General features: G+C 42.5%; 1 protein-coding gene and 1 long non-coding RNA gene across 2 annotated transcripts; one reads left to right on the plus strand and one right to left on the minus strand.

Moving 5' to 3' along the window:
* The first annotated feature begins 12,478 nt into the window (after positions 1 to 12,478).
* On the plus strand, positions 12,479 to 28,432 carry LOC118591192. Its single transcript, XR_004945906.1, has 4 exons — positions 12,479 to 12,797; positions 23,503 to 23,637; positions 24,341 to 24,497; positions 27,933 to 28,432. It is a non-coding gene; the product is annotated as an uncharacterized LOC118591192 (long non-coding RNA).
* Dct (dopachrome tautomerase) lies at positions 19,930 to 56,843 on the minus strand. The gene is made up of 8 exons (XM_036199316.1): positions 56,037 to 56,843; positions 47,778 to 48,077; positions 45,428 to 45,528; positions 44,616 to 44,782; positions 41,561 to 41,740; positions 39,600 to 39,735; positions 24,011 to 24,212; positions 19,930 to 20,476 (listed from the first exon to the last, which is right to left on the minus strand). The coding sequence occupies exons 1-8, from the start codon at positions 56,329 to 56,331 to the stop codon at positions 20,304 to 20,306; spliced, it is 1,554 nt and encodes a 517-aa protein (XP_036055209.1). The 5' UTR covers positions 56,332 to 56,843; the 3' UTR covers positions 19,930 to 20,303.
* Between the last annotated feature and the right edge of the window lie 15,246 nt (positions 56,844 to 72,089).

Below are 72,089 nucleotides of genomic sequence, written 5' to 3' on the forward strand. Positions count from 1 at the left end.
GACAGCAAGGATTTGCCCACACAGAGTGGAAAGGAGTAGGGGTAGAGTCAAACAAAAACCTGCTGGTCCCTGGATCTTGACTTTTCAGCCACTCAAGAGTGAGAGGGGAGAAAAAAAATCTGTCTGTCTGTCTGTCTATATGTATGTATTGTTTACAGCTAATCTAATACATGAGCAGTATTCTATAACATCTTTATGCAGGCAAAAAAAATTAAATCCCACAGCAGTTAGGAATAAAGATTTTAAAAATATAACACAGTCAGTGGCTGAGCTAGAGTTTTAGTTCTTGTGCTCTGCCTGCCTCCAGAGGCCACAGGATGAACCACCACACACTCTTGTACCTCTCTTCAGAAAAATCCTTCACGCTGTGTTTACATATTGCTGATTTCTCTTCATATCTTAAAAAAAAAGAAAAAACCCTTTGTATTTAGTTGAAGGCAGGGATTAGTGTCTGGAAATAAATAAGCAAACAGGCCAAAGCCTTTGTCTCCTCTGTACTTCAGTAAGAATATTGAGAATTCTTACATGGTAGAAACAGCCTCACTCATACTGGCTTGAATCTTAGAAAGAAGAGAAAGAAAATTGAGGATGAGAGAGGCTAACTACTACCCCTCCTCCCTGGTTGCTTCAATTCTCTCCGAGGCAGAAAAAATTGGCTCTCTGACCATCTTTACACCCTACCACTCAGAGTGAGACCTAGGCTTTGTGTGATCTTTCCAGAAGAAGCCTCAGGGAAGACCCTTTTCCACCTCAGCTTTCTGTTTCAGATTTCACAGCTGGAATACTGTGGCCCAGGGCACAGAACAGAATATCTGGTTTGAGATAAGCAGGTTCTTTTGAGATAAGTAGATTCTTATGCAATCTCAGAGCTCTGGGTCTCAGGGCAGAAGTGGGAGGGACTTCCCAAAGCCTTTGTAGAGGTTGCCTGGTGACTGAGGAACAGGTGCACAGTTAGTGTATAGCAAGGTATAGTGCTCCTGTTTGGAGGCTGAGACATATATAACAGCAGAGCACTTTTGCAGCATACCTTAGGGTACTGGGTACCACTCCAGAAATGCAAGAAAACAGAGTTCATGTTAGGAATGATGAGAACATTATATGGGTAGCCGAGCACTTACATAGCATGCTCTGGGGCACTGGGTACTAGCCCCAGCACTGGAAGAATGCAGAGTTCCTGTTAGTCATGATGAGAACGTTTTAGAACCAGAAGGTGGTGATAGTTATGCAACAGTGTAGGTGTAGTTAACGCCATTAAATCATATGCTTATAATGGTTCAAATGTCAAATTTTACATTATCATTATTTTACCACAAAAGTCTTTTTTAAAAAAAAATAAAAGGAAAATCTTAACATATTTCACTTCCGCAGCAGCTGAAGTAATCAGGATCTCCATTCTTCTGGAACAACGTGCCTCCTTTATGACAGATCTGGAGAGCTTCCTAAAACACTGAAACAGTGCAGGTCAACGATCATGACAGATACCTGCCCACTGTCAGCAGCCAGCAAGGATTACACTTACTACTGGACACTACTGTGACACATGATTCAGGACACGTCACCTCTTCCTGGGAGCCCAGAACCTTTATCTTGGACTGATGGGTGATGTTTTTCTATATGCTGTGAATGTGTTGCTCTGATTGGTTCATAAATAAAATGTTGATTGGCCAGTAGCCAGGCAGGAAGTATAGGTGGGATAAGCAAAGAAGGGGAATTCTGGGAGAGGAAGGCTGAGTCAAGAGATGCCAGCCCAGCCATACAGGGAGCAGCATGTAATGGCACACAGGTAAAGCCACGGAACACGTGGCAACATATAGATAAACAGAAATGGGCTGAGTTTAAATGTAAGAACTGGTCAATGGTAGGCCTGAGGTAATAGCTGAGCACTTTTAATTAATATTAAGCCTCTGTGTGATTATTTTATAAGCAGGCTACAGGACTGCAGGGCCTAGGCAGGATGGGAGAAACTTCTACCTACATTGGACTTCTAGAGAATTTATATGGAAAAATAATTAAGATCAAATCACTTATTGGTAGTTCAGATGGATTGGACAGGATTACCCTCCTTAACTGGTATATTCTAGTGGCAGTCAGTTTGAGTGTTGAGAGAAAGGAGATAAGTCAGTGGTGAGGAGGGGCATTTGCTGAGAGACAGAAACAGTGCGGCTAAGGCTCCTAGAGGAGACTGTTCTCCTATGACTATACACAGCTGGGACATACTCAACAGCCTCAACAACACCGGGAACACCAGATGTTTACTTTCCAACGGTGACAACAGGAGCGGGCAGATTGTTCTGTGATGAGGACACTCAATCACATTATCACCCCGGCCGAGGAAAAACCGAAGTCCAAGGCAGCCATCTAGCTGTAAGGTGAGTTTGGTGCTCAGGTGTTCTGAGAGACTGCGTTGGAAACAATGGCTTTACATCCAGTGCAGCAGAATGATTTTTATCACGCCTGATTTTGTGCAGCTGAGCTGGGAAATGCCAGCTGTGACAGCTTCTCAGAAAAGGAACAAATTTGCATGTTCCTGGGTTGTAAGAGCCCTTTGGTTGTAGAAGAGGCCCGATAATGCTGTCAGGAGCCCAGCAGACAGAGAGGCACCCAACTGCACCAGATCTGCTCTCAGTGTAGCTGACAGCAAACATCGCAGTCAGCACGGGATCAAAGGGTCGGGAATATCTCAAGTGAAAATACTAAGAGCACAAAGAAGCCTGTATCTTGCTAAGAAGGCCCCATCAAAGAGAGAAGTGTGCAGAAAGAAAGAAAATGATATGGAGCCATAAAAAGTTCCAGGCCTCAGACTGTAGGACAACTGAAAGAAAAATGAAACAGGCAGCTCACACACAAGATTTTGTACTAGCAGAAAGGCCAAGAGTTGGTGAGGAAGATGAGGGGCGGGAACCATCACAGTCGCTAAGGGCACAGGTGACAATGCCATCACATTGCTGTTTTCAATGCTGGCCTTTGCTTCTGTAAATAGCTCTGAAAACACACTATGACTGTGCTGATAAGAATGGAGACATTCTAAACAGACACTTGTGCCTCTCCCTTGTACCTCTGGAACAAGAGTTCCCAAGAAATTAGAATTTCCCCAGGAGCATCATACAGAAAGAAGGGAAAGGCTGGAGCCCAAGGTTGTCCCTAGGATGAGTCACATTGCATGGTTCTGACAACCCACCAGATCACTTGTAGCAGATACCCTGAAGATGGACTTGGGGCAAGGGAGGAGTGGACCTCTTTATTCCTCTTCTGGGTCTGGCCACATGGAATAAATTCTCTTTTTCAGTCTTTCACGATTACTTTTTTTTACTCATTGGCTTATTGAGGGCAGATGTCTGAGCCTGGCCTGCTCAGGCAGTCTCTGCCCTTATTTATGACTCTAGTAACATCACCAACACAAACACATGGATTATTTTAAAGGGGAAGTTTTCATTGGTGTGAAGATAATCCAAAGAAAAGCAGGATGTAGGGGCACACACCTGTAATTCCAGAACTTAGAAGGCTGAGGCAAGAGGATCATATTATATCTTCAAGGCTAGCCTGAACTACATAGCCAGTGTTTCAAATAAAAAGGAGTAAATAGAAGGAGAGAGAGAGACAGAGACAGAGAGAGAAAGAGACAGAGAGAGAGAGAGAATAGAAATGGAGGAAGTAGAGGGGGGAAAGGAGGAGGAAAAGGAGGTGGCAGGTAATGATAATTAACTAATTTCATAAATAATGGAAATTTAATTAGAAATGCCAATAGTAAATTGTTGCCTTAGAAGTGAAGTCTTCATAAAATGTTCCAGATAATTCCATGTCTATGAATTAAGGAAGCAAATAATAGGTCTCCTTGATAGAAAACTGCATCTTCTAGTAGAATTAAAAGTATTTAAAACGTAAGTCCCAAATGTTTTGACTTATACAGAATTAAACCAATAAGTGGGCTCTCCTAGAAGGAAGTTGTGACAATAAAAACTGATTGACCCCTTAGAGATTAAAACATGTTGAGAGGTTGGACTATTTCAAGTCCAGAGCCAAGTTATCTAGAGCCATCTTTACCCTCCTTAACAGCCTCTTACTGCCCTCCTCTGTGAGTGACCTAACATCTGTGTAACCTTAGGTAAAAGTCAGGTGTGCAAGCAGAACCCTTGTTTCTACAAACCAAAATACTAAGAACACCACCAACCAACAGACTCAGAATGCCTCCAGTCAGTTTCTGAGGCCTATGGCTGAGATACCCAGGTCCCTATGATGGGTCCAACCTGATGTCTGCATGATGTGTTTGCCTTTGTTGCTGATTTTCTGTGTTCTGTCACTGTAAAAACTTGACAGAACTGTTACCACATTGGAACATGGAGCTTGGAAAAATGTGAATCTGTGTTTCCTGGCTCTGATTCTAGAATAAACTACCTCTTATCCCCTTTGAGATGAAAGCTGTGGGTTTTTTCAGACAATGTAATTTCAAAAGGGCAAACTTTAGACAAACTCGATGAAGCTGTGTTCTCTGTATCACATGAGTCCTCTTCTCCACCCTGTGACCTGAAGCCACCCCGGGCACCTAATAAACAGTTGGTCTCCCCACCATCACGTCATATAGGCCAGGTGTGAAAAGCGAACCTTCTACTGAAGGACATTTCCTAATGTTGTACTTGAATTCTTAATTCAAATACTTATTCCTAGTGTTGATTCATTTATTAACTATCTACTGTAAAGCAGTTCCATTTTTTTCCCTTGACAATAGTTTCTGTTTGTTCTCTTTGAGATGCAGGAGATTGATCTCAGAGTGCCAGAGCACAAGCCAGGCAAACCCTTTAACACGGGATCATACATTCCCAGCCCTCTTGTTTTCATTGTGAGACAATGTGTGGTGGTTTGAAAGAAAATGGCCCTCAAAGGGAGGGGCACTGTTAAGAGGTGTGGCCTTGTTAAAGTAGGTGTAGCCTTATTGGAGGAAGTGTGTCACGGTGGGGGCAGGCTTTGAGATCTCTTTTGCTCAAGTTTCACTCAGTGTGACACTCAGTCTACTTCCTGTTGCCTGCATGTCAACATGTAGCAGCTCCTTCTCCAGCACCATGTCTGCCTCCACACCGCCATGCTCCCCTCCATGAAGATAATAGACTAAACATGTAAGACCTCACCTCAATTAAATGTTTTCCTTTATGAGAGTTTCCATGACATCCCTTCATAGCAATAGAAACCCTAAGACAGATGTTGGTACTGGGGACTGAGGTATTGCTGTGATAGGCCAGCCATGTTTTTGTTTGGCAGAATTTAGACTTTAACACTTGGGGTTAAGGAAGCAGTGGAGTGCTTGAAGTGCTGCTTGATGGGCCATAGTAATAGGAACATGGAGACAGTGGTGCTGAGGGTGATTTGAGCTTGGGGATCAAGAGGTTACAGAGGAGAAGAATGTTAGTGTGAGGCCTAGAGACTGGTCCTGTGATATTTTGTGAAGAATGTGGCCGCTTTTTACCCTGGTCCAAAAAGTCTACTTGAGGCTAACGTGAAGAGTTTTGGATTAATATTGTTGGTAGAGGAAATCTCAAAATATCCTTGAATATACTGTTATGTGGTTACTACTGGTAACTCTAATGAAGATTTATAATTAAAAGGGGCAAGCTGGACAAATAAAAATACAAAATGTACAGATTAAGAAAAGAGGCACCAGGAAGGGTAACAGAGCTCCATCCTGTGTTCCAGGAGATAAACAGATTAAGAAATAGAGTAAAGGAGTTGTGAACTCAGGGTAAGTTCCCACCCAGCTAAGTTTCCAACTTGTGAAAAGGAATTAAAGAACAGCTTAGAGCCAGGTGTGGTGGGGCACAACTTTAATCCCAGCACTCAGAAGACAGAGGCTGGCAAATCTCTGAGTTTGAGGCCAGCCTGGTCTAACCATTGAAGAAAACAGAACATTGGTGAAGATGTAATTGAACAAGGGGATCATGTTCCAGCCCCAGCAAGCAGCAGCTTTGGCCATGTGGTTCTGAAGTTAAAGACAGGAGAAAGTCGCTATAGAATTTGCCCCCAAAAAAGAAGGAAAGATGCTGAGGCCAGGCATGTTTCAGGGTGTCCCTGAATGGAGGCCTAGAGAGTCATTGTGTGAAACTTTGAAGTTGAAACCTGGATTGCCTTGGAGAACTGAAGATGTTAGAGATGCCAGAGCCACAGGATGCCTGCTGAGGAGAGCTGCTAACAGCAAGTGGAACCAGCCCAAGAGAAAGAAGTATGTTGCAGTCAACAAAGCTGAAAGGAACTGGCGATCTGAAGAGTGTTTTGACATCAGACATGGAGATGCAAAGTTTGGAGTTTGCTCCCCTGGCTTTTGGTCTTGCTCTGGTCCAGTATTTTTCACTGTGCTCCCTTCCCTACATTTTTGAATGGTAATGTGTATCCTGTGCAGTTAAATGTTGGGAGTATGTAATCTGCTTTTTAATTTTGATTTTTATAGGGGATTACAATTAAAAGTTTACATGAATCTCAGAAGAGACTTTGAATGTTGGACTTTTAAACATTGTTGAGACTGTGATAGACTATGGGGACTTTTGAAGTTGGACTACATGTATTTTTGCATTATGATATGGCTGCAAGCTTTGAGTGGAATGTGGTGGTTTGGGAAAAAATGTCTCCCATAGGGAGTGGTTGCCATTCTCCCGGACATGATGATGGTGGACTAAACATCTGAAACTATAAGCCATCACCACAATGAAATGTTTTCCTTTGACAGAGTTGCCTCGGTCACAGTGTCTCTTCACAGCAACAGAAACCCTAAGACCCAGGATCTCTCTAAATTTCCCAAGCTAAGCTTGACCCAGTGATCCTTCCCACCTCACCAAGTTACTGGTATTTCAAGCCTGGATCCCAAGTAACAGATGGCAGTGTTTAATAGAAAATTAATTTTCTAGGGTTGGAGAGGGGGCTCAGTGGCTAAGTACATTTGCTGATCTTTCAGAGAACCAGGTCTCAGTCTCTAGCACCCAAATGGAGGCTCGTAACTCTGGTTCCAGGAGACCTATGACCCTCTTCTGGCATCTGTGGGTACTGCATACACATGGTGCACATGCATACATGCAGGCAAAATACCCATGCATATAAAATAAAAATAAATAAACCTTTAAAGTTAAAAAAAGAAAAGCTATTTTCTCAATCTCCAGATTGAATACATACATAAATAATAGTAATTACATTAGGTCTGGTACATATTTTCAAGGAATGAAAGATTTTTCCAGCAGCCTGAAATATCCCCCCAAACTTTGATGGTTTAGTAGCAAATACTTAACACCATAAGAGTTGAAAATGAAATTCTTACCATAAAACATTACATCAAATTCTTTAAAAATTAGTGAAAACTTTATTTTTAGAAAAATGAAATTCTGGTCTGTGGAAATGACTCATTGGTTAAGACCACTTCCAGAGGACCTGAGTTGGATTACCAGCACCCTCATGGTGACTCTCAACCACCTGTAACTCTAGTCCCAAGGTATCTGAAGCCACCTTCTGGACTTCACAGGCACCAGGAATGCATGTGGTTCACAGGCAGACATGCAGACAAAACACCCATAGACATCAAAATAAATAAATCTTTAAACAAAATGAAGTTCTGAGAGCTGCCCAGGAATCCTTTTCCTTTGTAAAATTGTGTACTTCATCCATTCCAGCATCTGAAGTCATAGAATTTTCCAGTATTTCACACATACCCACTCCTGGAGTTAAGCAAGTAACAGAAAAGGACCAGAATTGTAGGAACATTGAAGCAATGTTGTGCAATTTTCAAATCTAACACAAGAGGGCAGGTTTTGCTTTATTGTAAACATAATTCTGTCAGCTAATGATGGATGGTCACTGCAGTAATTGCTAATTCAGGAGCAGCCAACAGCAAGCAAAGTTAACGAGTCAAGGGGTGGGTGAGTTTGGCAGCGAGGTTGATGTTATTCTAATAAAGAAAGCCAAGCTCAAGCCTTCCTACATCCCAAAGGTCAGACTTGCATGGTTGTGGCAAAAAAACAAAAAACAAACCAAAAAAAAAAAAAAAAAAAAACCCACAAATGACTACTGGCTTCTTCCCAGCAGCTAAAGTCCTCATACTAACACTTAATATACCCATCTGGGTTGGAAAATGTTTACCTTTTTGTTTGTTTTGTTTTGTTTTAGGAAACCTCGCGACATCCACTCTGGCTCACAATTTTCATGAGTGTTATTTTCAAGATTTCATTTAATGACCTGCCGAAGCATAGTTAAGTTCACAGGAGTTTTTTTCTGTTCCTAGTGCCATTACAGCCAAAGTCAAAGTATTGTCTGCCCCCTTGTGGGTTACTCCCCAGTAAATTCAAGCAATAAAGGATGGAAATTTTATAGGATGGGGGGAAGTCCGTGGTGGATATATGCATACTATTTCCTCGTTGTCATAATTACCTAAAGAATACCATGCAACAATTATTTACCAACATTTACATTCAAGATGACAAGACAGGCCTGATGATATGTGATCATTCTATGCCAATTCTAGACCTTTTTATATAAGGGATTTGAGCATCCATGGATCTGTGGTACTCTTGAGGCCTCAGGGTCATGGAAGTATTCTGCCACAGTTAGCCAGAGACTCTAGTTATCTTTATGGGGTGACACTGCTCAGATTCACACCATGAACAAGGCACTGGTGTGCCTGAGTGACTAACATCCTCTTAGCGAGGCTTCAGACAGTAAACATTGGAAGGCTCTGCAGTGATTTGTGTGAAGTCTTAGAGGAGAGATAAGTAGAAATCTTAATTTTCTACTTTATCTCTGTCAGCAGAGGAATCAAGAAGTGCTGAAATTAGGAAAACTCATCTAGAAACCAAATAAGGCCAAAGTGTCTTCTCGTGTCAGAGTGCATGGAGTCAAATTCCACCTCATGCAGGCAGGCATTTTTCACAATCTGAAAGGTGAGTTGTGACACTTCATGGCAGGGATATCATGTTCAATCTAATATGGATTAAAACATACCCCAGAAGCCCTGAATGAAAAGTTCCACTGTGAGGTTGATGCATTCATTCATTCACTCAGAAAATATTTACAGGCGTCTCAGGATGAGCAAAGTTCTATAGAAATTGGAAGACTTTAAACTTGGGTTTTTCCCATTGTGTTGAGGACGGTAATCATCCCCCATGAGGCAGTGGCTCTTCATGCACAGGTCTCAATTAACAACCTGCATTTTCTGAGTAAGGCGAGATGCTTAGCTATCAAGGCAATAGAGTGGCACTAAAGGGTGTACCACCTGACCTCCAAATGAGGACTACGTACCCACCACCTCACCAAGTCTCACTTCATTCTGGAACTCTTCTTGGAGGCTTGGGAGATTCTTGGCATCCATGACCTTGAAGATTTGCCTGCAGAATTAGCAAGTTAACTCTAGCAGTACCTCTCCTTTCCTAGGGCAGTGGTGAAGGAGCCATACCACCACTCCAGGATCGAACTCTGAAGACATGGCAAGAAATACTTCACATGGGGAAGGATGGACCCTTCCTTCCCACCTGTACACCAGAGACCCAGAGTCTTACAAACTCACCCAAGAAGTCAACTGTCCATTTAAGGGCAGATTTTTAGAAGTAACCATTATGTATGTTATATGTGTACATATTTCAATGTACTTGCATTGGGCACCCAAAAAACAGACATGAATGTACACAACTTAGAAATCAGAAAATACCCTCCAAAGTAAAACAATGAACTGGAGAATGTTTATTTTTATTTTCCTCCTTCAAAAGCTTTCAACTTGTTTGTCAATATAAGATGACACCTATAAGATTAAGAGTATCCATTTAAAGTATTATACTTAACTATTAAATCCTAAGCAAGACAAATCAAGGTCAGAGAATTTTGGATCTGGAAGAGAACTGAGTTCACAAAAGGTGTTTGCTACTGGATCTAATTTCACTTTGGAATGCCAGCTTCATGAAAGCATTCTATGGAAACTGTGATTTGGATACACACTCCTTTCCTCATACTAAGTATGTAAGCATATAAAGTGATTTGTTCCTTTTCCTTAAGGTTGAATGTGTCCCTGTCATTGAGAAGAATAGCCCTGAAATGCTCAGTGACATTTCTGAGTTTATTTGCATAATATTCAATATAAGTAAATACCAACTCTTCACTGTGTAAATTTATTCTACCTTTAGAGTTGTTAAAAAGCATTCCTAATTGATTTATTATAAGGTTAGGAAATTGTATTCCTGTTATATGAAGTATAAAATTAGAAAATTATTTATTTTAGGAAAACATAAACCATAATATTTGTAAAAAGACTCACATGCTCTAGATAAAGGAAGCTAAGTAGAAATGATTTCTATTTATCTCTATTTGTGATACAACTTGCTTTAATAAAATCTTATGATAATATGGTATATAAAAATTCTGATATGCCTGAAAAGTAAGATAGTGATGGTTATTTGCCTTATGGAATTATTTATAAATGTTCACCTTTAAAAGCCTGATTTCCCATGGTACTTTTATTATATAATTGATTTATACATAACTTTTCCAGAGTGTATTAACCATGCACAATTTTATCTTCACTTTAGTATTTTTCTTTCATTTCAAAAGTAGGATCTGAAAGTGTATAGCCAACAACCCTGACCGCATGAATGAGCATTGTTTGGGTTCCATGAACAGTGTGAATGGCAGGATTCAGATGTACACTTGTGGCTGTGACCTTCACTCCACAAAGGATGCTGGAATCTTCTGGCCTGACTCTGCTGAGTCTTCCCTGGGATCTGGACCAAATTCCATCCCAGCTGGGCACTGTCCCTCTGTATTGTCTCTCCAAGGGCATAGTACCTGTTTACCTCACAGCCCTCACCCAAGGCAGCCCCAAAGGCCACTCAACACCTATTCTCTACTTCCACACACCCATGGCAGCAGAGAGAGGGCAAGACAAGCCCACAGAGGGGCTGCTTGGGCTGCTGCCTCATGACTGATGCACATGTCAAATATTAAATAGATGGATTTTACCTTAAATTTTGTTTGGTTTTTCCTTTGAGACATAACTGTACTCAGCCTGTCCTGGAATTCAGAGTAGTTCTGCCACATATGGGAATTATAGGCATGAGCTCCATGACACCTGGTTTGAACTCTTTTTAAATTTTATTTATTTATTTATTTATTTATTTATTTATTTATTTATTCTTATTCATTTGTGTGTAGGCTAGAGGATAAATTTCGTGAATCAGTTCTCCCCTCCCACCTTGTTTTTGAGGCAGAGTCTCTCTTGCTTCTGTCTTGCATGCACCAACCTAACTGGCCTGGCAGCTTCTGGCAGCTTCTTCTCATCACTCCGTAAAAGGATAAGGCATAATTGACTAGTGTTCTTGAGTGATTTCCTGCACATCACTGCACTAATAAACCTACATCCAATTCTTACAGGCAATATGTGAGTACCTAGTAAAGGAGTGGACTCAGCATCAGGGAAATGAAACCTCAGGGTCATGGGCTCTTAATGAATTGTCTTGTAACCCACCTCCTCCAGTCAGCCTTCCCTGCAAAAATGTGATTCCACATGCATCATCAGGTCTGCATTGTATGCTAATGAATGAGGAAACTAGAATTATTCCCTCATCTATTGTGTATCCTATGGAGTCAGTGTTTATGCAGCTATTGAATCTTGGAGAAGGCCCACCATCAAGAATGACAATTTTAAACTAAGTTTTGTAAAGTTCAACTCACTAAAAAAGGACTTAATTGAAGCTTCACTTATTCATTCTTTATCCTATTTGGAAAACAAAGAATTTTCTTAATCATCAGAGCTGGAGAAAAAATTGTGGGTAAAACAAAGCCCAAGACAGATGAAGATGAAGATGAGGGGACCTAGGCCAGTTTTTAACTAAAGGGATCTTGGGGAGCAAGTGAGTGATAACAGCCAGCTGTGGCTTGGACATTGTCTGGTGTAGTTCTACCCATCTCCAGGCTGAACACGATCTCTCTCTCTCTCTCTCTCTCTCTCTCTCTCTCTCTCTCTCTCTCTCTCTCTCTCTCTGTCTGTCTCTCTCTCTCTCTCTCTCTCTCTCTCTCTCTCTCTCTCTCTCTCTCTCTGTGTGTGTGTGTGTGTGTGTGTGTGTGTGTGTGTGTGTGTGCCTACCACCATCAAGTTGGACTGTGAGAGCCAAAGTTACATTTTAAGTTTTATTTACTATGCCACAGAGATCCATGAAACAAAAATGTCTCTGAATTGCAAGCCCCTGGCCCAAGGACAGATAGTTCCTGAAACACTGGAGGCTATTGCTTATAGAAGGTAACAAGCCACATGCTGTCACTCCCCTGAACAACCTTGTTTGACCCATCTGCACCAAATGTGCTTGATCGCATGTGGGTGGGAAGTTCACAGGCAGCAAATACATCAGGATGTATGCTTGCCCCTGATTGGATATAAACTGGAGGTACATCAGGATGTATGCTTGCCCCTGATTGGACCTGATGGGAAATTCTTAAGCCACTGCAGAACTTGATTTGGGGCCATTTTTCTGGGGAACCAGACATGGAACTGACCAGAGCCCATCCACCTGGCCAGTATTTAATTAAAGCTTGCTTCAAGTTTGACTTTAAACTGTGGTAGTGGTCTTATTCTAAACCCATGGGATTAATTTTTCTCGAGGCTCCATCGAGATTCAGACCACTACCTAAATCCTAAAGCTGGACATTCACTCTGGGACTCTGGGGCTGAGGGTCTGCTTCAAGGAGGCATGTGCCTTGAGATATTCCAAGGCTCTAAGGCTTTTTTCAGCTCATGGACTATCTCAGCATGAACTGACATGCTGAGAAATGCAGCAAGCATCTATGGAGGCCTCCTGGTGAGTCAGTCTGGTTCTGTTTTGTGGGATCCATATCTGGGACATGGAGGAGGATCTATAGGACCCCAATATTCTTTTATTCACAGAATATAGTGAGATGTTGCCTGCCCACCTGTTTCTGGTTAGAAAGTTTTGTTTGTTTCCTATGTGAAGTTCTGTTTGCTTGTTTTGTTGAAAAGTTTTGTCTGTGTTTTCTGGAGTGTCCATAAGTTTTGTTGCAAATGTGGAGCTGAGACAGAAATTGTTGTTTTAAAAATGATAAGCAGCGCTGGTTGGTCATGCAGAAAGGTCGTGAGGCAGGAGTCACGACAAAACCCAGTATCAGAGCTTTATTAGGAGGAAGGGAAGGGACAAAAAAAAAAAAAAAAAACAGGCCTGGGGAAGAAGCATGTTGGGGGGGGGGGGGGGCGCAGGCAGAAGAGAACAGAGAAGAGAGAGAAAGAGCCTGTGTCAGCTTTTTAAGGATTTCTGTGCACATGCGCAGGTAGGCTTATGGAGCTATGCCATGCATGTACTGATTGCATAACCATGCTGTGTGCAATGCGCAATGATGCAGTGCACTGATGATGCAAGAATAAGACCCTTTACTTAGCTGCTGAACTGCGCGTGCGCGGGCATGCAGCTGGAGTGGCGGCAGACTCCCAAAAGAAATGGTTTAGGTATTTTTGCTGTCTCTGTGTATCAGCCACAGTGACCACATGGCTGCCTTTATAGCTGGGCCTCAGAACTTATCTCTGAGCCCTCTGATCACTGGATTTGGGTTAGCAGGAGTTCAGACCTCTTTTTAATGTAGATAACATTAAAGTTTGTTTTATGCTATTCTATTTTATTGGGAAGCCGGCTCTACAGTTGGATTATGGCTCTCCCTTCTCTAGACCCTGGCATATTTAGAAGTTCCCTCTACATCCTATGCCAATAGAGCCCTAACACTGTGGTGGGGAAATGAGAAATAAGAAGAGCCAAAAAAATTTTTTTTATAAAAATTAGACTTGGTTTACATGAACATTCTGTACCTCAAGATTTATAAGTTTATTTTATTGGGTATGGTTAAAAATCTGTGAAACAAATAACTCAAAACTAGTAACACTGGGAGTTGATAGTTAAAAAAAATCTAGGTATAGGTAATTTTTTTTTTCCGAGATAGGTTTTCTCTGTGTAGTGTTGGTGCCTGTTCTGGATCTCACTTTGTAGACCAGGCTGGCCTCGAACTCACAGTGGTCCACCTGTCTCTGCCTCCCAAGTGCTGGCATGACTCTGTTTTGGGATATAAGCAACATTTGGCTTGCCATCATCTTTAGGCAGCCATGTTGCCATGTTTGCTAGGGTTGGAGAGGGTAGATATCATGTGACTTTGCCCCTATCTTTAGGCAGCCACATGGCTGGTTACCACCTTTGCCAGGGCTGTAGAGAGTGGATATCATGTGACTTCATGTCAGGGACCAAGATGTCAGGGACCAAACATGAACCATGGAAAAGTACTAGCTAGGCCAGAGAACAAGCCATATGCCGACTGCCCTTTCCCAGAGCAGTAACACCAGTTTACTAACCAGAGGCCCCCAAAGATAAGAGAACATTCCACAGTTAGGTAGCCTAGCAACAGAACAAATGGGCCCTGACCAGTGACCTTAGCCAACATCCTGCAGTTGCACGTTCTGCACGTCTCCCACATCCTGCACCCCTTCCACATTCTGCACATCTCTTCCCCCTTCCCTCCTTCCTGCCCCTTCCCCCTCCTGTGCTATATAAGCCTTGCTGAGGAAAATAAAATTTGCAGCTTGATCAGAATCCTGTCTTGCTGTCCTCCTTTGTGTATCCCATCCCTTTCATTCTCTCCCACAGGTGGGTCACCCCCGTTGAAACCCCGCTGGTGGGGGCAACTACATCACCATCTTTAGGTAGCCACATGGCTGGCAGCCATTTTTGCTAGGGTTGGAGAAGATGCATGCCATGTGACTTCACTACCATCGTCATTAAAGGTGACCACAAGGAGTTGACCTACCAAGAAGGAAACAACAGGTCTCCAAGATATTTTGGATTAGGATGGATTTTGTGTCCTAATTCCTGTCCTGTCCTGAAAACAAGGTTTATGAAAGATAGGGTTTAATAAGAATGCTTGTTTAAGAACGTATTGAAGCTGCATCTTCATGCTTTCATATGTGAAAATGTACCTTGTGCTGACAACCAAACTTTGTAATTTAAGAGTCACCCAGAAAGTATGGGTTTTAAGGGATCATGGGGAACAGCTGAGGCTTGTCACTGTGTGCCAGAGCTAGAGTTCCTAAAGAAAGCCCAGTTTCAATGTTGGACTTTGGTAGTTTTGGAAATGCCACTGCTGTGTGATAGTCACCTGAAGCACCAGCCACAGTGAAATTGAGTGGACTGGGGTCTAGAAGACAGGCTATGAATATGCTTCCAAGGGTGGGGCCAAAGCAGCAATCCAAACCCCTTGGGGAATCCAGAAGGACTGTGAATGAATACTAGCTGTTGAGCTTTGAATTGGTTGCACTGTTGGAGCTTGGTTTTGTGATATGCAGATTGTGGCTGTACTGATTGGAAAGCGGCACTGGTGGATGGCACTGGTTACCAGCAGAAAAGTCACAGTCCAAGGCCAGTTAGAAAGAGCTTTATTAGAAGGGGAAGGGAGGGGGAAGAAAGGAGGAGAGCCAGGCCTGGGAAAGGGAGCAGAGCAGAGAGGAAACACAGAAAAGAGAGGGTAGGGGGCCGAGTCCTGATTTTTAAGGTGGGGATTACGTGACCACCTGGCAGGTATGTAGTCACCAGTGTCCACTGATGACCTATACACTGTGCATGTAGAGGATCCTAACATGTACCTTCTATCTTTCCTTTTGAAGTTAAAAAAAAAGAAGTATTTTTGATGCACATAGTTGAGAGTTTTTTAAGAAGAAATTTTGAAGTTTTACAGACAAATCTAAATTTAAAAGCTGGATTTTTTTGAAGGAACAACTTTTAAAATACTGAAATTGATAAGGCTATAGGATATTATAAGTTTATAAAATGTTTTATATTATTAATATTTGAACTTAAGCTTAAATAAAAGGCTAAAAATCAGTCCACAGCTATGAGTACCAAATATTAAACACCAGAAACTGTGATGTGCCTATCTTACAATGAAGCAAGACAATGACCTAAGCAGTATGACAAAAAAAAAAAAAAAAAACCTTGAAGTACCTTCTCAACCTATAAGTCTTGACCCTTTGGGGGTTGAAAGACCTTTTTACGGGATAGCCTAGGACCACCTGCATCTTGATTATTTGCATTGAGATTCATAACAGTTGTAAATTTGCAACAGAAATGCTTTTGTAGTCGAGGTGCCATCACAACTCGGGGACTGTATTAAAGGTTCCTAGCACTGGGGAAGTTGAGAACCACTGGTTCAGAGAATGTCACTCCTTACCTGAGGTCTATTCATACTTCAGAAAGTATGTCTAGCCTCCTTGTCTTTGCTAACTTTATTAAGCTTAAGCTATTTTGATAAACTAAGTCATATAAGAAACTGTTATATTCTGTAGTGGTGTACTATAAAAGGATCTGGAAACTTCCCAGTCTCTCTGTGGACTGTGTTTATGAGTTAAAAGTTTTATTTTGATAATAAAGGGAGCTTCAGTTCAGAAATTGTTGTTTTTAAGGCTCAAACTTCATAGACGTAAAGCTATAAAGTCCTTTTCCCAAGGTCAGGCACTCAGGCAGAAGCCCCCACTCACTCAGGGCTTGAAGAAAGTTTCTGCTTGCTAAAAAGGGAGTCATTCTCCTTACCTTTTGCAAAAGGAACCTGTGGCCCTTCCATTAACATACGACTGCGATGCCTATTAATTTGTCAAGAGCAATGCTAGCCTCTAGGCTTCCTCAGTCCCTGTTTACAAGCCTTACCCAACAAGTCCTAGTCTTATGAAAACTAATAACTTACTGTAAACTGTTAAGAGTGATAAAGAAATACATGCTAATGATCAGTCACCTTATAAATGGTCGGATTCTTTGTGTTCAGAACTATATTTGCAGTTATGCTAAGTATTAATGTGACTAATTACAGGAAAAAGCTTTACTTAGTCTCATGTGTTTTCAAGGTTAAGCCTAGATATGTTTAGTTCAGATATACTTAATATATAATGGTCCTCAAACTTGTCAGAGGTCTGACGAATGTATTTAAAATAATTAATGGGAAAAGCTTACTATGACAGAGACCTTCAGCTCCTAACAGTGACCCCCAATATCTCCAAAGAAGATGATGAAGCACCATAGTGACTCCACCTGGGTTGTTGTAACACTAACCACTTAGTGAGACTGCCTAATGCCACATCTGCTATTCTAACTATGGACAAGGGCACTGGAGAGTTTATTGCCCCACTTTGACTAGATAATGTAAAGTTAGCCTCACCCCCATGTTCCTTCTTCCCCAGAAAAGCCTCTGACCTTCTGGACCTGACAGCCAGGTCCAAGACTGATGCTGTCCTGGTACCTCTTCTCCCAGTGCCATGGAGATCATAGGAGCCTGGGATGACCATGTATGTAATGTAATAGTCTCTGTCCCTTTTACTGATACGCTGGCCATTTGTTATATTTTCTGCTATAATGTATCCTTCTTAGATCTCTGACGGTATTGATGGCTAGGCTAACTATAGTGTCCTCAGCTTAGCAGCAGCAGCAGACAATCAAGTTAATCCCCAAGGCTGCAGCTACCTTGTTAGTTTATTTCATGTGTAAAAATCAAGTCTTGCCTTTTCTAGAGCTGCTAGGTCTCCTGTTGAGAAAAGGTAGACACATCTGCCTTGATAACAGGCTTCATATTAAAAGATGAACAGGTTTCAGATGTAACTTTCTACTAAAGGAACAGGATTTGCAATCATTGTTCTCACTAATAACTGCTTGTGTCTCTGGTAAATGATTAGATGGAAAGAAAAAGTATTAAAGTCTATGCAAGTTTTCAGGGTCTAAGAAAACATAAGGTGTATGAAGGTCTGAGGATGTAAAAGCTTAAGTAAGTTCTGAGGTCTCAGAAAGTGATTTGAGATGTAAATGCAAGCTGTAATGATACAAGTGATTTAAAGTATATGAAAATGGGAAATGCTTCAGATTTCTTTCCCCTTCTATGCTTTTGTTACACTAAGATTTCAAAAGTTCATAGTTTTAACATTGATCAATGGAGTTCTGATAAGCTCACAGAGCAGTGACTACTTACTGTTTAGTCACAAGCTCAACATTTTAAATTTCTTTTGGTTGTCTTCTAAGTACAGACTTAAAGGTTTTTGTCATCATGCCAAAGATATCTCTGTCCAACCTATATCTAGCTCTCTGGACAGAGGAAAAATTGTTCATGCTTTTTAACCCAAATCTATAGCTTTTGCTAGGACTCAAAAGTGTGAGTCTATTCCAGCTGTTTTACAGATACCTGTTACCTGCTTTTTCTACAATGTGCATTTCTGATCAGCATGGGAGTTTTGACCTGCTCCATTTCCAACCTGGGCCGGTTCACCCCTCCTTAGGCAACCTGGTGGTCCCCCATTCCCGGGAGGTCACCAAATTGATGCCGAACTTAGTGCGGACACCTGATCGGCATAGCACACTACAGCCCAGAACTCCTGGACTCAAGCGATCCTCCTGTCTCAGCCTCCTGAGTAGCTGGGACTACAGGCGTGCACCACCACACCCGGCCAATGTGCATTTCTGTACAGATTGGTAATGCTAATATAGCTAAAATTTTTATGTCCTTTTGTAAAATAAAAATTTATATAAGCTTCATAAAATCCGAGGAGTCGTAAGACTTGGATCCACCTTTCACAGGTCAAAAGGACTCCAGATAAATTTCTCCACCTACCTGTTCCTGAGGATTGGATCCCTCCCTCTCTCTCTCTCTCCCTCTGGTCTTGGGACTCCTCCCCTTCCCCAATTACTAGGACTATGCGTCTGAAAGTTCCAAAGAGAAGATTTTCCTTTCAGTTCCTAAATTTTACTTCTGTCCCTAGTCTATATCCGTTTTGGAATATTTCCACTTGGCTGACAGACACATCCAAACATCAGCTGCTGACTACAACCTGTTCCAAATGACTGTGAGCCCTGGACTTGCTGAAAGTTGATGCAGACCATTCCAGCCAATGTGAATGCCCTCTGTCTCTAGTGAGACTAACAGGACCTGGTCTGAATGTGCTCCACACCTCCCCAGGCTGGATGCATTGTGAGTGTGCTCCACTCACTCCTTCCTCTCCCAGAGGCTGGACATAGTCTGAATGTGCTCCACACCTCCCCAGGCTGGATGCATTGTGAGTGTGCTCCACTCACTCCTTCCTCTCCCAGAGGCTGGACATAGTCTGAATGTGCTCCACACCTCCCCAGGCTGGATGTATTGTGAGCGTGTTCCACTCACCCCTTCCTTTCCCAGAGGCTGGACATAGTCTGAATGTGCTCCACACCTCCCCAGGCTGGATGCATTGTGAGTGTGCTCCACTCACTCCTTCCTCTCCCAGAGGCTGGACATAGTCTGAATGTGCTCCACACCTCCCCAGGCTGGATGTATTCTGAGTGTGCTCCACTCACTCCCTTCCTCTCCCAGAGGCTGGACATAGTCTGAATGTGCTCCCCCCACTCTCCACTCCAACTTTATGGATTAAAACCTAACCCCCATTATGAAGAATTAAGAAAGCAAACTTAAAGTATTGTTTTAGAAGTAGGAAAGTAATTAGGATTCAATAAGGCCATCAGAATGAGGCCTCTGACTGAATGCTAGTGGGTTATATAAAAAGGGGGACAGAGACCAGACAGATAGGACACATACACTTTCCTTATTTCTTGCCATGTGATCCATGAGATGCTCTACAGCACCATGTTCCTATTATCTATAAAACAGTGATCAAAAAAAAAATCTTTTCTTTATGAAGTTAGCTTGCTTCATGTGTTTCAATATAATAGTGAGATGCCAACAGACACACTCCTCACAAACACTATTATTTGCAAAGATATTTTGACTGGTCTCATCTTGATTTCAAAATACACTTATCTGCAAGTATAAAGGAATCCATTCAGACTTTGTGCTGTTGCTGCTGCTGGTAGTGGTGGTGGTGGTGGTGGTGGTGGTGGTGGTGGTGGTGGTGGTAGTGGCGGTGCTTTCAGAACAGGAAAAGGCTTAATGAATATAAAGACTTTTAATCAAGGTCACAGATAACTTGCCCCATCACACTTTGGTGATGGTGAAAAGCCCAAGCATCTTTTCCTGTGTGCAATAAGCAAAGCAGGAACTACATTCAAGCATTTCTGTCAGGGGGGTGGGGGTCATCATCACTACTGAAGAGCACATGTAGGGGTCATCATCACTATTGAAGAGCACATGTGGGGGTCATCATCACTATTGAATAGCACACATGGGGGTCATCATCACTACCAAAGAGCACATGCTGGAGACTTTCACCTAAAGCCAGATCAGTGAGGCTATATTTAATTACTGCCTAGGTCAGGACTATGGCTTGGCCAGCCTCTTCCCTAGGACAAGACAAGAGCACCTTAGGCCTCCTCCGTGTATCTCCTGCTGCTTAGGTGTGTCTCCATTAAGGGTGCATATCCTTTGTGGAGCCTTCTATATAGAAGGAAAGCCAGCAGCCCCAAGAGACCGATGAAAGCTCCCAGTGTTCCTGTGACCACTGAGAGGGTTGTGGTCCAAACTGGAGCATTTTTCACTGAAATGAAAACAGACAAGGAGATTCTTTTATTACAGTTCCGTCAGCCAAACATTCCTAGTGAAGAAAAGAATGTTTGCCTTTCATATGGATGTTTCTTTGCAAAGCAAAACTACCCTTGCTAGAATTTTATCTTCTCTTTTCTTGCTGTTTATCATATCCAAAACTGTTTAAATAAGGCTTATAACATTTTGTAGATCTGTTTGAGTAAATGTTTGTATGCAGAACAACACCTCTAAGGAAATACAGAACTGCTGTTGTAACTTAGAAACTCATTTGAAGACATAAGAGCTAAGATGGTCTTTGGGGAACTGTTAAATGAACAACCCTCAGTAGGAAATTCTGCTGTTGTCTTCCCTTGTAATGGACGATAAACCCATGTAGGAGATCACATGGGCTTTCCTGACAGGGACACTCACCAGCAGAACTAGAGCTCTCTGTAGCCACTTAAATCATTGTCAATAAAACCTAAGCCTCTCACCTGGTAGATCTAATCTACTCACACACTGTAGCACACTTCCATGAAGTTAATGCATTTTTAAGATATATTCATGGCTATATCTTTACAACTTATCAGCCACTGTAGAAGTTCATCCTTCCAAGCCATCTTCTCTTTCCATGCCTGACCCTCATCTGAAGGACAAATCACATTTCTCATCCTTCTCCAGTCCCACCAAGGCCCATGGCCCATCTTGACTGAATCCCTCCAAAAGGAACTTCATTGTCCTTTCCTGGCAGGATCCAGCAGAACTTGTTACTAGTTACCCTTCTTTTCCATTTAATAATATGATATTTTTATTAATTATTCTAAAATTTCATGCACTGTTTTGATGTTTACCTTCTATCTTCTCTCCTAACTCTTTTCAGATCCATCCTCTATGTTTCCACCTCCAACTTCGTGTCCTTTTTTTTTTTTCTATAACCTAATGAGTTCTATTTGTGCTATTCATTCTTTTGGGCACAGGGTCATCTACTGGAGTATGTAGACCTATCAATGTTCACACTCTTAAAAAAAACTGACTCTCCTCTTTCTCCCCCAGAAGCTATCAACTGTGGACAGTGCCTCAGTCACGGGTGGGGGATCATGAGGTAAACTGCCTCATGGTAAACTGTCGACTGCCTTTATCTTGTGTGGGTGATTGTGTATGAGCTGGTTACAGCTTCTTCAAACAGGAGGTTTTTGTCAAGTATGGTGGCACACACCTTTAATCCCAGCACTTAGGAGACAGAGGTGGGCAGATCTCTGTGAGTTTGAAGGCAGCCTGGTCTACAAAGTGTATTGTAGCAACTTCCAGGACAGCCAGAACCACATGAGGAGATCTTGTCTCAAAAACAAACCAACAAACCACAAATTTTATACTGTTATTTCTTTAATGAAACACCAAAAAATGACTGCCTCTTACTGGCCAAATCCTGTTTGCTTTTTAAAATTATTTTTAAATTGTGGTAGCATACATATAGAATAGATTTTTTTACCATCACAGATTTTTAAAATGTAGTTTGGTGGTATTAAAGTACCTTCACATTTGTATGTGACTGTCATCACCATTGTCTATAAAACACCTTTTGTTTTAGAAAACTGAGATGTTGTAATTAACATATGGTGATTCTTTTTCTTCTATAATGCCCAATGACTCTCTGCCTAGGCCCCTCCAATACAGCAAGGTGTGGAGGCAGAAGGACTTTCATTCCACTCTCTGAAGTTAAGATTATTTCAACTCATAAAAGAAACAGACCCACAACAGGCATGTTAACAGGAGAAAAGGCATCCAAACTCATGAATGTATGAGTGCAAGGGAGTTCCACAAAGTGTCAAATTCTAAGGACCATCTGGTTGGAATTGGAGAGTGATTGTAGGGAAAGACTATGTGGTTTTTCAGGGGAAATTAATGGTATTCTGGGGACAAGCTCCCTGGCCTTGTCCATCAAACCTAGTCTCCTCTGTTGATCCCCTGGAGCATCGGGCTTTTAGGTGAATGGAGACTTCAGAGAAAGCTCCTCCCTGCACTCTGGAAAGAAAGGGCAAAAAGATGGCAGGGAGGGCATAGGAGGCATCAGACACATCTTGGATCATCTTAAGTTGATGGCACTCAGCCTGCCAACATGCCACATTCTGAGAAAGCATCTGAGCCAAACCAAGTTTTCCTGTTCTAGCCTTCAATTAAGCCACCTGTGCCCTGTCCTGCCCATCCTTCTCCCTCTGCAGTCTAAAACACCTGCTCAGCTACTTGGCATCGACCAGTCCTCTCAAGTCCAGTTTTACACTCATCTCGAGCACAAAATCTTTCCCAAGTTTCTTACTGCTTTCTATCTTTGGTTAGAAGAGGATCAGTATCTCTCTCCCCACAACATGCCCATGGGTACAGGATCATTTTTGAGACAGAAGCATTTGACATTCAGCAGCTGTCACCTCCTAGGGTTCCTTAGCTGACTAAATGAAAAAATTCAAAAGAAACAAGAACTGGCAGAGATTCCCCAGGGGAAATTGTCAGCTGTGAAAGCATGCGCAAACTTAGAAAAATGCTTGCCCTCCTGTTACTTCCCCAGGACTTCCTCCCTCAGTTTGCCACTTCTCAGAGGCCAAGATCTGTGTCCTTTGTCCTGTCACATCTCCATGATTCCTCACTCTTGGTTTAAAGTGGCAGCTAAGCTCCCAGGCCATTGGCTTCTTTGAGTCTTCCCTCTGTTCTAGAAAGATATCCTTCCCTATTTTCAATCAGTTGAGATTGAAATACCTATACCTATAATTTAAAAGCAGGACTGAGAAAGCACGGATGTGAAAAAGATGCCGTAACCTCCATGCATCCCAGTCTGTTAGGAGGAGGCTCAGTCCTGCATAGACCTGTCCCCACAGCATCGGTACAGTCAAAGCTGATTCAAAGTACCTGGGACAGTTGCAAAGTAATCCCACTGTACGAATCAAAGAAACAACAGTTGACCTTCAAAACCTTGGAAATGAATCTTGGAAGGCTTTGCACTTAATAATAATCTTTTTAAATGCGGTATTCGGTTGCTTCCCACAACAGGCAAGTTTTTCCTATTTCTGTCTTTGAATCTTGTGGCAATCTCAAGTTTGTCTCAATAATCACGACTCCGCCTTCAGACGAGAGCACTCCTCCTCCCGCCTTCAGACGAGAGCACTCCTCCCGCCCTGCCCACAGGTGTGTGAAAGTCACTTCGACTTTGTCAGTTACACATTTCAACAGCCATGGGGCAGCTTTATGGATCTGATCAGTTCAGATTAAACTGTCAAATCAGGCAGAAGAGAGTAAGACAGCATCTCTGTAGAAAAGGGTCTCTTAACAACTTGCAGTTTTCCCAAATGATCTGTAGCTAGTCCCTTTCTGATGTTTAATTGGTAGCTTAATGACTTATCTTATTAAATGCAAGGTATTCTCAAAAATAGCCAATAAACTTAACTCAGCCTGAATGCTTCAATTAACAGTCTTGCTTGACATTAGAAAGAAAGAGAGAAAGAAAGAAAGCTCCCTTAGAAGTTTAGTGAGTCACCCACTTAGAAGCTGTATTCCTTACCTGCCAGATCAATGGCATAATTGTAGCCAAGTTGGTCTGCGGTTAAGAAGAGTTCCTCATTGGTCACTGGTGGGAAGAAGGGAACCATGTTATACATCCGATTGTGACCGATGGGTGCCAGCTCCTGAGGCCAGGCGTCTGTGGGAGGGTTGTTTCTTTTCAGCCACTCATCAAAGATGGCGTCTGTGAAGGAGTGTAGGACCTGCAAGACAGTTGAGCGTGGTGCTGATCAGCACCAACCCGAGCCCTCTCTGCAATGGAATGCAGATCTTAACACAGGAGTGTCTGTACCCAACCTAGCCCTGCTGACACACATACTGACGTTTTCAGATGGACTTCCCAATGGCATGCAGACACATCTCCTCAAAGGAGACTGTAAATCCTTTGATCAAGTGAAGAAATGAGAGTTCCTGTGCAGATTTCACACTGGTCTGGAAACATCTGAGCTCTTCAGCGTATTGTGCTAATTATTACTTTCAGGAGAAAGGTAAATATGATAAATACGTGCTCTACTCAGTATTCAGATGTTTTAGTTTATCAGAAAAGAAGAGGTAGTGGCATTTACCATTACTGTAAAATAAATGAGCAATAAAAATAAATAAAAACATCACAAGTGGATTTTCAGATTTTGCACACCCTTCATCTACTCATTTTCTAAACCTTTCCCTTGAATTCTTAGTATTGCACAGCAATAAAATAAAGCAATAGAGTCTAAAAATGCTTGAATACACAGAATGCTTATTTTTATTTTCTCAAAGAAGCTGTAAAATCCTTTTCAAACATTGCAACCATTATATGTTTCAAAACATCGCCAGTGCAATCCCCATATGTACAGCTCTGATTTTTTTTTAACAGGGTGTAAAATCAAGAGTTCAGTTGAGACTTCACATCCAGCAGTGAGACTTGGTCTTTCATCCCTAGACTGCAAGTTCAGGGTGATCAAGGATAGCATCTGTTTTTCCTCCTACGTCCTGGAGATGGCTGACTCAGAGTCACCATACACACGCTCTACCTCTCTGGAGAGGCAGTCGTTTTGTGAAGAAGCCCAATTCAGTCACACAGGGACACCACACAGAGAAGCCAAAGGGAACAAAGACTAGCCAGATGACAAATGCTCCAGTATCTACCACCATCAGACTAATAGGTTGAGATCATGACACAAACTGGCTCAGTAAAGCCATTCCAGAGTCTCCGTCCAAACTTGTAAGGAATCCTGAGAAATTAAATGGTCATGGAAGCTTCAAGCCTAAGTGCTGGGTCATCCCTAACACAGCAGTGGACAACTAGAGGAAAGGGGAGAGGTCTAAACAACCCAGGACAGACTTAGACTTACTCCAACATGCAGAGAGAAAGCTGTTGTTTGAACCCTAATGTTGATACTGAGAGGGAGGAATCAATAAGAAGATGAGGAGGACGTGGCTCATGAGTGATGACCTCGGAAAGCACTGAATATGTCAGCAGTGGGCACCAGTGGGACACTCCACACCACATGTGACAGTGGGGAGATGGAGATGGTAACCCAGGAACTCTAGTAGCTTCTGTTGTGTGGGACACGCTGGCAAATGGTGATGGTCACCTTGACTATAGCATCGACACTGTTACTAGTTTAACCTGAAACAATGACTTATGAGAGAAGAAGGAAGGAATTCATATTTTATGAGTATATGCAGGCTACTATTCCCCCGGTTTCATAACTTTGTAGATCTAGCTAATAAAAAGATGAGCATTTAAGAAGGCATGTGGTACATAATTAGCACTTAACAAATACACTAATTAATATTGTGAGTGCTTGTTCTCTGTCAAACACTGCCCTAAGAACTTTACATATAATAACATATTGAAACCTCAAAACAGCCTGATTTAATGGAGGCTATTTTCATTAGATGCTCAGGCTACTGTAAGGAAGGACCACAGACTGGGTGCCTTAAACACTACAAACTCCCAGTTCTAGAAGACAGAGCTCCAAAGTAAGACATTGGTAGACTTAGCTCCTTCCAGTGATCACTGCTTAGTTGTGGGTCTCGGCCATCTTCTCCATGTAATGTGTGCTGCTCATGTCTAGACTCCTTCTGTTTGTACTGACATCAGTTACTGCTGTTCAAAGGTCTCTCTGTAAGTCAGGCTGAAATTCTGTTGCCACTGAAGGTAAGTAGTCACGAAGGCTCTGACCACATAGATGGGTTAATGCTGTGATTGTGGGGGTGGTCACTATGGAAGCCATTTCCTCATAAAGGATGATTCTGCCTGTTTTTCCTCCTTTGTCTGAAACACTCACCCCTTTCTGCCACTACCACCATGCTGTGGTCCAGCACAAAGGCCCATGCCAGAGGCCTGTGCCATGCTCTTTGACTTTCCAGCCTTCAGAAGCATAAACAAAATAAAATGTCATTGCTTACAATTCATACAGACTATGGAATTCTGTTATAGCTCTGGGAAGCAGACCAGGCCCCCTGAATATTTGGATCAAGAGCCTCAGTCCTCTAATATGACCATATCTGTGCTAATAATGACTAAACAAAGTCATTTACTGAGTGCTTAGGGATTAGGATTTCAGTATTCAGTGAGAGGGGGCACAATCTAAACCAGAACAGAAGATACAGAAGCATGAAGAGATTTGTCCAAAAGCACACAGACGGCATATGGTGGAGTAAGAGTTTGGACCCAGAAAGCCCAACTCTGAAGCCAAAGTTCATTTTACAATAAAATATTTATTTTATTTCAAATTCAGTGTATGCGACTGTGCCTGAGGGCCAGGAGGTACGAGCATGTGTGCTAGGGTGCCTGCAGAGACACTGAGGCTGCAGCTACAAGGCAATTGTGGACCACCAGACATGGCTGTTAACTTAGGTCTCCAGAAAGAGCAGTACACACTCTCATCACTGAGCCATCTCTACATCCCATCCTCATCCCTTTAAAGATAAAGCCAGAGTTCTTAAACCACCTATTTCTTTTTCTGTACAATAAATCACACTGTTTCTACCATTAATCTAACTCTCAGGACCAACCACAATAAGAAATTAGCTTTAAGGTATATTCTCAAGTTTGACAAAGAGAAGGAAGTATAGAATTTGACTCAGGAGTTCCTAAGCCAATTATGAACTTTTATGACCTTTGAGTCCAAATCAAAGATATCACTGTAATTAGAAAAGAGACAAGAGACCCTCAAGACACAAGGAGGATGCAGTATCAATGCTGTAAGAGGCTAATAACTTGTAGAAATACCGTAGAACCCTCCCAGTGCAAAGCATATAATTAAAAAGGCGGACAAAACTCTAGAGCAATTTATAATCGGCAGAGATAAAAGAAAGGAGGAAAATAATGAAAGACAATAGGTCTCATAAGGGCCATAAAACACACAATGAAAGCTCTGGTAGGAGCTATATACAGAGTGCCCAATTTACAGAACGCAGCAAAAGAGAGGGAGCAGTATGTTCTGAAAAGATGCAAAGAATATAATAAATATACTGAGGGTAATGACTTATCCAACGCTACAAAGAGATAAAATGTAGCCTATACAACAAATGTTTTTGCTAAAGCTGTGGACATTGTTCCTCACCAAGAAACCTTGTGTTGTTCTTGGGACATTAATTATATCTTTGTTAGACACAAGTTGAAAATTAACTTGGGTATTATTGCTGTAATAGCCAAATGTTATTTTGGGGTCAGGTATGAGGAGCAAAAGTCAAGTAAATGTACATTACTATGGACCTTTATTCACTACCTAGGGACATAACTGTATTTTGGTATTAAAAATTTAACATTTAAGAAATAATGTGGCAAGATTTTGCACAGCTCTGTTCTGCTTTGTTCAAGCAAAATAAGGATAGGTACGAGAAGGCAGAGCACTAAGTCTCATCCCAGAGGCACCATTGGAGGAAATGTGAGCACATGGCTCAAAACCTTTTTAATGTAACCCTTGCAGGAGAAAGCAATCCATCAACATATGTTCTCACCAGCAAGAAAATACCACACAAGAATGCATCCAAGGATGGATACCGAAGGGCTTGAACTCAGATGGCTGTAAATTCAGATTCTTGCCATGGTAGAGAAATTAGAAGACTTTCTGCACCTGGAGAAAAGAAGCTATGAACAGCTGAGCCCAGCTGCGGAAGGATGCATACTTTATCACGCTGCAGTTTTGCTAAGCCCCTCTCCCCTGGAAGATATTCTCTGTAACCAAAGAGGCTCTCCTGATGGAAATGTGTTACTGTTACAGGGTCTAGATTCTGAACTCAGGGGTGCATTCAGACAGTCACAATGCAAACGTATCCCTATGCTCTAATTAAAATTTAAGGTGAAAGGCATAAATAAACAAAAAGTTGAGCCAACCTGATTCAGTGAAGGAATTCCTAAGGATGCTTCCTTTTCAAACCTATTAAGGTTAGGTGTGGTGGCACAGGCCTTTAATCCCTACCCTGGGGAGGCAGAGGCAGGTTGATCTCTGGGAGTGCCAGCCTGTTCTACATAGTGAGTTCCAGGCGAGTCATAGCTACATAGCATAGTAAGACCCTGTCTCAAAAACAAAAACCATATTTAATCAAACTTGTTATTTCATGGAGGTTTTTTTTTTCCTTCCCTTGTTCTACCCAGGATTTGAAGCAATATATAGTGAAGACGCTGTTTTCACATTTCCTTGAATAAGCGTTATAGAATAGGCATGAAATAGTTAAATAGCACCCAGGCTTCTTCTGGTGTGTCTGAGCTGTGCCACATGGAACACATTTCAATGAGGGACAAGAAACAGCTTTGTACAGACTGATGCATGTGTCCTCCCCTAGCTCATGTGCTGAATCCCGTAACTGACTGTGATGGTTGGAAGCTGTAGGTCTTTACAAGATGGCAGGCCATAGGGTAGAGTACTTATGAACAGGATTAGTTCCCTTATAGAGGAGACCCCAGGGAACACTCTTGCTTTCAGCACATGAAGACACAACAACAAGCAGCCTCCTATGAGCCAGGAAGCAGGTCCTCACCACTCCCTAATGCTTCAATCTTGAACTTCCTAGCTTCCAGACATATGAGTGATACATGTTGGCTGGTTGAGCCTGGACTCTGGTATTTTGTTACAGCATCCCAAATGGACTAATGTACAGTTGTAGTAGAAAGAACATTAGAGCGTTAAAAGGGTGAGTAAGATGGCTCAGTGGGTAAGTTCAAACCCAGTGACCCACATTGTGGAAGGAGAGATCTGACTCCAGCGAGTTGTCATCTGACTATCATATACTACAAGACATGTGCTTGCAGACACATAAAATAGACAAATAATTCTGTAAGGCATAAAGTGACTGAGGAAGACATCCAGTGTCAACCTGTGACCTCCACATGCATGAATACACACACACACACACACACACACACACACACACACACACACACACTGAGAGAGAGAGAGAGAGAAAGAGAGAGGGCAGGGGGGAGAGAGAGAGAGATTCTCTGTCCTTTTGAAGAAGTTTCATCAGAAAAAACTTCTCTTGCTTAGATTTGTCTAGTGATAAGACTGGAGAGATAGCTCAGTGGTTAAGAACATGTGTTGCTCATACAGAGAACCTTGGTTCACTACCCAGCATGCACATAGCAGCCCCGAGTGCCTGTAACTCCAGCTCCATGGACTCTGACACCATCTTTTGACCTCCAAGAACCCCACGTGCACCTGGTACACAGACATACATGCAAGCACTCACATGTTTACATAAAAAGTAAAGGAAAGAAATCATCATTAAATTAAATGTACATAATAGTTCTATATGTAAAAATCTATGTATGCATATACACTTATGAATTATTGTATATAATATGCATGACATACAAGGTAAACTAGCATGTGTATAAAGGAAACTATTGTGAACACTGGAAATTCAGTTGTTGATTCCTTGAGGGGAAAAAAATGTTGATAATTTTGAAATTTTTGAGCGAACACAAAGATTAAGTGCAGCTGGTTCTGCTATTAATGTATCATCTTTCAAAGAGGTGGCCAGTTCAGCATGCATCCGAGGTAAAGGCTGAAGAGAGAGAAGTGTGGTGTTAGGACGGAGTCTGCCCAGAGCTGCCCCCAGGCCATTTTTGTTGCAGAATCATCAAAGTCCTAGGAGATAGGAACTGAAGTTGATGCTGGACCACCCTAGATTTTTCACATAAATTATGGTTTGCCACTAGAGTCCTACTTTATCTGATCAATAAGCAAGTGCATTTAATTCAGTTCTTGGTAGTGACTTTGTTCTCATCAGTATGTGTTTATACTGCACAGCCTAGTGTTGAAAAGGCATTTAGCATCTGCCAAAGTAACACTCACAGACTGAACCCACAGAGTCCTTTGGCAGTGGTCAGCCAGCCTCCCTGGTCCTTCAGCTCTTCTAGAACTTACTCAGACATGATGCTACTTAGGAGGCAGTGACTGAATGTCTGTTACATTAAAGCTGCATATTAAATAAGTCGACACCACACTTATGAAACATAAATACAGTAAAACTAATGGCCCCATTTTTTCAAAAGCCATGAAAAATTACTCAGACATGCCCTTCACCAATTAGCATTCACTCTGCTTAGCATGACCTAACAGCACTAAATTAGCTCAGCTCTAATGAAAGCAATTGTGATGGAACCCAGTTAAGAGTCATCTCAACTGACAAAGGTAAAATTGTTGGGAGAATAACAGAGGAAATCTGTGAGTGGGAAACTCTGCTCGGGCACTTTCCAAATTGCTGGGCATGCTCCTCAACTTCTCTGAATCTTTTGTTCTCCACATTGCAAACGAGGAGTGTAGTTTAGTATGGAGAGCTTTGTGAGGTTAAAGTGTTATTTGTGTTCACACCTCTAGAATAGGAGCTGTCACTGAATAAATACTTAATCATAAAATAGCTTCTTAATAACAGAAAATAAAATGGGGGAAATCAAGGTTTGGAGGGCTGAGCCCAGGACTCCATACCTGGTAATCACACAGTCTACCAACCTATAGGCCTGACTCTTAGGAAAAATCACTGTGCACGCTAAGTCCAGACTGGATGTGGTGTCAGTGACCACACCAGATTTGCATAAACTAAAAATAAATAAATAAATAAAATGAAAATTTAGGAACATGTTGTTAGGTTTTCCATTAAAAACATCAACACAAAGAATATTGCAACTTGTTAGTCACACAAAGAATAGATCACTCTCACTAATTCTGATTCTATTGGCTATTTGGGATTTAAAAATTTTACACCAAAGTCATGATGAAATGAGCATACAGATCATACAAAAGCAAATGTAAGCGAGACTTTTAAATGCATGGAAAAGATGCTGATCTTCACTTAGAAATTCAAATTAAAACTTCTTCAAATTAGCAAAGAAGGAAAGGAAAAAGAGCACAAAGACAAGGAACATAATGACAAACAGAGGGCGCTGTGGTGACGGTGACTGCCACACAAGAGTTAGGAGGGGATGCCCTCCGATGACATCATCAAACGTCAATGCTTTATCTGCCTTTCACTCCAAGGATCCTATTCTGTCTGCTCACCTTCCCTGTTTTATGTTGTTTATCATGATACCGTTTGTGAAGCAAAAGATTGGAGACTATTAAATGCCTGCTGTGACTTCAACATGCTTTGTCCCCATCAAAACTCATGTTGACTTTTAATTCCCAGTGTAAAGTCGTAAGGAGGTAGTGGGAACGTTGAGTGAGTAAGTCATGAGGGACCCGCCTCATGTGTCAATGAGTGACTGAGCTGCCTAGGAGGACCAGAGTCCAACTACTAGAGTCGGCTATTATTGAAGGTGGTTTTCTCAGCTCTTGGCTTCCTCTCTTGAGAAATACTTTCTTACTGTCTGTCTTTACCAGGAATTGACTCTACCTGAGACCCTCAAGTCTAAGAGATCCCAGCACCACCCCCTCAGACCTCCAGAATATGAGCTAAAGAAATCTATCTGTATAATTTACCCCATCTCAGGCCTTCTGTTATTGCCATACACAGTGGACTAAAGCAGTGCCCATCTACGGGAGACTGGTGGAAGTGTGATGATAAACCTACGTAGCAGATCACCAGCCAAGCAGAGTAAAAGAAGAGAGAACACTCTTCATGAAAGGATGTGTGCTGGCCCAGAGGGGAATGGAAAGGGAACGGAAGGGGAGGGATAGAGGAGAGGAAGGGACGAGAAGGGAAGGAGGAGAAGAGAGGGCAGGGGAGGACAGAGTAGGCAAAAGTCTACAGTATATTTCCATTTAATTAAATATGTAACCTATTTGCTTCTATGTTTATAAAATACATCTAGGGAAAAATGGGAACAAGTGGCTGAAAGGTAGCAGTGATATCAAGGCTTCGTTTTAGACATTTACATTGTGAACCTCTTATGTACATTATTAATTTTAGAGAGAGTTGGAGGTATAGTCTGGTGGCAGAGCATATAATTAGCATGCATGAAGCCCTGGTTTAAATCCCCAGCAGCAAATAAAATTGAAAAGTTAAGACACTATGTAACAACTTTATAATTAAGGGAACTATGTAGAAATAAATATATGTTGTTTATAAATCATAATTACTCTATATACAACTTGAAGCATGAAAGAAACTATGAAAATTGAAATGGGGCTAGAGGGAGGACTCAGGGTTCAGAATGCTTTTTGTTCTTGCAGAAGACCTGGGTTCAGTTCCCAGCACCTACATAGTGTTCCCAGGCTGTAACTCCAGGTTTTTAATGCTCTCTTCTGGTCTCCATGGACACTGCTTTCACATAGTGCAAATAAGCAGACACCCAGATATACGCACGCATTAAAAAAAAAACAATTTTAATAGCTGAAAATGGAATTATGAGAATTGTAAAGCTTTTTGGGGGGCTAGGGAGATGTCTCTGTGGGTAAAGCATTTGCCACACAAGAACCCACATAAAAAGCAGCTTCAGGAGAAATGACTTATTTCAGCTTACAGTTGTAGCCCGTCATGAAAGAAATCAGGAACTCAAATTGAGAAGTAAAACAGAGACATGGAGACATGCTGCTCAGTTTGTTTTCCTATGCAGCCCAGGACTTCCTGCCTGAGGGTGGCACCACCTATGACTTCCTGCCCTTCTGCATTAATCACCAATCAAGAAAATGCCCACAGGTCCATCTGAACAAGGCGTTTTTCCCTAATTGAGGTCCCTTCCTCTCAGGTGACTGTACCTTATGTCAAATGACAAAATCTAGATGAGAGGGGGTGGCGGTGATGAGACTGGCTTTGGAGTCTTGTGCATTTAGGATTAGGGTGGAAACAAACACAGGATCTCGCTGTGATCACCTGGTCAACTCATGGACTTCCCAACCAACTTAGAACTCCCCACACACGCCCTGTAAAAGGATAACTTGGAACCACAAAGAGATGTCACCTCTTCCAGCTAGAGGACTTGCACCAAGGTAAGTGTGCTGGTGAAGCTGTGGAGAAAGGGGAACACTCACACACGGTTGGTGTAAAATTAGTAAAGCCACGATGGAGAGCAGCATAGAAGGGCCTCAAAAATGAGAAACAAAACCACTCTGTGCTCCCAGCCTCCACCACAGGGTTTGCATCTAGAGGGGATAGTATGCCAAAGGACACCTAAAATTTCTCACCATACTATTCACAGTAGCCAAAATGAGGACTCACTCTCCCTCCGTACACAACAGAGGACTTGACCTTAAAAGGTAGTACGAGGGCTAGGAGCGCAGGGCAGTAGGTAGGGTTCATGTCTGCATGTAAACCTGGATTCCATCCCAAACCACATAAACTGTGTCTTGAAATTCTACACTAGATTAGAAAGTGGTGCAGATATACAATGGAAGACTGTTAAGTTGCTTTTTTTTAAACATAGGGTCTCATGTAGGCCAGGTTAGCTCTAAAATTACTATGTAGCCAATGACAGCTGAAGTTCCTGATCCTCCTGCCTCTGCCTCCTGAGTGTTGAAATCACAGGCATGTAGCACCACCACTCTCAGCTTTTGTTCAATTCTTAAGGGTGATTTGTGGTCTTCTGTGACAATGTAGGATCTGGAATACTTGGTGTGAGGTAAAGTAAGCCAGGCACAGAGACCATCTGCATGTCCCTAGTTAGATACTTCCAGGAAGAGCATCCTGAGGCTCTAGCATGGATCCTTTCTCAGCAGTCAGCTATTTAACTTTACAGTGTACTGGCTTCCCCGTTTTTTCCTATTTTCTGAACTCTGTCTAAATCTGATACAGAAGAAAGCAGTGCTTAGCTTTCCAGTGGCCTAACCTCATTTTCCATGATAAATGTGTGGATTTTCTGTAACTTGTAAGAATTATTGGAATTTCAGACATTACTTCAGAGTTTTCCTCCATGTGAATGTTCTGCCTTCTCTTCCATCTTATTGTAACCCTACACAACATTGTAATTCTCTTGCTTGTAGAGATTTCATGAAAATAATTTTAATAAAAACAGTATGGAGCATAGTTCCATAAATTGACTCATGAATCTGAAATTCCTGAAGCTATAACTCTGTCAACTAAAATAGTTTAACCTAAATCTCAATATGCAAAGTCATTTAGAGCTGAATTGGCTCTTTGTAAACAGCCTTAAGTAAGCATGTGTTCTGAAACCAGTGACAAAATGCGATTGATTCCCTCCACCTTCAAAGGAGGGTTCTGGCTTTCTGTTTTGTTTATTTTTCATATGTATACAATAATATATTATCACCCCTCCCCCAAATTTTCAATATGGAAGATATTAAAAGTAATGAAGACCAAGACAATTTAGTGTCTAGCATCCTTGAACTCAATGCAACTTGTAGTGTTTTTCATTAATAAAGTTACCATGTAGGTTCTCAGCTAGGACAGGAAAAGAATATGACACTATGACAAAAGAGATATTCCATAAGCTAAGAAAGGAGGATTATGAGTTCAAGGCTAGTATGGGTGATGTAGTGAGATCCATTGCAAAACAGAAAATAAGAAAGGTAGAGGAAAGATTGGGGTGTGAGGAGAGTACCCTATAACCTGACAGCAAATGAAGAATTCAACTCTTAGTTTAAGGGCCATCAAAGTAAGAAACTCTGATGAGCTCATAGTGTTAGTGAAATAAGACAACTGTGGTCCTACTGCCTATTTCCTCATGTACCATTTTATTGGAGCAGGACACTCAGTAGTTTGCACATTATCTATGGCTGCTTTCATGCTTCAGTGAAAAGGATGGGGATACAGCAAATGCTGAGCATGCACTAGAACTTGGGTTTGGTTCCCAAATAAATAAATAAAAGCAAGGGAGGGAGGCAGGGAGGGAGTGACAGCCATAGAGAAGGTAGAGAGGAGAGAGGGGAAAGTTGAGTAACTGAGTAACTGCAACAGAGTTTCTCGGGTATGGAAACCCCAGAATTCTGCTATCTGGCCATTTATAGAAAAATGTGGCCTGTGCCTGTAGGCTTTAATGAGGTTCATGGGCTTCCTTACAGACACAGCATTACTACAGAAAGCTGATTTACTAGCATTTTGCTATTTCCTTTAGGAGCAGAGGAAGGTTTGTGATCTTATCCTCAATCCATTAGAGAACTGCATGATTCTACTGAAAATAATTTGAAATACTGACAAAAGAAGTTGTAACATTTTCCTTATGAATAGGGAATAGTGTGTTCAAATGTATTGTAGCAGGTGCACACTTTACCAAAGCCTGTTCTAGAAACATATAGTATCAATGAAGAACAGAGATGGCAGATAGACACCAGGAATTTGGGCATGAGCCAATGGCTGAAGTGATAGTCAAGGAAACAATCTGAAACATGGAGTAAGAGACTGCAAGAAATGCCAAAGTCTTAGTCAGGATTTCTATTGTTGTGAAGAGACACCATAACCATGGCAACTCTTACAATGGAAAACATTTAACTGGAGTGGTAGCTTACAGTTTCAGAGATTTAGTTCATTATTATCATGATGGGACATGACATCATGCAGGCAGACATGGTGCTGGAGAGGTAGCTGAGAGTTCTACATCTTGCAGAAACAGGACATGAACTGAGACACTAGGCAGTATCTAGAGCATATATGAGACCTCAAAGCCACCTCTACAGTGATACACTTCCTCAACAAGGTCATACCTACTCCAACAAAGCCACACCTCCTCACAGTGTCCTTTGGGGGCCATTTTCCTTTAAACCACCACAGCTGGCTTGATGCAGATGGCATAAATGGCTGCATAATTATCACAGATGAGTCCCCATCTGGTCAGAGACAGGGACCTACAATCCACCCTCCTGAAAACTCCATCATTTATTATCACTACACAGATTTGACAGGAGAATCAATTTCTAGAAGGAATAATCAACCCATCACCTTTGATCCCAGGATTTCCTTAAACTCATCTTGGCCACTCTTGAATCCATCCAGGATGCCCAGTAATCTATATATTCCTGGGACATTGCATCCTTTGAACTCCTGGGCAAGCTGAACATCACTGGAAACTGCACTTTCACTGACATCTTCTCTTTTGTATGACAGGTTCAGTAAAGGACAATGAGTCACCTTTGAAACTCCCTGGGACTCTGTGTATCAGCTGTCTCAGTACATGACTGTCTGCACTAGACTAGACCAAGAGAAGAAACTTCAATTAAGGCTTGGAAGTTCAAACCCAACACATAATTCACTAATCCTCCCCCACAGACTACCTCAAAAAATCATTCTTATTTATTTATTTTTTTTTATTTTTCATTTTTATTTTTATGTTTTTTGCCGGAGCTGAGGACCAAACCCAGGGCCTTGCTCTTGCTAGGCAAGCGCTCTACCACTGAGCTAAACCCCCAACCCTATTCTTAATGATAACATTCAAATTATCTCTGGAGTGTCTAGAGCATCATCACATTATCCTGAGGTAAAGTTACTTTGATAATTAATAAGTACTGTGTTTTTCCCACTACAAGATGAAGACATGTGATGGGAGGCCCCATGTTGTTCAGCAACACTCTCCAGATTGAACAAGTTGGGGCTAAATCAAGTCAATCTCACTTAGAATCCAGTGTCCTTCTTGTGTCACGGAGCCTCCCAGCAGTGTACAAAGACAAACTTCTATAAACTGATGAAGCTATGAACTGACAAGTTCACTCAAGTTTATGTGTTGAAGATCACCCTCATTGATGTGCCTACATTTAGAGATGTGACCTAAAAGGAGGTTACTTAGGTTTGTTGAAGTCTTAAGGGTGGGGCCCTGATGTAATAGGATTAGTGACCTTCTAAGAAATAGCATAAGAGACCTTACACTCCCACCCCCACCTTTCCACCACTCAAGGATACCCCCAGGAGGCCCAGGAGGAGAGCAGTCATGTCTTCAGTGTGGTGTCCCCTATCAATTTCTGTGTTTGAATGCCTAGTTTACACCTAGTGGCATTCTTTAGACATGATAGAACAGTTAGAGGGTAGAACCTTGCCAGAGGAAGTGGCTCACTACGGGAGGACTTTGAGGTTTTATAGGCAGGACCCACTTCCTGTTTACTCTGCTTCCTGTCTGTTGATGCAGTGTGATTGGAGACCTTGATCAGCTGTATCCCCTTACACTGTAAGTCAAAATAAACACTTCTCTCTTCCTATTGCTTCTCATCAGATATATTGGTCACAGAGATAAGAAAACCTTATACAGAAGCCTACATCTGATGCTAACTGTGTCAGCATCTTGATCTGAGACTGCTGACGCCCTGCTCAGAACAGTTGGCTGCAGTTTAAGCAAACAAGTCAGTAGTGTGTTACTACAAAAATCTGAGCAAGCTAAGATACATTACAAAATTCAACAAATGAATGAAAGATTCTGGAATAATGTAAATCTGAAATACTTCCAAAAACTTAAAGCACAAAAGGGGACATTTCCTTTTGTGATGGATCCTCAATCATCTACCTAAGACACACAGCTCTGAAAAGAGCTAGCAAATATGTAATGTGAGTTGAGGTCCTCCAAAGTAGACACCTTTGCTGGAGGTCAGCAGTTGAAAACCAAAGTTGCTCTTCTGTAGATCTTCACAGCCAACTTTAATGAGCTGTGCTTGAGAAAGAAACAGCAACTGCAACACCCAGGAGCTGACCTGGTACTGTAAGCTAGGCCTGAACGCGCTCTGCCAGACATAAGCTGTTCTGTGAACATCAGCATCCAACAGGGCCTTCTGTGACTTTGATGGATCAGGACCAAGCCAATATAACCCTACAGGCATGTCTGAGCACAGACAAAATACCCAGTGTCCTCTCTGCTGTCTGTTACAAATGACTGCTGCTGATTTACCAATCAACAGTGTCTAGTCTTTCTTCCCTATGGATAAGTGCTTTGGGTACCCAGTGATAGAATCAGCCTTTCTTCCTGACAGGATTGACCCAGAATGAGACTCCCATGCTTCGTTCCACAAATCATCTGGCACAGACCCAAAGCTTAACAGTCTTTTCTAATGCCCATTGGCCAAGACTTTTCAGCCATCCTCTGTTTTTTCCCTGGAAGGTGTTGTAATAACCCAGCGTGTTCATCTGCAGAAGAAAGAAACAGATGCCATATGTGCCAAGCCCTCAGTGGATACCTGAACCTTACGTAATAACAAACCTCATACATGCTGTATATTTCCTGTACGTGCATACCAATGACAAAGTTTAACCTATCACCCAGGAATAGTAAGAGATTAACAAACTAATAAAACAATAGAACAGTAACAACTTACTATAATAAAACTGATATGACTATGGACTGACTAGCTCCCAAAATATCTGATTTACCTTATTCATCTTCCTCTTTCTCCAGACCGTGGTTGACCATAGGTAACTAAGCCACAGAAAAGGGGTCTGCTTTATAGCTGTGTTCCCAGAGGACCACCTCCAGGTGAGACACATTGCGATGGGCAGCTGAACACTGTGGCCCCAGCTGGCACATTCCCTGCTTGAGTTGCCTCAGGAGAACTCCTTGGGAAACTTGTCTTTAAGAACTAGCGTAGCTTGGAATTTTAAAATTGACAACCCCATTGCCAGGTATTGTCACAATTGCTTTGTTTCAAAGTGAGACTGACATGAGGGTTCTCAAAGAAGTCTGTGGCACTTAGGGTGCTAGAGAGCCATCAGGACCCCGAGAGGACAGTGCCAGTGCTCTCTAGTGGCTGTCTCTTCTCACAGGATGAAGCGACCCAAAGTAAGTGGCCCCAGTCTGGGTTTCATGTCACCGCCATGGCTGGAAAGAAAGCATTTGTGGTTCTCACCCAGCCAGCATTCCTTTCCCGCTTTCTTTCTGGCTAACCAAGCCTTTGTTTCCCACAGGTGACAAGCTGAAGGTGGTTTGTGCATAGTTAACTTTCCTCAACACTGCTCATTTGCCAGGGAAAAACAATTGATAGCTGTGCTAATTTAAGGTATACATTCTGTGAGATTATTGACGGAACTCTGCTAACTTGTAAACTGCCCTCTGGACTATAAACTCATGGTTGATTTTATCTAAATCCAACCATCCCTAAAGGATTGGTTCTGTGTAGGGACTTCATATGCTACCTAGCCATGTTTTCCACATGGATTAAAATCAGTGTATAGGTATTGAGATCATATTGTTGACATAGAATGAAATATCATCAAACCTTCACTGCACTGAAAACCCAAAGAATCTGATAGATTACATAGAAACAGTTTCATGTGACCTGAATCTCTGAACATACCACAAAAACAGGATCATTGGCAGCCGAGTGTGGCAAAGCATTTGTTCCATTCAGGAAGGAGTGAACCAAATTATGAAGGCTCATGACTTGAGAGTCCAGTGTGCCATCTGCTTTATCAAAACCTTCAAGAGCATTCCTGAGAGAAAGCAGAGAGTCAGTGACTTCAGTAAAGATTGGCAAAGGTCTCTGTGTTATCCAACCATCTTCTAACTTTGGATAAGGATAGGAGAGGCTCTGCTGAGAGTTCTTTCACTTCAGCCTTTTGTAATGCTTTTCTAGAAGAGGAAGAAACTCAATGGATACTGCCCCTGCACCTACTGGGTTACATTGCTCTAAGTGCATAGTATAGCTCCTTATCTTTATTCTTCTTTTCTATGTTCTTGAAAGACAAGGACTATGTTTCCTTTATATTTTTATTGACAGTTTTTTTTTTATCTTGCTCAATACATGGGCTGTATTCAATAAATGAATTTTGAATCAACATAGAATCTTATATTCATATTTCTCAGTGAAAAAGACTATTGACTTGGCTGGAAGACACTTATCCTTCTAAGCATACCCCAGAATTTCCCTTATTCTTCTCTCTTTTCCATTTATATTTTCAGTAAATTTTACATGTCTTCTACATCCTGGCACAGTGATATTCAAAAGTAAGATTACCTTGGAATCACTGAAAAAACTTTTCATGACCTTTTCTTAGAGTTTCCCATCCAATAAGGATAGGTGGGGTCCTAACAATGTATGTTCCTTAGCAACTTCTAAAGATGCTAAGTGATTATGATCCAAGAATCACATTTTAGGGAAACATTCTCAGCTCAAATCTAGAGAGAATACAATCTGGCTTAAAAGCATTTTTGTCATAAGGAAAAATAAATGAATGCTCCTTTAAAAAAAAAAAAAACACTCTTAAATGTTACCCTTGACCTATTTTTCTTTGTTTATTTGAGGCAGGGTCTCATTATGTAGTCTTAGCTGGCCTGAAAGTCACTATGTAGACCAAGTTTGTCTCAAACTCATTGAAATCTGCCTGTCCCTGCCTCCTAAGTTAAAGGCACGCACCACCATGGCCTGCCCTTTGCCTACTTTTCACACCAGTTGCAGGGCCATGTCCACTTCTAGCACCAGCTCCAAAGCTCTACAACATTCAGCAAAATTCCTGAAATTCAGTTTAGTCTACCCTGCTCCTAGCCCCACATAAGTAAGGAAATTTATGTGGGGTTTGGTGGATTGTGGAGAAAGAAATCTGGTTTGGGAGAAGGCCACATTCCCTTGCTTGGCTGCCTCATGTGTCTTTGTTAGCACCTTACTTGCATATGTACTCCCTAATTCTTTTGGGGTAAGAAAAACTGGTAGTTGGTCTTTAAGTTCAGGTGTTAGGTTATTATCTGTGCAACACTTTGAGGTGAGTCTGAAAAACTCCCCTGAGAGTCAGACCCAGTATCAAAATCTGTGGCTGGTAAGCTTCTAATGCCAATAATAAATAGTACAAAGACTGTTAAAGCATGATAGTTAATGAGGTGCCTTGGTTCCCAAGGCAAATCCTATATGTATACAGAAATAAGAAGTTAGGATGGCATTTAGAAGCTAATGAAACTACAGTACTGGTAAGAGAGTATTTCCCACCACCAACCCCTCCTTAGCCTATGTTTTCATGCCTTTCTCCAATATTTGTATTTGTAGGTGTCTGCCAATACCTGGATTCCTTTTGGCCCCATACAACTACAAGCATGATAGTCCAGTGCAGTGGTTCTCAACCTATGGGTCGTGACCCTGTTGGCAAAGCTCTGTCTTCAAAAATATTCACATTTCAATTCATAACAGTAGCAAAATTACAGTTATGAAGTTGCAACAAATACAATTTTATGGTGGGGGAGGTCACCACAACATGAGGAACTTGATTAAAGGGTCACATCAGGAAAGTTGAGAACCACTGCTCTAAGGTAGAAGAGGTCAATGCCCACCTGAAGCTGAAGGTAGAGTTCTGGAAGAAAGGTGGATTGTCAAACTTCTGGAGAGACAAGCAATCTTGCACATTCTTTAAGGTTGGCAATTTCTCATTATTTCTTCCTACTTGGTTTCTTCTTAGCAAACCTTCGTAGGTTCCATTACACAGTGTGACTCGGCGGTTGTAGTCATCCAAGCTAAGATTTATAGGATTGAAAACAATATGCCTTAACTTTGTAGATGGTGTCATGAATTTGTTCCAAGCAAATCAGTAGGAGCCATGGTCATTAGTTACTTTACATGGTCAAAAATAGGTGTAAAAATATTACCCTTCAGAGTTACCATGGATAGAGACATTTCAAAAATGTGAGTGCCCAAAATGTGAACACAGGGGTAAATGTGATAATAATTACCATTCTATTCAAAAGACTGTGACAGGCTTTACAAGCAAGAAGATGGCAACTGTCATTGCAACTGAGTCTGAAAAAATTAAAGAGGTGGGACTAAGTAGCCTCTGTTACACTGAACTAAGCCAGTCTGGGAGGAATGTATGTGTAGAGCTGGGAAAAGTATTTGGGTCCACTGGAGACAAACAAGAAGCCAGAAAAACAGATAAAATTATACAGGTAAAATGGAGTATTAAAACATTTTTAATATTTAGAGTGATAAAGTCTCAAGCACCTCAATTTGATTGTCCTACATTGAATACATACATGTATATACACATATGCCCCCCACACATGTAAAGTTATCAATATTATATCCCATAATTTATGCAGTTAAAATTGTGGTAATAATTATTTAAAGTAATAAGTTTATGATTTGTATAAATAAGCTATAATGTGTAAATAATAATTTTTAGTTCATATACTTATTTATGCAAGTGTATGCACACATGTGTGTAGGGGTACACAGACCTGGGGGTTATGTTTCCTTGGCGAGAAGCCAGCAAGCACCATGAGGCCTCTTCAGTCCCACCTCCTTGAATCTGGGTTTACAGACCTGCCTGGGATGCCCAGCTTATTATGTGTGGGTGCTGGGACTGGAACTCGTTTTCATGGTTTTTCATCAAGTACTCTGAACCAGTATGTCTCCTCTGCAGGTCACGAAATAAAAATTTTCTCAAGTGAAAAATAAATGCCATATTGGGAACTGTGTGAACACGGTTGGATGTTAATAGTTAGGTGGTAAATGTGAGGCTGAGAGAGAGGGTTCACAACACATGCTTCTGGCATCCTGAATTCTCACCACCAGTGAATTAACTCGTGGGCAGAGACAGATTTTAAAGACAGTGCTGTGTGGGTTTCAAACAGTGAGGGGAAATGGTTGGCAAATGGTGACGGAATAAGCAGACATGGAGGACGCCAGGACCTGACACCAGCTAACAAAATCCTCCAGGCATCGTTTCCAAAGTGTGTTCCAGTGAGCAGGTCTGTGAAATGAGTTCCAGATTCAGACATGTTTAGGTTCCCCTACACAAGTAATACTATGTTCATCTATGGAGGCTACAAGATGTTCCAAGTAGTTTAAAACACACACACACACACACACACACACACACACACACACACACACACACACACTTTGAACTCAGTATTCTCTAGACATATGTGGTCACAGAGATCTCTTTTCACATCACTTGTGAATAGCCAAAAGCACAGTGAGCAATGGTGTTCTATGGGACGAGTGAGACTGTGCAAAGGGATCTAGACTACCTACTTGTGGAGGCCTGAGAGCTTCAGGAGGTGCAGAACACAGAGGATGGATCCCTGGGGCAGGGCTGGGCCCTCGAGGTGGCTACATGTCCAGGAGCAGTGCTGGCCAGGGAGGCAGCCCTGAGGTAACTGGGTAATGGAGGATAGGGAGGCCCCGTAGTGCAGTTCAAAATGTGGGAATTTGGAAGAAAATAAATAGATGAAGGAAGGCAGAGTAGCCTCTTGGAGAATCTTTATCTGGGACATCGTTGTTATCCTTTATCCACAATTTTGTTTTTCATGGTTAGTTACCTGCTGTCAACACTGGTCTAGAAATATTCCTACAATGTGCTGAGAAACTGCAGTATTTTGAAAGAAAAAGAGAGACTATGTTCACATCGGTATTACCTCAGAACACTATTAAAATTGCACTATTTTATTATTATATATTATTGTTTATCTCTTACTGCACCTAATTCATAAATTAAATTGGATCATAAGTAAAAAGAATCAGAGTTTGGTAGGATCTGCGGTGTCTTGGAACAGGTCCCCAAAGGTCAGGTGGGCTGGGGAACTACACCTGAAAGCACACTTTGAAGAAAGAATTCTTCCAGGACTCTGGGCCACCTACTTGCTCATGTGGCTTTCAAGGATTAAGATATATTTTTGAGCCTCCCACATCCCATGGTATGTGCTTCTGTCCTGTACAACTCCTCAGAGACCTTGTGACCCAGGCATACCAGCTTACTTCCAGAAGCTTCTCTAGAATCGTGTGTGGTGCCCCCTCACCTAGAACCTACCATCTGCCCACAGCTTCCTGGCCTTACCCACATCTAGCTGGGGTCTGTATCACCTTCTGTCTCAGAACCATCAGCTCCATACCCTTGTGGACTTGTCCTGACTCTGTTCTCAGCTTTACACCACACGCACACACACACACACACACACACACACACACACACACACACTTATTACAGAAGTCCTCAGACTGCTAGGTAATTTATTTACCACAAATCAGTCTCTGTAAATACAGAACAGCTGGATCATTCACCCTTGTTTTCCCAGCACTGTGGCATCACCAAGAACATGTTTGATGCTCAGCACACACTGGCTGGATGCAGAACTGCTCCTGATTGTGTACTCACGCTCCTGATCTCAAAATGATGCCCAAGCACACCCAACCCACTAACATGATTTCCATACTTTCACTTTTTAATTTGAGAGCTTTGAATGTTTAAATTCCTGCCTCCTGTGGAAAAACTGCTTTCAGGATCATGTAAGCATAATTCTATGTACCATGGAGAGAGAAATATAAAGAAATGTAGTGTCTATCTACCAGAACTAAGGAAAAACAGTCTCGAGAGCTCCATTGCATTACCTGTCACACACAATCTCCCAAGTGGAGAACCTTGAATTCTGACTAATCAGGGTTGGGTCATCTTGTCTTGCTGCTCCAAGGAGCTCATCTGTGCATACATCACATTCAGTCTTCCCAGTTGCAAAGTTCCAGTACGGCAAAGCAAAGGACTCATTGCCAATGAGTCTCTAAAAGTAAAGGTAGGTCCCATCACTTTATGTATGTGTCAGATGCTACACAAAGGCATATAAGGCAAAGACTGGCATGCTTCTTGGCCAATTTTATAACAAAACTAGGAATACCAATCAGATATATTTTTTAAAAGTCAATATATAAGAATATATTCATATATGTCCACATAAATATGTAAATCTCACATATGCATTTGTGCATATGTCTAAGTAAGCACAATGCAATTGTTCTGATTTAGTACAGAAGGAAATCCTACCATTTAAAACAAAGTAGATGAACCTAGAGGACATTATGCTGAGTGAAATAAACCATATTTAAAAAGAAAAATAATGCATAATCTCATGCACATGTAACATCTGAAAAAGAAACAATAACAAGTGCGTAGAACGTAGGGAAAATTGGGAAGATGAAAAAGTCTAAAGATCTAATGTATAACAGGGAGCAAAATTCACAACATCCTCAAACATAGGTAGTTTGTCAAGACAGCATACTTTACTCAACACACACAGAAAGGAAAGTGATCTGAAATGCTGAGTGTATTCATTTTCTTGACTAGTTATCACTGAAATAAGTATTTCACACATCATGTAGTCCTTAAATGCAAACACTTTTTAGATGCTGAGTGCATGGTTTTGACCAACCTGAAGATCTCTTTCCAGCCACAACAAGTGGTATCTGTGCCAAGTGACAAACGCAGGCCCTTGGTGTGAGAAGTCTATGGCCTTATAGGGGCGTCCCGGACCTAAAACAGTTGGGAAACGGAGATCAGAGAGTAGACTATTTAAGATGTTAAACCTTATCAGCTACATGTCTGTGTCCAAGAAGTCCACGGTGTCGTAGTTTAAAACCATTTGTCTATTAAAAAGCAACAATAAGAACAATGATGAAAGAGTTTCCTAAGCAATTAGCACCTTCACAAAATAGTCGCTTTCATGTCTCAAAAGTTTGAGTTTTAGCAGAGAAGCCAGAAACTCCAGTCATTTTCAGGAGTCAGTGTCCTGTTACATAATCTAATTCTTTCACAATAAAACATTAAAATAAAATGCTGTCTAAGAGCGTCAGTCATTGAGACCTAAATTAAATGTCTTTTAAAGATATTTTCTGACTTGTTCTTTATAATTGCATAAATTTATAACAGAGAGATTACTTAATAATGTAGCAACTTCAACCACACTTCCTGCTAATGCAGCCTTTATACAACCAAGAAGAACGTTCACGAATTCTGCCTCACCCATCAATCACTTAGAACCACCAGCTGACAAGCGTGGTCATTGAGACCAGAAGAGAGAAAAAAAAAAAATGCTGGAACCAATTTAGCTGGCCACTGGAACTGCAAATTTTAGCGAAGCGCTTTGGGCAATTTCACGCCCTTCTCGGTGGCTGCCCCATCCTTCTTCTGCCTTTCATGGCAGCTTTTGATGGCATGCAGAAGCTTCAGCTCTTTAGTTCTTTCAAAGTACCTGTAATAACTTCAGAGAGCTGAACAGATATGAATATAAATTTAGTTCCTAGATAAGACCAGAAACTACAGCTTCCCTTTCCTCCTGAGAGGCTACCCTCTCATAAAGCAAAAATTCCTCAGAGTAAGGACAGGAAAGCGATAAAGCTTACAGCCAGAGGAGCCCCTCATCTATCGATAAAGGAAGATGGATGCCTTCCTGTGAGGCAGGTTTTAACAACACTTGCACTGACAGTGGAGCTGCTGCCACTGCTCTCGGCCACAGAGCCTTTTTCAAAATGTCTTTTGACTAAAGAAAAGTTTCAAGTTTTCTACATAAAATTATGAGAAGGACGTCAAAGGGTGGGAACTGGTGATGGGTGTGAAAGAGCGAGACACCAGGTGGGGACTGCACCACCCCAAGTATGCTCAATGGTTTTGCCCACCCTGACCCCAGGGAGGGGACCTAGAAGTGGGGACAGCGGCAGAGACAGCCAAGTGTGCAGACTCTCATGAGAAGTTATGAGAAGAATCTGGAATGGATTCCCACTCTCCAGGAACAAACCAATGGCTTCTCCCCAGTCCATCGGAAACAGGGTATGATCTGTTGCTATTTGATTAATGAAGCGCATGACCATCCACCTCCTGTGCCATATTCCACCCAGTCCCCAAGTTTCAGGCTCTGGAAGAGTCCTCGATTCACAAGCAGCATTTTTTTGTTATTGTTGTGGAAGCAGGGGAACACATGGACTACAGTGCTCGTGTAGGTGTCCAAGGACAACTTGGTGGAACTGGAGGAGCCTCCCAGCATTTTGGAATTGTGTCATCAAGGAAAAGTTTACACCAAGCCATAGCAACATAAAGTTCTTCTTGCTTAGCCTTGTGTATAATCATGCCTATGTTGGATGCTCAAGAAATGAAAACAACGTTTATGGCCAGCAGGAAGGTAAAGACACTTGCCAAGTAAGCCTGGACACCTGAGTTCGATCCCCGAAACCCACGTCAAAGTGGAAGGAGAGAACTGTGGTTGTAGGCAGAAGCCGTCTGTCCTACTAGGAAGCAACCTCGGGGGAGCTTCCAACTGAAAGTCTGAAGATGTTTGAGTTGAAGGAGCCCCCGCGATTCCAGCAGACACTGCAGCTCTGAACAAGGAAATGCTGTGAGCCTGGCATATGTTCAGTTAATTCTCTAATTTGAAGAAAAGGCCAGAGCCAGCTTTCAAGCCAAAGTTGATTTTTTTTTTCTTCTGGAATCAAAAGGAATTTGCCTCCACTTTACCAGCTCATGCCTTTGAGAATTAAGTTTCACAGAGAACTAGGATTAGGCTTTGAACCAGGAATATAAGCTAGGAGAGGTTTGAAGTGTCTGCAGAACAAGGAAGAAACTGCCCCATTTGAAGTACAGGCTGTGTTTGGTATTTCTGCCAGTCGGAAAAGGAACCTCGCTTGAGGTTGCTTCCCCGTTAATTAACTTGTATCAAATGACTTCCACCCCATACCCAACCCAGTCGCAAGCCTCTAATAATGGATGTTAAGTCAATGGGGAAAACCCACCTAATAATGTGTCTCGAACAGAATAATAATGGAGCCAGACAAAAAAGTCATACACGCTGCAGTTGGCGATCTGTGGCTGGGTTCCGTTGGGTCCAAGCAGTCCCAGCCAGTGCTGTGTGGTGATGACGTAGTCTGGATGTACACTGCTCTTGGCCAGGTCTAAGGCGTTCAAGAACTGCTCCCTCTCCTGGGGAGTCAGGGAATGGATATTCCGCCGTAGGACAGGTGGCTTCTTCTGGTCACAACTGGGGCCGGTCCAGCCAAACTTGCAACCTCCGCAATTATAGCCAGCAAAGTTTCCTGATTTGTAAAAAGGGGGAAATGGGGCGTGGAGGTGAGGTTATTTGCTTTGGAAGAAAATTTTCAGTTTAATTCCAGGTAGAAGGGAAGAGAATAGATGTTACAACGGGCAAAGGGCCCTGAGGCATGACGGAAGACCATGCCACCACAGAGAGAAAGCTCAGGACAGGGCAGGGCCTCCAAGAACCCGGGGGGCTGCTGCCTTGTTCTTGGGCTTGCGGCCTCCGTTGCTACATGCCAATCTTTTTTCGTTAAAGCAAAAGAGGAGCAGGAGAAAGAAGAAAAAGAGGCGGAGGATCTCATCCCCAGGACCTCAGCCACATCTGGTTTTGGAAATCACGTTTTAAGATGGCAGTTAAGGCAAAACGAGAGTACTGAGCAGCCGCTACCCAGTATGACTGCTATCACCGTGCTCACAGAGGAGGACCGCATGCAGAGCCAGGGAGATCAAGGAAGCCAACGAAGAAATCTCAGAGGACGTCAGCCCCGCAGCCCCGCTCACACCTTGTTCTCGGGCTCCCACCTCCAGAACTAGTAGGAAACAACTGCTGTTCCTTCCGGCACGCAGTTTGCAGTGACTTGTTGCACCCTCCTGCCTCTTGTGTCCTGGACCTCTCTCTTCTAACATCCTCTCCGCACCCTAACCTGCCACGACCTTGCTAAGCTCTGCTGTCTAGGCAGCCCACACCACTGGCCCAGCACAGACAGATCCATTGACTTAATAATGCAGGAGGCAGAAGAAGCAGGTGGATCTCCGTGAGTTCGAGGCCAGCCTGGTCTTACTAGTGAGTTCCAGAATAAGTCAGAAAGAGATACACTCAGAAACTCTGTCTCAATAATAATATAATAACAAACGAGCTGACATCCAGCATTTGAGTGGCATCTAACTTTAAGAATATTGGTTTATTTCACAAAGGAGAAAAAGCACTAAGACAAAAATCAATGGTGCCTGGCAGATCATAAAAGTGAATTAGAGATCGAGGTGTCAAGAGGTGCAAATCCTTTAGAGTCTGCTGTCTGCAACAAAACACCTGTGCTTTCCCATACCAGAGGGACAAGAACCAGTGAGCAAGCTCTAAGACATCCCTGAGGACTGGTGGCTAAGCCTAAGTTCTTTATCTGCCTTTCTGCCATGTACCTGTCGGTTTACTTTGGACATAATCAGTCCCTCATTCCTTAGGTGCTGACACATCTGAGAGGAAAAGTTTAGCTATTATTCCCACAAGAAGATAAAGGTGCTTATCTCCAGAACATTGAAGTGATGTAATGCTGATGACCAGCTCCCTGCTCAGCCTCTGCCTCCGTCTCACACCCCCACAACTACTGCCTGTTCTTTCTTGTGCCTGAAACTCTTTTCCTAACCTTCCTAAATCCTTCCCTGTACGAGCTACCACCCCCTTAACGTCAGACAGATCTTCTCTATACCACATTCTGGCAGAACTGTCTGAAGAGGTGTGGAACCCAGAGCTTAGCACGGGCTAGGCATGTGCTCTGCCACTAAGCGGCACTCCCAGCCTGGGTCCCAGCAAGACAGAAGGACCTGACCTGTGTTCATCAGCCACTTGGCCTCATCTCCCTTTATTTATTTATTTTTAAGCATCAAGGAGACCTGGCTCAGTGGTGGAGCTCTTGGTTTCTAAGCCCAGCATCATCAGGACAAAGAGAGAGAAAGAAAATAGGTATCACCCACTGGGGTAGCTTTTACAGGAATAGCTTCTTTTTTTTTTTTTTTTTTTTTGAGAAGTGATTGAATAAAATTTTATGTCTGAAGAATACTTACTACTCCATTGAGCTTTCAGTCAACTGTTTTTTAAAGTCTGCTCAGAAAGTGCACAGTCATCTTTGGGACGACTTCAACGGGAAAACCCAAGGCCAGTGTGGGGCAGGATGCCAACAGTGGTCAAAGGCAAAGGATGCGTGTGCCTTTTGCTCTCAGTGTGTGTGCTGCTGCTGCTGTTGTTGTGTTCATACATGTTTATGTGGGTTTGTGTTCGTGTGTGCATATGTACATGCCAGAGGTCGACATCAAGTGTCCCCTATTACTCTCCACTTTATTTTTGAAACACTCTCTCACTGAACCTAGGGCTCACCAATTCAGCTAGACTGTCTGTCTGTCTGGCCAACAAGCTCCAAGAGCTCATCTGCCTCTACCTCCCCAGGACTGGAACTGCAAGTGCACATGGAAGCTGGAGAGATGGTTCATAGGACCCAGGTTTAGTTCCAAGCATGCACACGGGAGTTCACAACTGTCAGCCACTCCCGTTCCAAGGCGTCTGATGCCCTCCTCTGCCTCCACAATCTTCCAGGCACCAGGCATGCACATACCTGGTGCACACATCCACATGCGAGCAAGCACTCATAGACATAAAAATGAAAATAAATAAATATTTTTAAAAATAATAAAGTTTTTTGGGGAGACCTGAGGGAAATGGAAGGCAGTTAGTCAGGTTGTCTGAAGTCACTGCCTGGCTCATCATGCTTACTGGACCTTAATGAAAGACTTTCAGACACAAAGACCCAAATGAGAAGCACTAGGATCAAAACCTGAAAGTTTTAACACTTCCTAGTTAATAGTTGGCATTATGTTATCTTAAATAGAACAGTCTCTTTCATAAAATAAATCAATAAAGTCAAAACAGAAAGTCAACCAAGTTCTGTTTATTTCACTAACACTTTCCTACAAATATCAAAATTAAATCATTAAAAAGTAAAAATTAGGTATGCAAAGGTTGTTAAGGACACATTGAGCCTGGCTTTCTGTGTGGTTGCTAGGGATGGCACCTTCAGGTCCTCGTGGCTGCACGGCACATGCTTTAACAGCTGACCACCCCACAATTCCTTCCATTCAGTTATTTCCGTGGACAAAAAACAGCCTTTAAAATATTTTAAATAGTAAGAAAAAAGACACTTAAGTTTTATAGCATTCTTACATTAAAAGACATAAAAATACTTTTGACTCTTGAGGTCTGAGCTTGTGCTGTGATTTCTATACAGTGTTGCTTCTTTATGATTCTCCTGGTTGGTGGAAATACTATCATCAACAACTGTCTTCCTCATTTATTTATACAACAAATAATTTACTGAACATCTACAACCTAATTACCATCAATGCTAAACAAGAGTTCATAATGTGAAGGTGGGTCATATACGGCAGGGGATACATTGGAAATCTCTGTATTTTTGACCTAATTTTTATCTGAACTTAAAATTGTTCTAAAACATTGTCTTTCCTGGGGAGAGCAAAAATGGAGAGTTGAGGTTTCTGGAAGTTGGGGTACATAAGATTAACATGCATTTTTCACTTGTATGATGTTGCCAAATAATAAATAAAATATATTCTACTTCTAAAAACAGTCTTAAAACAAGTTTCAATATGCCTTCCTCTGTCCCCACAGCTTTTTATATTTTAAAACAACTGTCCTTTGTGTTGAACCTCTCTGAGCTTGCCATATCAAAATAAGAGTTCTGCTCCACAGAGTTCTTGGGAAAAATAAGTGTATTGTAATAGACCATAGAGAATGGTGTCTGAGGCCAAACAAGCTCCATTCTAAGTGTTATGTTGATAGTCTTAGGAAATTCTGCTTTTCAAATATCAGAGCAACGACTTGTCTTCACTATCCCAATTGCTAACCTTGAACGCTGTGTCCATTGCCCTCTTTCTACACAGAACGGATACCACGGTGCTAATAAATGCCACTTGAGTGATGGAGGGAACACTGAAAATTGAAAATGGGCATTTTTGGGGGGCACTGGGGAATACAGACACAAATAAGGCTACACTGCAGAGTAGAGGAAATGGGGGAAGTGTGCACCATGAGACACCAACACAGCCAGAACTGCAGAAGTCGAAACGGAAAACTGAGAGTTGTGATCTGACAGAAGACAAAACAGAGTTCCTGACTTAGGAGAACACATCACTGCTTCACAGCCAGGGTGAGCACAGAACTGTAAGGGAAGCAGAGTCTCACACACACACACACACACACACACACACACACACACACACACACAGTCAGCCACTCACCAGAAAGCACTTGCTACTTGTCATGTATAATCCAGAAGTTTACTTAGTTAAAAAATGCCTTTTCTATATGTACATCAGGTCCCTTCCATTTTTTGGCTTATAGGCCTAGCCTATAGAATTTATCAAAATACTAAAAACAGCTAGAAAAATGTAATGTGCCAGCCTGGCACACATGGTGTCTATTTCTTCAGATTTTCTGGTTGTATCTTGCACCAGCTTAATACGAGGCACTCTTCCCATTCATGCATCAGCAGTAAGAAATGCACATGGAACACATTAAGAAAAAATTATGTTTTGTTGTTGTTGTTGCTGTTGGGGAACAGGGAATGGGGGATGATTCCAATCTATCTCACATTGAGTATGTTCTTGAGAAAAAAATTACATTAAAAGAATCAAAACCCTCTCCCAACTTAAAACTAAGATGAGGAGAGCGAAAACATCCACACACCACATGTTCCTACATGCACTGCACGGCTCAAACTCAAAACGCTATTAGACTAACTAAGCTTAACGACCACCGATTAGTGAGTTTACAAGGAAGTCTAAATAGCCTATTCCTTTTAATTAGAGATTCTATTATTTTAATAACAATACTTTATACTCACACAGACCCTTTCATCTGCAGAGCTCAAAAAGATTTTACAAGTGTGGGTTCATCATTATCCCCATTTCAGAGATTGGAAAATGAGGCACTTCGTCACTCGTACAAACAAGAAGTTCTCAGCCAACTGTTCGAAAACTATTTGGTGCCCCAGGATTTCAAAAGCCCAGAGATCCAGCTGCACTGTCATCTGCTCACCAGTGCTAACTGCCAGGTGAGCCCCAGGATGTGTCGGCCAGTGCCACGTCTGCTGACCTCTACGTTGAGTCCCTTGGTATTGCATTCAGCATTCCCCCATTCATCACAATACAGAATAGAAAAATGCTGTATAGAGAATTGGAGCACAGAGTCTGTTTAGTTTAGTTTTTTAGTTTTCCTTTATGAAGCTAAAAGGTTCCCTTAGCAGTCTTCAGAATATCTAAAACATACAAAAACACTACCCAAAGAATGCAAATCACTTAGTCTTTAAGGAGGAAACATAGAAGATCACGTGTCTGTCTTTGAAACATTTGGCATGTCACAGAATGACAAGTACATACACAAAGCAGCTTTCTGTTGCACATCTCTAAGACTTAGTCTTGTGTCTCAAGACTCAGGGAAACAGACAAAAACGGAGCCAAAGGGGCTGACGATGTAGCTCAGTGGTAGAAGGACGGCTTACTGTATGTAAGACCTGGGTTCAACTTCCAGAATTTCAAAACAAAACAAAAAAAAAATTTTTTTAGTAAGTTGTAACAGGAGGAGGAAGAGGTGTTGGGACCATCATTTACCTCTTACAACCTGTGCATGGACCTGAAGACACTGCTCAGTGAAACAAATCCCCCACTGTACAATAATGCCTGGCTCCTCCTAAGTGAGGAATCAATAAAACAGTCAGCTAGCCAGAAAGGACAGAAGCATGGTGGTCACCAGGGACGAGGGAGGAGAAGGAAACATAGAGGCTCATTTGATGAGAACCGTTACGGTGACACATGGTGACTACATTTTGGGTATCCACTCTAGAGTACGGTTAAAGATAAGGTTTTGTACACCTCAGAACGTGCTACCAGGCTGAAGCTCGTATTACGTATTCCTGCAAAACCACAAAGGCAAGAAAGACAGGAAACTTCTTGGAGGTGGTGGACATGTTCCTTACCTTGATTACTGTAAGAGGAACAGAAAGGCATACAGCTTATTAAATTGTATATATTGATTGTGTGCAGAACTCTGTATGGCAACTATGCTTTTTTATCTTTATTTATGTATGTTTTGGGTGTTTCGTCTGAGAGTACATCTGCACACCTGAAGAGGGCATCAGATACCATGGGACTAGTTATAGATGGCTGTGAGACACCATGTGGTTGCTGGGAATTGAACTCAGAACCTCTGGTAGAACACCCAGTACTCTTAACTGCTGAGCCTTCCCTTCAGCCCCCAGCAATTATACTTCTTAAAGCTAGATGAAAGGAATAATCTATCAAACTAAATATTAGGAGCAGTAGATCTTAAGCAACCTTAACACGTGCGCACGCAGTACAGGATGAGCTATGGTGGTGAGTGAGCTGGAGGCAAATGAACCCTAGAAAGGAGGTAAAGCACAGGCAGAGGATGGCCCTCAAGGGTAGTCCTGGTGATCAGTGGTGGGAGATGGGGGCTGAGCATCTCGAGGAAGCCCTGCTGTTAGGAATTGGCCTCTGGAAAATGTGAAATCTTTACTGAATCTGAAACTTGAGGCCAGGCCCTACTCCTGACCCATTGCCTCTGGAACAGTAGTCCTTGTTTTGTTCTGGAAGTCTGTCTCTCTGACCCAACTTGCTGCCCCTTCTTGATGAATATTCAAAATACTTCCTCAACAAAGAAACAGCAAGTGTGCTTTCCATTCTGCTGTGTCCTGTGGTTTCCATGTCCTCTTTCTAAAAACAAATGTGCTTCACTATCCAAGAGAAAAATATACAGATGGGGTAAGATGAACGACCTGTTTTACCTGACCTGCTAAAGCATTCTGCCCCTCTAAACCAGAGATGCTCAGTGATTGAGAGACACAGCGTTTTGTCATCTATTGACATGGAAATGATTGCCATACATGGCTCTGGAAGTTCGGGGCAAAGGTTACCCATGTTAATGTGGTTTCCAATACCACAAGTATGGAATCCAATGCGCCCCCCCACACACACACTGGGACTGAAAACTTATGAAGCAATACCTATTGAAGCAAATGCTTAAATGGCTCAAAAAACGGATAATACATATTCAATACGCTATCATAACTTGTCACAATTGGTATGTAAGGCAAAGTAGGACCTGAAAATGCCTTTGACTCACATAATCTAAAGTAATTACAAGGACTGTGGATGTAGTTCAGTGTTAGAGCACTCTCCTGGTATACACAAGGTCCTAGGTTCGATCTCTCCTCTAACATAATAGTAAGTACATCATAACGAAACTATAGCTGGCTTGTCCGTGCTCTCCTATGCATCAGCAGCAAGTGAGGAAGCAGAAACATGCCAGAAGGGAAGGCTGTGTGCAGCCGGCCCCTGAGGCACGATGTCGGAGGACCTTGCTGAAGCTGCTGCTTGTGGGATTTTGGTTTTTTGGATGCTCTGTCAGACACTGAGGGTTCATCACAGTTGTGCCTGGATTCTGGAAACCAGAAGAGGTGTCACAGAGGAAAGCTTAAGAAAGGCAGAGAAAATTGAGATTTCAAAGAACAAATATGGGGAGACAGGGTTGTGAAGAAGGGACAGTGAGCAGGTCTGAGAGCCGCTCAGGTGAATTGGGTAGAAGGAAGCCGCTGATCCCTCACAACACTTCAGTGAAGAAGCTGCTTTGCCCCAACTGCCCAACTTTGCCAGAATTACAGTCCAGTCCTGGCTTGAACAAAGCAGATGGACCCTGTTAGTAGTCTCTTCAAATCATGAGAACTGCTGAGGCCAGGATTCCGCAGCACCTGCCTCCTCTGCTGCCTCCAGATGCCAAGCCGCACCCAACGCCTCAGCAAGTGTGAACCCATTGCAGGAGAGGCCCCGAACCATCTTGAAAGGACTTGTTCTACTTTCAAAGCAGGCTCTCCATCTCTGTAGCCTCCCCTCCCAACAAACAAGCCAAAGGTATGTTGGCGTGTGTTCAGAAATTCAGGCTTGGCCCAAATAATGTTGATTTAGTTTTCATAAGCACATGTACGGGGTGTGAAAGATGTAAGCAGTCCATCAGCCTTGCCGAACAGACTGGCCACGGAAACAGCTAGCCTAAATAGTTCGTCACCAGTCATCTCTCCCTCAGAAGGGACCACTTTCCCAGCAAGGATTCTCCACCAAGTTCAGATTCAGGGTGAAGCGGCGCTGCCCCAGGGCCTCACCTGTGCACTTGCATGTCCGGTTGAAGAATTTTCTTGGCCACTGCTCACGGTCATCCTGGTTTCGAAGGACATACGGGCCACTCCAGGGCCTGGTGTCTGTCTGCACCTCTGTGCACTGGCCCCGGCCCTCTTGAGACCCACAGACGTTGGCCGGCTCGGGGCCCAGAGGCGGGCAGCACTCTTTGTTCAGCACACCATCCAAGGTCATGCAGACCCGGGGAAACTGGGCCTGAACTCCGAGCAGAATTCCACAGCCCAGGCAACCCAGCAGAAGCCCCCACTGCACAAGACCCATGCCTTCTTAACTGGGAGACCTGGCTAGGCTTCCCACCTGTTTTCTGTCCAGCTGTTTCCCTTGTCTTCTACTCCTGGGTTCTGGAGCATTCGCTAACTCAAACCTCCTTTTCTTTTATTTTGTTTCGTTTTTTAGTTCAAACCCTTTCCTCTCACTTCTCAAAATTCCCACCTGAATCACAGAACCTGCACGTGTGCACATGCGTACATGCCCATGCACATGTTATTTTATGTGACTCAGACAACTAACACAAATTTAATTTCAGCAGAAGCTCCTCTAATATCAAATTTAATGAGGGGAGCGCTTCACGCCAGCTCTCCCCGTTAAACCAGGCTCTGTCTAATTGAGTTAATTTAGAGTGCTCCAGCCATACTGCTCATTATGCTGCTGTTCTACGTCCCCTCCTTCTCTCCTTAGCCCTTGACTTTAATTGCCTTGAACTCAGTTCAAAAGCCAAGCACCGTTCTGGCTTTATTCTCTCTGGCTTGCCAAGCCACGGGGCCTGGTGGGGTTTTGGGGAAGGCTGGGAGAAGCCGTCATTAGGGGGATTATAACTAGAGAAATCCTCTTTGTTAGCACATGACCCTAAGTGCACAGTGAAGCTGATAAAGTGTCTGGCTGTGTGTCAGGAGGGCAAAATCAGCCTCTTTATTGGGCTCATGTGTCCCAGCCAAGCTTGTGACCTCAGACTTCCCAGTGCATCAATAGAAGCAGTGAGCATTCCGTCAAAGGCCCTTTACAGACCTGTGCATCGCTAAGCACGTCTCCCTCATGACTGCTTACTGACATGGGAGAGAGACCGCCACGGGAGATCATGCAGCCCCTGAAATAAAGAAACGTTTATTTAAGGCCATGTACAAGGAACTGCTTTGTCGTACAATTAGGAATCCTCTTGCCTCCAGATAATAACCTCTTCTTCTCTTGTTTAGCACATCTGTCTGTACAGGAGATTTTTTTAAATTTACATGGAAAAATATGCTACCAAAGATTCACAATTGTCATCATCTTGCTGTAAAGAAGGCAACGGGACAAGCCAGAATGGGGTTTGCAAGGAAATCTTTTGATTGCATTGAAGTTTGGCACAATCAAGCTTAAATCTAGGAAGCAATGACCCTACATGCTTCTTCTGGGGGTAGCATGCGAGTGTGCAGACAGGCAATGGTGACCGTTTATCAGAGCGCCTGTTCCTTCACGGTGGAGAAAGGACTGGCTTGGTGCTGTGAGATCTATACAAATTGCAAACTTGAAGATGCCCCAGCTGGAGAATTAGAATACCTGATGCATGGACATAAAGTTCCTAGTATTAAATTTCAGAGGAATTCTTAAGGTTAAGAAAAGTATTCAGGAGCTGAGCTCATATCCCATGATTTTAATCGCAGCATTCAGGAAGCAGAGGCAGGTGAATCAGTGTGAGTTCAAGGCCAGCCTAATCTACATAGTGAGTTTCAGGACAGTCATGACTATGTAGAGAGACACTGTCTTAAAAAAAGAAGGAAAGGAAGGAAGGAAAAGTACACAGCTTTCTCTATGTTCTGTTCTGCCCCTATGATATCAACTAACTCAATGGCAGTGTGTACCTCTGGGTTCTGGACATTGAATCAGAGGCTTGATAATATTACAGGGCATCAGCAGTATAAGTGTGTGTGTGTGTGTTTGTGTACATGCATGTCTGTGTTCGGGTGTATGCACTTACAGTATGCATGTTTTGGAATGCATTCATGTGTACATCTTTGTGTGTGCAAGTGGAGGCCAAAGATTATCATGAACTATTTTCCCCAATCACTTGCCACTTAGTTTTTTGAGACAGAGTCCCCACTGAACAATTTGGTAGACTAGCTGACCAAAAAGCTCCAGAGATCCACCTCTTTCTGTCTCCCCAGCACTGGGATTATAGGCATGTGCTACCATTCCTGGCTCCTTACATGGATGCTGGGGATCTGAACTCAGGCCACCATACTTAACACAACAAGCATGTTACTGACTCAGCCACCTTCCCAGACTCACATCAGCATTGTCTAAACTCTTTTCCTGATTCTACTGCACAGCCCAAGCTGCAAGCCACAGTGTGAGAATAAAATATGGCTCCAGATGAAGGCTTGTCAAAGTGTCAGCTAAGAAACCGGGTGTAGTCCTTTCTTGTGTGCTGTCAGTTTCCACAAACTGGGAAGCGAACACAGAGACATTTGTTTCCTTGAAGTTCTGGGGACCCGGGGTCTGAAATTCAGGCATTGATAAGGATAGCAACAATCTGCAATCCTGTGATAACCCTCCCCTTCCTGCTTCTGGTCGCTGCTGACAGTCCAGTCCATCTCTAATTTGAGTATATACACTACAACTTGTGCCGAAGTCACCAGGCATTTCCCCTCTTCATTTCTGTACCTCCCTGTCATGGGATAATGAGCCCCCTGGGATTGGCTCAGGATGCTCCCAGCTTGAGACGCTTATACCCAGAAAAAGATTTTTTTTCCAAACTGGACCACATTTGCAGGATTCATGTCTTTTGGAGGATGATAAGTCAAACCAGGACCAATCACATCAGATTGTCCAGTCTCCTTTTCTTTGCAACACATGCCATATAACACAGGTAATCTGAAGCTTTACATGATGGGTTTATGACAACCCAGAATCACTTGGCTGGCCCTGCTCTGAATTGTGAATCCAACTTCCCCTAGACCAGTTCTCTCAAAGGTCTAGACTCCTTCAAAGAAATTTTGCTGTCTTATCACATTTGTGCTCCTCTACTAGAACCAGACCACACTACAGTCCTTGAATCTTTGATTCCTCTCTTTCTTCCTTCCCTATCAATGCTTTCTGAAGCACTTGGAGTGAAATCAAACATCTCCCCACATGCTACTCATAGAATGGTCAGCAGATCACAATCCATGTGTGCCTGGCCTGCAGTAAGATGAACTCAATAATGTGGGACCCAGTATTTAAAGGCTTGGCATTGCTACACGCTAAAGTACATGATCAGTCAGGTGCAATGTGGAGGCTCATTTGCACAGAGACCGTGTGATTTTGATCTCGTCTTGGCCTTCAAACTGTTTTTCAGGACTTCTGTACCCTAGAGATAGCTTGGGAAGACACGGACTAGGTGATCCTGCTGGATCTGCCCCTACCTGCCTCTCTTCCTCTGTGTGGTGGAGCCCTGCATCACTGCCACACAGGCGGACCAGTTCTTTCTGTCCTGGCCATTGGACTGCTGTTTCTTCTTCCCATTGATCGAGTGTCAACTCCTGAGAGGACCCGTCCTTTGCTGTTTGCTTGACCACTTCATAACCTGGACACCTTGCTATCACAGTGCATGGTTTCATTTTCTTCATAGAGATCATGTACTCACCCATTGTTATCCCAACATTACAGAAAAGGAAATGGAGGCTCTGAGACCTCAATTAAAAAGATGGTAGGAGAACTGTGTTTCCCTGATTCAAGGTCCTGATCTTCTCAATGGGCTGTCTTGTTACATTTATCTTCCCTAAGGAATTTGTTGCAATACCCCAAAATAAGAAAAAGAAAGAAACATGTTTCTTTTTAAGATTTTATTTTTATGTGTATGTGTGTGAGCCTCTGTGAACATATATGCACTGCTTTCATGCAGCAGCCCATGGAGGCCAGAAGAGGGCATCAGATCCCCTGAGACTGGAGTCACAGACAGTTGTGACTCACAGTTTTGATACTCCCAGATTCTCTGCAGGAGTAGCAAGCGATCTTAACCATTGAACCATCTTTCCAGCCTCATGAAAACACAGTTCTTAATCCCCTACCTATGCCAGGTACAGAGCTAAGCTTCTTTACCTTCCATTATCTCATTTAAACCACAAAGTGGGGCCTAGTAGAGAGCTTGCCTGGCACATATGAAGCCTTGGGTTCAATGCCCAGCACCTCATAATGCAGGCGTGGTGGTGCACACCACCCAGCACTTGGGGTGTGGAGATAGCAGGATTCACAGTCATCCTCAGCTGCAGAGCAAGTCAAATACAAAGGAACTCCTCTTTGAAATGTAAGTGTTTCTACTAGAAATTAATGGTGTTGACATTGCTATGCCATTGGAGGAGGCTGATTGCAGTGGAGAGAGAGGGGTCTTGCCAGTTGTGGTGGCACATGCTGGTAGGATTTGCTGGAAGAAGCAGAAGCAGGAGGCTCACGAGGTTGAGAATAAGGGATCAGTCACTCCAGCTTGGCATAAATTAAACTACTCTTGATGTCACGGTGTCAGCCTACACTAAAGTCTGTTATAATGAAGTATCATGTGGCACTGATATTTATGAAATCATTAAATATTCCTCTCATTGGAGGAAATTTTCTGCCAGCCTAGTACCCAGAAAAGCTGTGTTACCTCATGGGTGCCAGACTATCCTGAACTTACAGCCTTGTGCATCTCCATATGCTGTTTCTTCCTTTGCCTTAGCCAGGGATGGTAGTTCCAAATCTATGACCTCAGAGTGCACTGCCAACTCTTCCAAACCTCTAGACCTCACAATGCACAGCCAACTCAGACAGAATCTAGTCTGCTATTCAGAGATTCTTACTGTGTCATTTTGTAAATCTGTGTATTGTGGGAGCAGTCTCAGACTCTTTGGGAAATGAGACAGAAAGATAAGCTGTATACACACACACACACACACACACACACACACACACACACACACACAGAGAGAGAGAGAGAGAGAGAGAGAGAGAGAGAGAGAGAGAGAGAGAGATTTCTGTATAAATCTAAGTGTGATAAACACACAGAGCTATTATTTTTTTAGCAAGACAGGACTTAGGAAGGAATTCAAAAAGATCACTGAGAGGTGGGTGGAGGTGATCTCACATTGCAGATGTAAGACAAAAGAATCTAATGTGATTGCAATCAACAACTCCACTGTACCAGGAATCTTAAAGGTACTTGTTAATAAAACTCAAACCCGAGGCCAGTTATTGGGGTGATTGCTGGAAGATCAGAGACACAGAACAAGCCAGTTTCCTCACCTTGCCAGTTCCTCAGCTGGTCTTGTTTCCTCAGAATGTCCTCATCCAGAATGAATCTCAGCTGAACTGTGTTGCTCCAAAGCCTGAACGCTTAACCAACCAAATGCTTAACTAACTACATGTTTTACTCCTTTGGTTCCTGGTCCTTACACCTTATATACCTTTCTTTTTCTGCCCCCACTCTCTGGGATAAAAGGTTGGGTTTCTGGGATTAAAGGCGTGGGTCACCATGCTTAGCTGTTTCTAAAGTGGCCTTGAACTCAGAGATCCAGCTAGCTCTGCCACCCAAGTGCTGGGATTAAAGGTGTGTACCACCACCTCCCAACTTCTACTATGGCTTCCTCTTCCCATTTTCTAGCCACCATTTTTGGCTTTGTTCTAGTCGCTGTCTGTTCTCTGACCCCAAATATGTTTATTTAGGGGAACACACAACATTTCAGGGAACACAATACCCACCACACTCCACGACATTTCAAAGGGGAAAGTTTGCAGGGCATTGAATACCAGAATCCAGGAGGACATAGGTTGAGATGTATTGAAACTATTGTCAATAAAAACTATAAAAATCAAAGATTCCTATAAAGAGTGTTCTGAAACCCAGTGAAACTTGCCAGTGTTTGAACACGGATTTCTTTTGTGCTTTTGGTTATATTTTCTTCTAGAAGCTTAGTCTGGCAAACTCTGTCATCTCCAAATTTAAAAATTGTTTAAGAGAGAAAATAAAGAAACTGTGAAGAGAGGACATTGTGTATCAGAGAGCTAAGTAATCTCAGAGGGGGAGAATTCTTTTCTAGAGAACCATTCATTGTACCTTCTTTTCACAGTTGAGGCAGGGGTACATTTAAAAAGAGGTCTGTGGACATTCCTTCAGCTGACAGCAACTAGCACCGCATTGCCTGAGGACGGAATACACGCCAAAGGGAGGGAGTTGGCAGAGGAGAACTTTGGAACACAGATGGTTGGGGTAGGGTGCGAACCTTTGGCAACTAGGTTGACAGTGCATGCCTTCATATTTAAAACAGGAAAAGATAGCCTGAAGCCGGGCAAGCCATTGAATAGGATGGTCAACGTTTGTCTTTCTTCTGGCTGTCAGCAAGCTGCCTGCTCCCTTCTCAAAGGCTCCTGAATGTGAAAATGCTCCCACTTTTCAGCCCCTGCTGGACTTCTCTGTCTGAGGTCTTTAATCTCTTCTCTGCTGCCATGTCATGGGGACGTGAGCGTCACGGGGGACATGAGATGAGTTTCCTTTGCCTCCTGTATCCAAACTGTCTCCTAAATGCTGGGCATCTGTCCTCACATGGTTTTGCTTTCTCTGTCTAAACTCTTCTTTTCCTGGCAATGTGAGGGGTTTTGTTTTGTTTCCAGAGGAGTTAAGGGATAGGAAAGGGCTGTGTGGCTTCTGTTAAGTAAATTTTTCCAGTGTGATTTTGATAGTCTATCCTGAAACTGTGCTGAAGATGGAACACCGTTTAGTTTTAAATTTGGCACTGCTCATGTTCCTGACCTCAGCCCCCGGTGCACCCCTCCCCACCTCAGTGCCCGGTGCATCCCCCCACCTCAGTGCCCAGTGTACCCCCCACCTTAGTCCCCGGTGCACCCCTCCACCTCATTCCCCAGTGCACCCCCCACCTCAGTCCCCGGTGTACCCCTCAACCTCAGTTCCCCCCTGCACCCTCCCCCCTCCCCGACCTCAGTCCCTGGTGCCCTCCCCTGAGCCCCCTCTCGGTGCACCTCCACCCCGGCCCCCGGTGCTCCTTCTGTTGCCGAGTTTGACCCTTCAACTGGTACGTGGGTATTTGGTTGGGGGTTCCTTACATGTACCTCTACAATTTAATAAGTGATTTGGATAAGGAATTGAGTGACTTCTGCTCCAAAATACAGATCTGTGGGAGGGAGAGAGAACTCCCCTTTTGTCCCATTCTGCAATAAACCCAGTGCGCTCGCCCTATGCACTTGCACGTTGAAGATAACTTTAGTACTGGCTTATGAATGTGCCATTAAGACTGCATAGGAAAGGCTGAGGAGAGGACTGAGTGAGTGTTTTCTGTGAAAGCGGAAGGACCAAGGGAGAATCCCAGACACCTATGTAAAAAGCCAGGCATGTAACATAGGTGTCTCATGGCTGTGCAACCTAGACAAGACAGTAAGTGTCTAGTTTGGTAAGAACTCCTACCCTCTCAATGTAATAAGGTGAATAAATGTAGGAAGATGCCTGACAGCTTACTCTGGCCTCCACATGTGTATGCACACACACACACACACACACACACACACACACACACACACACCATCCACTTGGGGACCTAAGAGAGAATATGTATATTTATGTGTGTGTGTGTGTGTGTGTGTGTGTGTGTGTGTGTGTGTGTGTGTGTTGTCAGGAAACATAACAACAGGGACACTGTTTATTCTAATAACTCTTTATAAAAGGATGTGGGTTGGAAGCACGTCTCTATCATCTCTTTGTCTATCTGCTTCTGCCTTTCTGGAAGTTGAACACATAGCAAGAAGCAGGTAGGCTCTCACTGGGAAGAGCACTTGTATGGACTGAGAAACAAGGAAGGAAAAGCTACCTGCTGTCATTCCATGCTTCTGTACATTTTGACTTTGAACTGTGAATATGTAAAACATGCTTTAAAGTTCACTAATAAAGTTGGAAGTTTTGTAATGAATGTTTGTGAGGGTACATGATATAGCCAGAGGGGCTTCTTGTAAGTAATAAACGGCAAATCCCCACAAGTTATTTTGTGCATAAGGCCAAACTGGTTCTAAAGTATGGGAGCCAGGTGTGGTGGCAAACGTCTTTAATCCCAGTACTCAGGAGGCAGAGGCAGGCAGATCTCTGTGTTTGAGGCCAGCCTGGTCTACAAAGTGAGTTTCAGGACAGCCAGAACTACACAAAGAAAGCATTTCTCAAAAAAGAAAAGAAAAAGTTTATGGGGAGAGACCAAGAATTTATTAGCTCCATGACCATGGACAAAATGGTTATTTATTTTTTTAATATTTATCTTTTTTAATTTTATGTGAATGAGTATCTGCTTTCATGTATGTATGCACACCACATGCAAGCCTGGTGCCCATGGAGGCTAGGAGAGGGTGTTGGGTCCCCTGAAACTGGAGTTATAGATTGTTCTCAGCTGACACACAAGTGCTGGAAACCAAGTCCTGGTCCTTTGCAAGAATAGCAAGTAGTCTTTATCTCTGAGCTGTCTCTCTGTCTGTCTCAGTTTTCTGTTATGTAAACCCTAGAGGACAGTATGGACCTCATAAGTTTGGTGCTAGGGATTAAACATGCACTATATGCAGAGCCTGGCACAGAATAGGACAGCAAACCTCAGCCTCCGGCAAACAGTGGCTACAGTTATTACATCCAGAAAATACTCAACTGGCACCACATCTGCCTTGATCCTGTAACTTGGCAAAAACTGATCATTATGTCATTATTTATTTTTTAGAAAACAATAACCAGATAGTCGTACACTATTTTTACCATGTTTAAATGGAAAACTATAAATGGTCAGAAAATCCACTAGAATACTGAAAATCAATTCATACAGAGAAAAATCTTGATTCTAGGAATTATCAACTTGTTCTCTCCCTATCTGCCAGTCTGTCTGTCTATTTGACAAACACTCACACACTTACACATTTAACCCTAAAATCTAGTTATAAATACTTTTCTAATATTTTTCTCCTGGCAACTAAATCAGCATTTTTAACTCTAACATTCAAAGAATATTTTTGTCCACAATGCAATATTTCTACCCAGAAAAAAAGAAGCAACTGTTCTTTTTCAGATTCTACTGAATCAAATGCTATTTTCAAATACACTATGATCAGCTTAGACAGTCAGACCCCCCCCCATCATTAATTATAAAAACTATATATGAGGACAAAGTTTAATAAGCCACAGAGGAATAGTGATAAACTAGATGTGAGAATTAACTTCATGAACACAATAATAAAAAACAGGGAAAAATAGTGTTCAAAACTTCTTGATCTGAATCTGATGCTCATACAGACTCATTATTGTATAACTGCTGTTGGAAAGTATCAAACCACAGTGTACGTCTGACACTTCTGCAAATATCTCGTTTTTATTTAATTGCCTCTGTACTAGTTCAGCTGATCTCACTGGATAAATTACATACATACATGTGTGCACATGAGCATACACACACACACACACACACACACACACACACATACACATCCCTCAAGAAAATAATTCTTAGGCATTCAATTAATTTGGTAAACTATAAAAAAGAACTATATTCTTATAAATCATGACAGCTGCATAGAATGTGAAATTTTTGCTGTTATGAATTTTTCATTTCTTAAAAGTATTCTACCATAAAAATAAAAACAAACAGAAAAGTAATAAAAAGCCAAAATAATTTCTTAGGCTATGATTTATCTTCAGTTGCCTGTGCAGGATGTAGACGCTCAGCTACTTCTCCAGTACCACCTCTGTGTGCACACTGCCATGTCCCACCATGATGATAATGGACTGAACCTCTGAAACTGTAAGTCACCACCTCGGTTAAATGTTTTCCTTCATGAGAGTTGCCATGGCCATGGTGTTTCTTCACAGCAGTGGAAACCCTAACTAAGGCAGAAATTCGTACCAGGAGTGGGGTATTGCTATGAAAGGCCTAACCATGCTTCTGTTTGGAGGAATGTAGACTTTTAGTGCTTTCAGTTAGGAAAGCTGTGGAATGCATTAAGCACTACTTAATGGACTGTATGAGTAGGAGCATGGAAGGCAATGGTGCTGAGTGTGATTTGATGAACTGTGGGGGGCTGGCTGGAGAAGTTTCAGAGGAGGATATTTATATGTAGCTTAGAGATTGTTCTTGTGATATTATGGTGAAGAATGTGGTTTTCCAAAGAGTCTGCCTGAGGTTAAAGTGAAGAGTTTTGGATTAATTCTATTAACAGAATTTTAAATTTCAAAACAGCTTAGTAGAGACTCTGTTGTGTGGTTGTTAGTGGTAACTCTAATGAATATTTATAATGAAAAGGACCAGGCTGAGCAGGGTAAATTACAAAATGTAAAATTTGAGGAGAAAAGGAGTACCAGGAAAGAGAATGGAGCTAAATCTTGAATTCTAGGAGATAAACAGATTAAGGAATGTAATAAAGGGAGTGGTGACCTCAGGGCAAGATCCCACCCAGCTAAGTTTCCACCTTGTGAAAGGAGCTAAAGAAAAGCTTAGAGCTGAGTGCGGTGGGGCACGCCTTTAATCACAGCACTCCAGAAGCAGAGGCTGGTAGATCTCTAAGTTTGAGGCTAGCCTGGTCTACAAAACAAGGTTCAGAACAGTCACGCTTAGGCAGTAAAGGAAACCATCAAAAACAGAAAATTGGTGAAGATGTAACTGAACAAGGGGACCAGGTTCCAGCCTCAGTAAGCAGCAGAACTTGGCAGCTTTGGCTACATGGTTCTGGATTTAAGGACAGAAAAAAAAAGGCTGTGGAATTTGCCCCCTGAAAAGAAGGAAAGCTGTTGAGGCCAGGTATGTGGAGGGGTGTCCCTAAATGGAGGCCAGGAAAGGCCATTGTGTGAAGCTTTGAAGGTGAAGCCTGGATTGCCTTGGAGACCCAAAGGTGTTGGAGATGCCACAGCTGTGGGAAATCTGCTAACAGGGAGTGGAACCAGCCCAAGAGAAAGAAGTAACTTGCAGTCAACAGAGATGAAATGAGTTCAATATCTGAAGAGTGTTTTAACACTAGACATGAAGATGCAGAGTTTGGAGTCTGCTCAGCTGATTTCCAGTCTTGCTTTGATCCAGTATTTCCTCACTATGCTCCCTTCCCTACAGTTTGGAGTGGTAATGTATATCCTGTGCCATTATATGTTGGAAGTATGTAATCTGCTTTTTTTATTTTGATTTTGCAGGTGATTACAGTTAAGAGACTGCATGAGTCTCAGAAGAGACTTTGAACTTTAGACTTTTAAATAAGTTTGAGACTTTTATAGACTATGAGGACTTTTGAAGTTGGATTGAATGCACTTTTATGTTATGATATGACTGCAAGCCTTTAGGGAACAGGGAGTGAAATGTGCTGGTTTGAAAGAAAATGACCTCCATAGCACTATTAGGAAGTGTGGCCTTGTTGGGGTAGGTGTGGTCTTGTTGGAGGAAGTGTGTCACTGTGGAGGCAGGCTTTGAGGTCTCATGTATGTTCAAGCCATGCCCAGTGAGACAGACCGCTTCCTGTACCACTTCCACAAGATGTAGAATTCTCAGCCACCTCTCCAGCACCATGTCTGCATGTGCAACATGTCCTGACATGTCAATAGTAGACTGAATTTCTGAACTATAAGCCACCCAATTAAATGTTCTCCTTTATAAGAGTTGCCATGGCCTTGGTGTCTCTTCACAGCAACAGAAACCCTAACTAAGACATCTGCAAAGTTTACAGAAGTCCACTCTGTGCCATGGATCAAGATTTCACCTTGTGCACCAGTGACTTGAAGGCTGTCAGAACTCAGTGGAGCACAGTCATAGTGAGGGAGGGATGGGCTTCTTGTGAAAACATTTATTCCTCACACTGAAGACCCAGCAATTGGTGCTCAGCCTACTCCAGTATCACATCAGCTTAGTGAACTGCATCCAAAAAAAATGACATTCTGAGGCATCAGAGATTTGTATTTGAACATATAAATTTAAAGGGCACAAGTTAAGCCAACTGGACATCAAAGTTCATACACCTATTCACTTTAGACAGTCGCATCATATCTTCAAACATTGGGTTTCAGAAAGAGAGTTTTGGAAGAGGGGATACACTGTGAGGGAGAACAGTAGATTATAGGTAAAACAGAAATGGAAAAAGGAAACGCTAGAGGCAGAGAGGTTTAAGCAGGGAGGCAGTGAGGAGCTGGGGAAACAAAGGGCTATAGCAGGAGTCTTAAAAGTTCTTATTAATAAAATCAAACTCAGAGACAGGTATTGGGGGTGAATTCTGGAAGATCACAGAATCAGAACAAGCCACAGCTACCTCACCTTGCCAGTTCCTCAGCTGATCCTGTTTCCTCAGACTGGAAGCCTCTGAGTCCTTATCCAAATGGATCTCAGCTCAACTGCTGCTCCAAAGACTAAAGCTTAACCAGCCAAAAGCTTCTAGTTTCTGGTCCTCGTGCCTTATATATCTTTCTGTTTTCTACCATCACTCCCTAGGATTAAAGGTGTGAGTCACCATGCTTGGCTGTATCCTTGAACAGATGGATTTCTGCCTCTAGAATGCTAGGATTAAAGGCGTGTGCTACCACTGCCTATCCTCTATGTTTAATATTGTAGCTGTTCTGTCTCTGACCCCAGGTAAGTTTATTAAGGTGTATAATATTTCAGGGAACACAATACCACCACAAAGGGGTGTTAGGGAGGGTACATCAAAATGAAGGGTGGATGAAAAAGAACCTACAATCTTACAACCCAGGTAAAAATGTAATTGGATGGACTAGTTGAACACTTATAATATGAGAGATGGAAGGAGAATACTTGGTGTTAATGTAGAGGGGAGGAAAGAGAGATTTAAGTAGAAATAGGGCTTTGGGGGTGGAGGAAGAAGAGGGTAGAGGGGGTGAACCAAAACAAAGGATTTGTGGAGAAGCTTTATGGGAACTCACTTCTTTATATGCTGATTACTTGAGTAGGAGTATCATGCATGGGTGGACAACGCTGCTCTCAGAAGATGTGGGTAATTAAATGAAACCTCAGTGCAAGGTGTGAGGTACTTCCCTATGAGTTATTGGTCAAGGATATCTCCAGAGGCTCCCAAACAACACAGGCTGCTGTGGTTGCCCAGTATAACTAGGTCGTAGGACCGTATTGCTGGAGGCACTACATTGTTGTGGGACATAGAGAAATCAGTCTGAAATGACCAGGAATCTTCCTCCCTGCTGCTAGTTTTCCTAGTCCCATAAAGTGCTGTGCAGGCAACTCAGGGAGAAAAGACATCAATGGTCTTCTTACCCAGGACTGGATCCTAAACATTACAATAAACATTACAATCTACAATACTGGCTTGCCAGGTGAGAAGTTCCCACTGATGCAGTAGAGGCATGACTGTTATCAAGTAACCAACCACTTTCTGATTGGATTTGAGGTTTGAGACACAGTGTAACAGGCCTCCAGACTGTTTGAACATGGTCAGAAGGGTGACGCCTGGTGAACAATGTCTGAGGGAACTGTGAGAGAGACTCCAGGGGAAAAGGCAGAGGGCCTTTACCTCAGGTGCATTCTGATCCCTGGATTGTTCTTGGACGTGATTTCATGCCTCCTGTGACAAACATTTACATCCAATTCATAAGACACGTCTGTTCTTATTGGATGTCAGAACATAGCTATTGAACTGCATCTGGTCAGTGTGCCCTGTATTTGGATATGACCTTCTCCCTTGCTTTCATGCTTCCCAGATATGATCTATAGTATGTGCCAGGCAATTGTGTTTAAACTGGTCTGTCTGAGAAAGTTCTGGGAAAGGACTACTCTGTTATGTATATTTTGTACTCTAATAAAATTTGTCTGAAGATCAGAGAACAGAGCCAGCCACTAGATTAAACATGGAGGCACACACCTTTAATCCTAACACTCTGGAGGCAGAGATCTGTCTGGATCTCTGTGAGTTCAAAGTCACCCTGGACAAAATGAGATTGACTCAGTCTAGGAGAGAAAACAGAGCCAGGCAGTGGTGGCACACACCTTTAATTCCAGTACTGGGAAGCACACATGCCTTTAATGGCTGGGTAGAGAAAGGTATATAAAGCCTGAGGAGACAGGAACTGAAGGCTTTTCATCAAAAACATCCCTTTCAGCTTTTTTGGCTAGAGCCTTTCAGATGAGGACTCAGAAGATTTTAATCAGAGGATTTGTGGAGTTGGTGATGTGAGACATGGTAGTGGCTTGTTCCTTTCTGTCTCTGATCTTTCAGAAAATTTTATTAGGGTACACAATATATTACCACACTCCATCAATATTTAGTATGTTCTGACTGGTTGTTTATTTACATGTTCATTCTGATCATGTTTTTCTAACTCAAACAACCTTCCTTGGATCATTGCTTTCTTTGTTATGTTCAAGTATAAAGGTACACTGAAACTGAAGTAAAGTTGTCTGCAGCATTAAACTGCAATCTGCTCCATTTTTTCAGGTCTTCAGATCTCAGGTACAGCAGACAAGAGCTGCACAGGTCAGTGAAAGTCAACACCAGATCTTAGAACAACTGATGCCATGATGGAAGCACCACTCAGACCTTGGAACCATGCACAAAGGCAGCAGCACCTGCCAAACAAGAACAAAGACCTGATCCATCAAAGTCCATAGTTCTGGGAAAGTCCCTAAATGTACTAACCTTGCTTTTTGGCTTCTGTAGTTCTGATCCTGGCTAACTGAAGTGTGTCAGCCCAGGATGTGGTGTTGGAGCTTAAAAGCTCACCCTGAGAAAGATTTGGGACTACACTTGAGTCCCAGACACCCAGCCATTTGATAAAGACTTTCTCTTGGCTTAAACCCATGTCTGAGTGGTCTTCTCTGGTGGATACCTTACAACAACTGGAAAGGAATTGGAAACCTGGTCTAAAGCCTAGCTGAACTATTGTAGACTCTACGGAGATCCTAATATTGCTGTTTTGCTAAATAGTCAAGTTGTTGAACTTCCTTTTAAATATTTATGTTCACACATAGATTTGTGCTGTCCTCAAGCTCAGACAACAAAGCTTCTTTCTGCAGTGGGCAGCAGTTAATGCAGACACTCATGAGTGGCCAAAGTGCTGAGAACAACTGACTGTGGGTGCTCAGCCCTAAATGGAGCATCTCGACCAACTCTTTTCTCATAAGGTTTAGGGACCATCATAGAAGAGAGAGCAGAATGAATGTAAGAGCCAGAGGATGTGGTGGAGCAGTGAAACGAGTCTCCTGGACATGGCACTCATGAATTCAAAACAGCGGCGCTCACTTACCTCCACAAGACCTCCACAAGATCACAGTTACAATTCCAAGGGAGATGGGAGAGGGGCTGCACTCATGAGGCCGCACTCCTAGTTAAAGGGTTACTGAGTTGCTAAGGAAGGAAGAATCACTTTTCTTTGAGAGTGAGGTAACTGGTACATTGTCCATACTCCAGCAAATGGTCCTACACCTGCATACATAGAAGCAGCACTAAGTGGACTTAGTGGGTTATAAAATAATTAAAAATTATAATTAAAAAATGAAGATGGCAGAGGGTATGTTCCAGAGGTCTTTGGAGCAGGGTAGGGCATGGAGGGAGAAAGGGAAATGGAGAGGATCATGTATACATGTGTCTCAGTCATTGCTCAATTGCTGTGAGGAGACACCATGACCAAGGCAACTCTTAGAAGAAAAAGCCTTTAATTTAGGACTTGCTTACAGTTTTGGAGGGTTAGTCTGTTATCAACATGGCTGGGGACATGGTGGCATGCAGGTAGGGCACTAGAGCAGTTTCTGAGAGGTACCTCCTTATCCATAGGCAGAGAGAGACAGAGACTGGTCCTGGCATAAGCTTTTAAAACCTCAAATCCCACCCCCAGAGGCACACTTTGTCCAACAAGGCCACACCTCCTAATCCTTTCAAATCCTTTCAAATAGTTCCACTCCCTGGTGACCTAAGTATTCAAATATGTGAGCCTGTGGGGGTCATTCTACTTTATACCACATCATATATACACAAATGAAACTCCCAATAGACAAATTTGAAACATTTTTAAACATGGCTTCTAGCAGACTTCTTCCCACACCTATAAACAACAGACTAAGACTGTGTCT

Source organism: Onychomys torridus, chromosome 9 (genome assembly GCF_903995425.1).
Source record: "Onychomys torridus chromosome 9, mOncTor1.1, whole genome shotgun sequence".
NCBI lineage: Eukaryota > Metazoa > Chordata > Mammalia > Rodentia > Cricetidae > Onychomys > Onychomys torridus.

What these genes read in the sequence shown, in the direction of transcription:
- Dct (XM_036199316.1), bottom strand. Translation starts at nt 56,331, where the DNA reads ATGGGTCTTGTGCAGTGGGGGCTTCTGCTGGGTTGCCTGGGCTGTGGA. An exon ending in CCGGACATGCAAGTGCACAG is followed by an intron (nt 48,078 to 56,036) that starts GTGAGGCCCTGG and finishes TTTACAAATCAG; the next exon opens with GAAACTTTGCTGGCTATAAT. An exon ending in CCAATGATCCTGTTTTTGTG is followed by an intron (nt 24,213 to 39,599) that starts GTATGTTCAGAG and finishes ACTGTCTTGCAG; the next exon opens with GTCCTACACTCCTTCACAGA.